This window comes from Tasmannia lanceolata, unplaced genomic scaffold, assembly GCF_043159265.1.
Source record: "Tasmannia lanceolata isolate RefF3 unplaced genomic scaffold, GAP_Taslan_0.1 ptg000008l, whole genome shotgun sequence".
In the NCBI taxonomy this organism is placed as follows: Eukaryota; Viridiplantae; Streptophyta; class Magnoliopsida; order Canellales; family Winteraceae; genus Tasmannia; species Tasmannia lanceolata.
In genome coordinates this window covers 12,531,563-12,591,374 of record NW_027518685.1, presented here as the reverse complement: position 1 = coordinate 12,591,374, position 59,812 = coordinate 12,531,563, and the positions used below count along the sequence as shown (strand labels likewise).

Below are 59,812 nucleotides of genomic sequence, written 5' to 3'. Positions count from 1 at the left end.
AACAGCCATCTAACATTCAAGGGGGCCACAAGATGGGCATCTATTGGGACTGCCTCTTCCTTGGGGCAGAAATAATATCAACACCCTCTCTCTTTTCATATATTCAACTGATAGTGAAATGGAGAAGGCCACTATCTTGGTGCTATTTTTGCATGGATACTAAGATGATGATGGAACTCCCCTTGTGTGCCATTGTTGGGCAAATGCCACTCTCTTAGATGTTCTCATGACGGTTCTAAATTGATAAGGGCACCCCATGTGTTTTGGGAAGATGGAATTGGGGAATTATATAAGTAGGGTTGTAACTTGGGTCGTGTGAGTCGGATTTTGCAAAACCCTCCCCTACCTGAGAAATCGAGTCATGTTGGGTCTAATTTTTTATAAGAAAGCCCAAGATTTATAAACCCAGTCCCACCCAAGATAGTTTCTCTGGTTAGGAAGAGGACAGTGACTAAATTTAATGATTGTAGGGGAAAAAAAATCTTCACACCAAAAAGCTCTACATTTATGTCATCAAGCGTATACATTTAAGATGGAGACTATTTCCACATCACAAACATTATCATCTCAATGATAACAATTATATCAATATATTGAAAAATAATCTGCTGCATTATTCAAGAGATAATTAAAAAAAGTCATAGTACACCTATATAAGTCGGGTTTCGTGTTTCTTTTTTTCATTAAACACGACCCTACCCTGGATTAAGTCGGGTTTTTTCAATATAAAACCCAACCCTACCCGAAACCTGTGATTTCTAAACCTGACCCATGTTATTTTCAGGTCAGGTCGATGCGGGTCAGGTAAATCCTAACCCATGCTGTGACCTTACTTATAAGTGTTGTATGGAAAAGGGAGAAGATTATTATGCATTTTTTCTATGATGTTTCTGTTGTAACCAATAACACAACCTAGCTAGTGCAGTTCATGCGTGTTGGCAAGAGAAGTAATCAGTGTGTTCTTCACTTCTTCCTACTTGCAACTGGTCCATTGAGCACCGTCTACCTTCGATGTGAGAAGGTGTAGTGAACGCCCTCATCTCCAAACATCCAGAGCATACTCTCACATATTCTCCCCCATTCTCTTCTCAACTCCCCTCTTCCATCATCCTTTTTTTTGTATAATTGGTAATTGGAACCGCAAGACAATACTTGTGATGAATGTAACTGCTGTTCATTTCCACTTGTCATATACGAGGCTGTGATTTTGATCTAAAATGAGTTTTACATTTGGATTTATTTAAATTTACAGTGGGATTTATTTGAACTTAGGAAAGAAATCATCGAGGTCTCTCACATCACCTCATTTTTCACTTAGGACAGCCTCCTCCAGTGTCTTATTTACACCCAGGGGCTGTCCCAAGTAAAAAAGGGGGTGAATATATCACTTCCCATTTTCAAAATCATCGTTCAATGGGCCCACTTTAGATAGTCTATTGATCGAAATTCGCACCAATCAAATGATCCTAGCCTTCCAAAATCTACTAGCGAGCCATTCCCGAGCCAACTAAGTGAGTCAACCCGAGCTCAACAGAGTTGCCTTTAGCCACGGAAAAAACCCAAGCGTCCCATTTCATATTTCCAGTTCCCTAAATTGATCAGATCTCCACATGCCACAGACCTCTCACCTCATCAAGTTAACAATAATTATAGTTCTCGCCTATTTCTCCAATTTCACCCAGACACAATTTTATCCATTTCCCCCTTCAATCTGTAACTCACTCCATGTTCAAATCCATCTCTCATCCGAAAGGTAAGCTTCTTTTCCTTCTCTCTGATCCCCCCCTTCCATTTCTTAAACTAATGGGTGATATTGGCATCTGAAACAAAACCCATATACCAAAATCCCATGAACAGAAAAGGGTCTACTTTTTTCAATGGGTTTTACACCTTTTCTCTTAATCACCTCTCCTCCCTTTGTTTAATGGATGTGTGATGTGGGTATCTGAAACAAAACCCACAAACAAAATACCATCAATTATGGATACTTATGTAAGCTCCAGCATAGCCTTTAGAAACAAAGGGTCTTTCTCTCTGAGTGATTTTTGCTTGCTGAATGAAAGACTACCCAACTCTTGTTTATCTCGGGGTGCATTTTCCATCCATGGGTTCACTATGAACCCACGGGTTTTATATGGGTTGAGGCAGTCTACTCTGATACAGTGGTCAGCTTCTAGAAGGATGATCTTGGCCGCGAATGGGTATTGTCGGTTGGCGGCTGTAAGCGATCCTCGTCGATCTGACCGGGTTTTCTACCCTCAGAAAGAGATGAGGAGAGAGAGGAGGGTTGCTTGTGTGGTTTGGGAGAGACGCGAGTCGGATTTGGGTCATGAAGGGAATGTTGAGGAGATGCTCAGCCTGTTGACTGATTTTGGTGGGAAGTCAAAGGATTGTGTTAGAGAGAGAAATGGAGAATTCTCAGGGGAGAGTTTGCAAAAGGCTAATGTTTGCAGACAAGGTGTCTGTAGAATAGAGAAGAAAGGTAGAGTCGATGACCATTCAAGAAAAGAAGATAAGTATGGTGAATTGGGTTCTCTGGGAAGCAGTTCGAAGAGCGAAATCAAGTACTCGGGGAGATACAGGGGGAGTAGAAGGGAGGATTCTTTGAATGAAGACAATGTTGAGGGAAGGAAAGATGGGTCTAGCTCGTCATATTATTCAGTTTCGTCAGTGGGTGATGTTGAGAGCTCTCCTGATCGAGGGTTTTCTGGTAAAAATGATGCAGAGTATTTTGGGAAGTCAGATGACAATCTTCGCATTAAACACAAAAAAGTTATTAGAGAATCCTCTAGTGATTATAAGAACGATTCAAGACAGGGTAAAGTGGATGCTTTTGAGGGGAAATTTGAACAGTTTCGGAAGTATGAAGATGCTGAGCACTATGGAGAAAGATTAAAAAGGAGAACTGCTGAAGTGGAAAGGGCTAGTGCAGAATCCACAAGACAAAAGAATGGGGTAACATCAGATATGAATTCGAATGATAGTGAATGGTCTTCAATGAAAGAATCCGAGAATCTAACTGAAGTACCAGAGTTCCGTGGGAGTGATATCCAAAGGGCTTCCAGTTCTCAAATGCTGTCCAAAATGAGAATGAAGGACAGACAAGAAAATTCAACCTCATCTGGGAATTTGGTTCGTGGAGCAAGAGAGCAATTTACTCAGAACGACCAAAAAGTTGTTGCACTAACAGAATCAAGGAATAAAACCCAAAAGCTTACCAATATATCGGCTATCCGCGAGGATAATACTGAAAGGGCATCTAGTAACCAAAAGCTAGTCAACACTAAACTGAAATACTGGGAAGAGAATACCACTTCAGATGTGAATTTGGTTGAGGAACGAAGAGAGCAATATAGCAAAAGAGATCAACAGGTTATTGGACAAGCAGAATCAAGAGAAAAGTCCCAACAATTTGTAGAAGTGTCAATGATCAGCAATAGTGATATTGAAAGGACCTCCAGTTCTCGGAGGCTTTCTAGAATGACAGTGAATGATAGGGAGCAGAACTCAACTTTGAATTTGAATTTGGTTCAGGAGGGAAGTGAGCAATGCACCCAAACTGATCAACGATTCATTAGACAAACTGGATCAATAAATGAGTCTCAAAAGCTCACCAATATATCGAAGATTCATATGCATGATGCCGAAAGGGCCAATGACTCCCAAAGAGTTTTTAAAATGAGAATGGATGACCGAGAAGAGAATTCAACTTCAGTTGTGAATATAGTTCAGAAACCAAGAGAGCAACATAACATAACAGACGAACGAGTCGTTGGGCGATTTGGGCCAAGGAAGGAGTCTGTAAGGCTTACCAAAAAATTAGAGTCCTACAAGAGTGATACTGAAAGGGCCTCCAGTTCGCAGAAGATAACCCAGACGAAACCGGGGGACCGTGAGCAGAAATCAATGCCAGTGCCGGGTTCAGAAGCTAGAGAGCAACAAATCGGTTCTTGGAATGAAGAGGAGAAAAATACACATGTGATGGTGATACCTCCACAATCTCAAAGAGTAGCCCGGGGTTCAACTACTGCACGGGAGCCAACTACATATGCAACACAAGAGAGTGTCTCTAATACCTTATTCACCCATCTCCACAACGTAGATGATAGCACTGAAATAGACGAGATGCACGAGGAGCATTCTGGGCTCCTAGTCAATGATGATACATTAGGTTCTGCCAACCGTTTAGGTAGGTCCTCTGCTCATTTTGTTGGAGAGTTTGCTGACAGGGTAAGGCAGGAAATGTCAACGTCGCAAGAATTGCCTATGGGAACTAGACATACTGCTGAAATTCAGAAGGCCAGGACGTCTTCCGAAACAACTTCCACTTCGCAGCAAAGTATACTGGACACCATAGAAGCATCCAGAGATGAGAAATATGTACAGCAGGGTTTTGGTCAGTATGTATCCGAGGATTTCCAGTTCAAGGGACAGGGTTCAAGGCAATCTTCTGCCGGAACTGGGACAAAGGGCCCCTCTGATGAAATGTGGGATGTCTTGGGCCCGTCTTCTCAAGAAACTTCTGGGACAGAAGCACCGAAGACGGGTTCTTCTACAGTTGAAGTAGTGGATCCAACTGGTCCTTCAAATGATGGTAATGCCATTGTGAGAAGATCCGGCAGGTCCTTGTGGAGTTACATTGGGGATATGGTTAGGAAAGGTTGGGGTGCACGTGCCGATTCTCATAATTCCACTCCGCAGCCAGGTGCAAAAAGTTCATCACATGAATCTGTAACAAGTGAAGATTGGTTTTCTGGTCATGAGCAACATGATTCTGATGATGATGATGAGAATGTAAAGGAGGGACGGGGTGGCATTCCAAAGGAACCATTGCCGATAAAAAAATCTGTCGATCAAACCCAACCAAAGATGACTCCAACTCAGAGGCAAGAAGCCTCTGAAGGGACAAGTCTCCGGGGCAAAGTATCGCAGGTTGAGGCTGGTACTTCAGCATCAATGGGAACCTTAGAAAGTGGTTCAACATTCATGGGCACTTCTTCGTCATCTGGAGAGGAAAACTTTATGTGGATTGAAGTTGAAAAGCGAAGACAGGCCATTCCTTCTAGTGTAGAAACAGTAGGTTCTTCGTTACCATTGGTGGGTAGTTCAACATCTTTTGCGAGACGCTTAACAGCTGCTAGTGACAAAGAAGAAATATCAGAAAGCAGGAAAGTTCTTGGAAGTGGCTTCACAGAATTGCATGAGGAACCTATAGAAAAGCTGACTGAAACCAGTGGAACTGAGGAGAAATATGGAGAATTGAAGCAAAGGAAGCTTCAACGGAATAAGCAAGTCTTGAAAGAAAGATTTGATGAGTGGGAAGAAGCATTTAAACATGAAAATGAGCAGAGAAAAATTGACGAAATGTATATGAGGATAGCACTGTTGGAAGCAAAGAAGGCTGCTGATACTTGGGAGGTGCCAGTTGGTGCTGTGCTAGTTCAAAATGGAAAAATTATAGCCCGTGGCTGCAATCTGTATGTAAAATCACTTCCACCTAGATCTTTTCATCATACACAGTTGCCTTGTATTCCAGTGAGATCAAACATTTTAGTTTAATGGGGGTTATTTATCTGTTGCAGGGTGGAAGAATTAAGAGATTCTACTGCACATGCTGAAATGATATGTATACGTGAGGCTTCTAACCAGCTTCGGACATGGCGCCTTGCGGTATTTCTTTTCATTGCCTTTTGTCACTTTTCTTTGTTTTTTTCTCATTTTCCGCACATGTTGAAATGATATGTATACGGGAGGCTTCTAACCAGCTTCGGACATAGCGCCTTGCGGTATTTCTTTTCATTGCCTTTTGTCACTTTTCTTTGTTTTTTTCTCATTTTCCACAACCACTGTATTTATGTATATGTTTGTGAATTGAAATTATTGAGTCAGAGTTATAGGCCTTTCTCGTTTGGTAATCCTGCTTTTCTTATTGATCATATCATGCACTTCATGCATACTATTGGTGGTTCAAATAGAATTACATTTAGTTTTCATTCATATTTCGGCCAGTGTGCATGTGGCAAACACGGGGAATCACGAAAGAAACATGGGGAATCACGAAAGAAACATGGGCAGCGACTTTCATCGCCATCATTCCTAAGGATGTGCAAAATGACTTCTGGACTTTGGACCCATCAGCTTGGTGTAGGAAGTGTGTTTAAAATCTTGGCAAAGGCCCTCGCAAACAGAGTCAAGTCAGTCTTGGTCAAGAATATCTCTCTAAACCAGAGTGCCTTCATTTAAGAAAGGCAAATCTTGGATGTGGTGCTCATTGTCAACGAACTAGTAGATCATTATGTCCACAGTTCTTTGCAACTAGATATGGAAAAGGCCTACGATAAAGTTGAGTGCGGTTGCCTACTATATCTTTAGGAGAATGGGGTTTGGTGATAGGTGATCTATAACTGCATTTCTTCTCCTTGGTATTCTGTCTTGATCAACGGATTGTCGTTCTTTTAAGGGCTCTCGCGGTCTTCGGCAAGAAGACCCTCTCTCCCCTTTCCGATTCACAATCTTGACCGAGATTTTGAGCAAAATGTTGGATAAGCCCAATAATCTCAGGCTGATTGAAGGTCTAAGGATTAGTCCATCGGGAGTGGAAATCTCCCACCTTCAGTGAGCTGATGACACTTTTTTATTCAGAAGAGGTGAGGAGGTTAAAATTGATAATCTCAAGGCAGTTGTTTTGAGCTATGCAATGACCACTTGGCAATGCTCTAACTCAACAAGTCGATGATGATTGGAATTCATTTGAGGATGGATGACGAGGACTTTTTGCCTAAATTCTTGGATGGGGTGTGGGGTCTATCCCTAACATCTACATGGGCCTTCTGATGAGTGGCGGTGGACCCCATAGATAGAGCTTTATGGGATTCAATCATCAAGAAAACCGAGAAGCGACTTCCCATCTAGAAAAAGAAAACCCACTCCCTGGGCGACAAAATAACCCTAATCAAAGCGGTTATATCGAATCTTCCTTTGTATTATATGTCATTGTTCAAATGCCTTTTCAGCATTATCAATCTCATAGATCAACTGCAATGGAACTTCTTATGGGATGACTCATATACCAGGAGAAGGTTCTATTTGATGGATTAGAGAGAGGCCTTCAAACATAATAAACGTTTAGGGGGTATGGAGATCAAAAGTTTGAAACTGATGAATAGGCCCTCTTAGGTAAATGGGTTTAGAGATTTGGGGAGGATGAACCATCTCTGGAGGATTGTGATGGCTGAAAAATATGTATAGGGCTTTGGAGGCTAGACCCCGTTAGATTGGTACAAATATAGTGGTTCTACAGTTTCGAGAGATATCATGCCAGGATTATCGCTTTTCCAAAGGGGGATTCATTTCAGAGTGTGCAAAGGTGATGAGATTAGGTTATGGTACGACGTGTGGTGTGGGGAGGTGCACCTCAAAGTGAAATTCTTAGACCTCTTCCTAGTGGTTTCTGTTCTCGAGTGATTGGTTAAAGACCTGATCTAGGTATTAGTTGCAGAGTTCAACAGAGAGCTTGATAGTGCGACCAGCTTTACAGAACTTGTCAATTCAATCTTTGTCAAGAGCAATGGAAATGATAGGTGGATCTGAATATGGGAACCAGGTGGTGCGTTCTCAGTACACTCTTTCTATCAGTGCCTGAAGCCAACTTTGCCCTCTTTGTTGACCTACAAAGTGTGGAGAACTCTTGCTGCCACCTCCCCTCCTTGATGCAAGTGGCCCTGGAAATGCCTTCGTATTGCTCGGAAAGTGATCAGATCGTAATTGAAACTTTGATTCTTGCAAGGGGATGCAAGAAAATTTCAGTACTGATATGGATCTTGCATTAAACAAGATGAATGAAAGGAAAAAAGACAAAAGATTAGAAGAACCTAATCTCAATCTCTATTTCCAAGGGGAAAAACAAAAGGATAGAAGAGGAGAAATTTTTAGCGAAGCGGAGGTTCGGGTGGTACATTAAGGTATCAAATTTTTAGCGGGGGAATATCTTAAGTCGTGTGATGGTGGAAGGCAATTCTCTTAATGTTATTCATTGGTTATCCAACTCTCATATCTTCCCTTGGCGTTTTGCGGATTTCTTTAATGAGATAAAAGACATTGTTGGTGTCTCCTGCATCTCCTATCGTCACGTTAGGAGATCGGCTAATGGAGTGGCGGACAATTTAGCTAGAAGTGGGGTTCATATGGAGTTTATCGAGCAATATGACTTTCTCCTTCCTCCTTGATTTTGTGGCCGCCGCTCTTGGTTGTGCATAACTTGTGTCTCTGTCTCTCTAATATTCCTCTCTGTAATTCTCTTTGTTTTTTTTAATGGTAAAATTAATTCCTCTCTGTAATTCTCTTTGTTTTTTACCATCTCGGTCTTTTTAATGAAATTTTTACCATTCAAAAAAAAAGAAAAGAAGAGAAAGTCTCTCTCTAATTTCTGTCCAAACTACACTTTTCAAATCAAACAAAAACTAAGGAATGACAAGTGATGGGGTGGTTAGCCCATTACATGTAAATTGCCTAGAATACCCCTAATGAAACTAGAATTTCCCAAAGTACCCCTAGAATTTCCCAAATTATCCCTACTAGTTCAAAATGACATAAAAGTAAATCTAGAAAGGGCAAGAATGACCAAACTACTACTATGGGCTAAATCTAATAAAGCAAAGGAAAACCTAAGCTAATGAACATGTAGGACTAATGTAAAAATGACAAAGGAGATGCTCCTGCATCACTCTTGGACAATATGTCTCAATGAAATCCATACGGTGGATCAAATGATAAGTCAGAGGATGCTCATTGTCGGTCATTGTGCTCTTCGCATTTAGGCAGGACAGTTTATGTTCACTACAAGTATGCATGGATGATTTTGTCTTTCATGCTCCATCTATTTGACTTTGCTTGGATTCTACAGTATCACATTAAGGACCTCTTTGCGAGCTGGTCCTTCACCCCTTGGCCTAAAAGAGGCCGAACATTGTGGCGTTTGGTCCTGTTGGCATCTCTTTGGAGTTTATGGAAAGAGAGGAACAATTGTGTCTTCAAAGGAGTCTCCAATTGTGTCTGAACCAATCAATATTGTATCTATTCATTGATGGTGTGATGAGTTAGTACTAGCCCGTCTGTCTACGCATAGATTCGAATCCTACCTGGGAAGTGCTATGTGATTTTAAAAATATCATATAGTAAGGATGGATGTTGAGCTTCGTACGTCAGTTACTTTCACTATGTAAATCCACCGTCCAGTAGACCTAAAAGGGAACAGCTGGGATTGGTATTCGTGTCAGTAGCCGATACGAAGTGCTTACTCTATCTTAAGCGTACTTTCATCGGGGTCAGAGACCCAGACCGGCGCTACAGGATTTCACAGTAGTGACCAAAAAAAACCAAAAGTGGAAGAGGGGCCAAATGCAAATTCTATCATGGAATGGTTGGGGTCTGGACAACGACCCCAAACAAATGGCTGTTTAAACTCTTTGGTTCGCTGAGAGCAGCTCCTGCGGAAGCTATTCTTGCATCTCCGCTTCTACTATTGTTGTTGCATCCCCAAATGCTACTATGGATTTTGCACCTTATAAAGAGATCCTCAAATCAAGCAGGAAGAGAAAGCAATGGAAAAAAAGAAAGGTATAGCAGGCATAGAGTCCAACAATGACAGAGTCTTGTGAGTCCAGGAAAAGTCGTTTTTGAGTCAATAGAGGACAAACCTATCATTTCGGTGCGGAGGGACAAAGCCCAAAAAGCGGATGAGACTAAAAACGACTCTCCTTTACAGGCCAGTTAGCGGTGGTCTTCCCTTATCTTCCCTAACGTTCAGAGTTGTTCTGGTTTGAGAAAGGAGCACTGCTTATTAGTATAGATTATAAGAAGTTCAAAGTAGTCATGGAAAACACGCTTAGAAGATCGTGGGACGAGGTTCGATTAAGCATCCTCAAAACAGGGCGACCCCATATGGTTGCTGCTCCCATAGCATCCACAAGCTAATTTTTGACGGAACCAACTCTGAAGGATGATGACTGCTTTCTGAATCCTCAAGTAATGTGAGCGAGCCATGTACTGTCAGAATTGTCGTTAGATCACAAGTGCGACTCTCGTTCGTTGCCTAAAGTTGAGTGATATAACACACCACCAATCCTCTCATGTAAGCTTGGATTTGAATGAGTGAAGATAATTGCCTCTTCTATGCTTGTTTTGTCATGTGCATCCACCAAGTCTTCTGGATCCTTAGACAAGCAAATAGTTTCATTACACGAGCTTTGGATTTCTTGGTTTTCTCATCTTGAAGTGTTTTAGCTCGTAGTATTATACATTTCCCCAAAAGTTTCCAGAGCGAACGTTTCCGAAAATTGATCACTCATATATCAATCCAACAAATGATAGGTAGTTTTCCCATCATGTGTAATTTCTGCTTCGGCATTGGCGACCACTCTAGGGCACACTCTGCCAAAGTTATCCTGCAAATGTAAATCATTTGGTTATCTTCCGGATTATGCTACCACAAATACGTCTCTAACACTTCTTTCCAATCAAGACATTCATGTTCATTAACGCAAATCATTGATTACAATCCAAAGGCCCATATCTTTCCATCATAGTCCGCTATTTTGATAAGCCATTCAAACCTGGGGCTCTGAGACCAAATTGATGTGAATTCGGGGTTCGAATATTACTTTTGTAGGGAAGAGAAAGAGAATAGAAGAAAGAAAGGGAATAAGAATTGAGGACTAATGAGAGAGAGGGAGGGAGCCATGACAAGCAAGCTTGTGAGTAGTATCAATAAGTTGGCAACCAAGACTGTCAATTTTATTAAATCATATCATCCTAGCTTTACAATTTATAGGCAAAACGCTTTACATGTACACGTACAGCTCCTATAACTTTAGGGACTTAAGGACACCTAAAAGACACTTCAAAAGTAAAACATGGGCACTAGGATGGTCCCCATTATCATCCCTGTTCTTTACCTGTTCATGGGCCCTAGGATAGTCCCCTTTTTTATTCTTATTTTTGGCTCAGGACCTTATTAGATTCGAATCTGTCACCTGATACTCTCTTGTCATCTCAATTCTTCCGGCGCTTGTACCTGTGCATGTGTGAATGCCTTTTTGTGTGCGTGGTGGGTGGGTGGGTCTCATGACCTTATTAGATCCGATTTTATCACCTGCTTCTCTTTTGTCATTCCAGTTATTCTGGCGCTCATTTTTATTTGTTTACTGTTTCATTGGGTACTGAAGCAATTTAAAACCCACATTTTTTGCTAACAATATTTTTCCATGCTGTGTTCTACCCGGTTAAATTCCCTACAAATGGTATCAGAGCTGGGGCGTGGTAACTCCCGGGAAGATTTCGGTAACCCCGGTGTGCTTCCGAGGACGGTGGAATTCCCTCGGAGAAGATCTCGTGGTTCCCACGTAGCCACCGCGTGGAGGGGCGAGATGGTCCACGTTGCTTCCGCGTGGAGGGGGAGATTGTTGGAGTTCCACGCAAAAGCAAATAGTCCCACATCGGATAAGTGAAGTGGATGGGGATGGGTTATAAGGGAACAAGCACCCTCCCTTTAACAGCTAGCTTTTAGAGGTGAGTTCTACCCAGTTAATCCCCAACAAATGGTACCACTAAGCCCATAATCCTGACCTAGAAACAAACATCAATAGCGCATGATCTATGCCTTTCATATTGTTCCGGAATCTTTTCTTTTGCATACCAGAAATGACTGACTCCATGCTGGTGCACAGTTCTTTAATCGTCATACCTTTTTAATAACCGTACCCGATAAACCACCAAGCTATACTAGGACCATATCCCTTAGGGTCCATTTGGATACACATAATATATAAGTAGAAGGAAAGGAATATAGATTCCCATTTCTCTACTTCCATTTTCTCTTGATTTGAGAGCAGAGTCAAACAGTAGAAAATGGCTCGTGTAAAACAACCAATTAGTTCAAGAGCTTAGCTTGCAGACGGAAAATTTACAAGGATTGCCATGTGAATAGTAAATGGCACCACTACACAATGCTAGGAAATGGAAAATGTGTCCTTTTACTCTGATTTTCCCACTTTTTTGTGCATCCAAACAGACCCTAGTGAAAGCCACGTTTCTTACTCTGGGAACCATGCTTAGCATAAAGTGTCACTGACAAGAACTGCTGCAGCCCTAGTCTCAAACACCTGCAGTCTAAGGCTCAAATTTTTTTTTTTGGTGGATTTTGAGAATCGATTTTGAGTTCAAAACATATATCAGTTTTGGACTCAATTCTCAAAATACAAAACAAACTGGGCCTAAGGGTTGCATGTGATTTAGTTTCGCCATGTGATTCTCTATGTTTTTCATTCTTAACTTTCTTCTGTTGATATTTTTCAGGGAGCAACACTTTATGTGACACTTGAACCATGTCCAATGTGCGCTGGGGCAATTCTACAAGCTAGAATTGACACTGTGGTATGGGGAGCACCCAATAAGCTTCTTGGAGCTGACGGGAGCTGGGTTAGGTATGCAGCATACATAATGGTTGCTTATAATCATTTCTTTTTTTCTTTTCTATATGGTAATCCTTAAATACACAAAGGCAACTACAAGTCAGATCCTGTCAATAACTGGCTGAGAAATCTATTTCTATGTAATTGCATTGTCTTTTCACTAGGGTGTATGATACAAGCAAACAACTAAGAATCCACCGAATGTACAAAACGTGCTAGAGAATTGAGCAATTAGTAGTTACATAAATAATCCAAAGATCTTTGCAAAAAATGCTAAAGCGAAAAAACAACAATAGATTAGTCAAAACATGAACAAAGTAGGGTAAAACCTAAAACCAAAATGGAAATTTCTTAACTATTCATTAACCTCCTGAAAAGGTACATCTATAACTTCGTATATATAGCCGTAAATCTTACAATCCTACTTTTATCCTAACCGCAGAGTATGATCAATATTATGCTTTACATAAACCTAAATAAAGCCTAACATCTAAAAATAGAAAGTGTTTTATACATATTCCTGTCCAAGAAACCCCAAAACCAACTTATAATTCTATAGAACTTTTACAATTAAACTCTTTTTACAATTAGACTCTTTACTTGCTCAAATCAATTAAGGACTCTCTCCCATCGCAAGTTATTTATGAAACCCAAGTGTACCACTTTCTCCAATTGAAAACTATCCAAATAATTAGAAAGACTTAAGTTCTTACCTAATAATACTATCTATGTTTTCTTTTCATAGGGTCCACCCAAACATACTTAAACTTTGTCAAAAAGTTAAATCTAAATCATTAAAAATCTTCGTACTAGATGTTAGGGCTAACTAATGACAGTAGTATGATGTTTCTGTTGTCTTCTGGCCTACTTTTGAATCTTGATCAAGCATCTTTACTCGAATCAGCTTTCCTGAATTATGGGCTTATTCATATACTTTGCTTGCATCAATACATTATTTTTTTTCACTACGATTAGGATTTAGGGCGTCCAATCCTCAAATTCATTATAATTGGGTTGAAATTTATGTTCGGATCACGTGTTGCTGTTGTTTTGTAGCCTCTTTCCTAGCAGGGAGGAAGGAGGAGATGGTTCAGATCCGTCGAACCGTCCGGCTGGCCCAATCCACCCATTCCATCCTAATATAACAATCCGACGTGGGATCCTGGCCACTGAATGTTCAGATATAATGCAGCAGTTCTTTCAGCTGAGGAGGAAGAACAAAAAACAGGACCCATCACCTTCGCGTCTTCCTGTTTTAAGCAACCCAACAAAACTCTTCACCAAGGTGCACGATATTTTCAGCATTATGTTCTGCTTGTAACAGTGGGAAGATGTAGATTTATCTCTTCTTAACCAAGGGTATTTCAGTCCCCTTTAATTTCGTTCGAATAGATATCTGAATAGTTTTAATCTACTTTTTTTGTTTAATTTAATAATCATGCGTTGCTTTTGTAGTCATGTAATAAGGAATGATCCATCATGGTGCATCCTCACCGATAACGAGGTGGGCCTGCATTGCAGAGGTAGGCCGACCTTGTGTCTGTCTGAATGATCATTCCTATCAAGAGCTTGCAAAAAGTTAAATTTCTGTGAAATTTTCATAATTTCCAATAGAAAGTAGGAACAGTAAAGTATGAATCAGTAGGAATGTGTGAAGATAGCAAGATAACAATGTTGAGAGAAATATCTATATCCGTGGGGATTCACAGATTTGATATTCGAGATCCATGACCAGGTGGATCGTCATCCTGTCCGGTTTCACCATGTTCATCGCTCGGCTAATAGCAATGTTGATCGTTCAGCTAGGGATGGGGTGAGTTGGACGTCATTAGAGATAGTTGATTTCCTTCCACTGTGATTTGTAATTTTTTTGCCTTGTCTTTTTTGTGTTGCTGGGCTTTTATTTTATCCCAGCTCTCCTCTGTCTTGGGGTTTGCTCCTCTCTTTAATATAATCTTATCATTTGCAAATGAAACTGATATAAATGGATCACTTATCAGGATAAATATGTGTGGTGTAATCTGTGACCTTCGGGATAATGTGTTTTGTGCGTTTTAGCTAGGTATGGCTGTGGCATTCCCTCTGATTCGGCAGCTCCTGTGTTTCTGGGTTTGTTTCCTACATGGGATTTGGTTTGCAGACTTATATTTATAATTTTTTAGGCAGATTCAATCTACCAGTATCGGAACATTTGATCCCTCTTCATGTACGATTTCCCTTGCTTAATGAAAGCTTTTGCGTTAAATAAATGGAAACATGGAAAAAATAAAATAAATGCATGTAGCACCTTTAAGATTGTCACTCACAAAATGTAGAGGCAGTATGGTTGAAGAGCTGGCCAAAAATGCATTTGAACATTTTCAAGGGCCAGGGTGGATAGGGAGGGAAGCGTTATTATCAAGGCATGAGGATTATAGAGGGAGCCGTATTGGATAGCTTAGTTGTGGAGGGACTCCCTCAACATTATCAGGTGGCTTAAGGGGACTCAGCTCCCTCCATGGTGATATGCGCAATGCTTCTACGAGAATCAAGACCGGGTGCAGGCCACATGCACATAAACAAAGATTGGATAACAGAGAGGCCGATATATTTGCAAGGGCCAGAGTGGATAGAGAGGGCCTAGAATTGTATGACTTCCTCCATGAGAAGTCTGTACACTTCTTACTGTATCTCTTTCCTTTTCCTTCACATTGTATTGACCATCTCAGTCGCCAGTGTTTCTCCCTTTTCTGTCTTTTAATAAAATGCTCTACTATAAAAATAAAAAATCTTTCCCTCAAAAATAAAAATAAATTTAACACAGTATTGCCGAATCTAAAAAAAAAAAAAAAAAGGGTTTTAAAATGCAAATTTGACATTTTTTTTCTGAATCTGGTAAAATCATTTGGGAATAAATAGTATAAATAGATATTAAAAATTGCAATCTAATAAGCCTGTGGTTTACATACCAGTCTGCTCTGAATTCTTCTCTAATGATTGAAAGTTCATCATCATATTACTCTGTAATTTACATACCAGTCTTATCTAATAACTAATAAGATCTTCTGAGAAATGCAACAAGACTGGAACAAACAACCACACACATGTAAAAAGGCATGTCAAAACTGGGTTTGAATTGGCCAAAGGAACAAAGCACAGCTGACAAGATGAATTGGGTTTATAAAATCTTCCATTTCAGCTCCAATGCATTGCAGATCCGGCCTATACAACAGGCAGCACTTAGTGGGTAGCCTGAAACTGCAAAAAAAAAAAAAAAACGCATGACTAACTTCAGCACCCTATTGTTTAAACGTAAATGAGCTAAAAGAGCAAAAAAAGGAATTCGTCCTTTTCATGGTTTCTGTTACATAATAATTTACACATCAGTTATACCAACCCTGCTTACCAATGTTTCTAAATTCTATTTCCATACAAGATCCATGCAAGAGTAGCTTCTCCTTGCAATCACAAAAGATGCTTATAATTATACCAACCAACCCTATTGCATGCCTTCATTGTTGCTTCCACATCAAATGATTTCCATGCAATTTTATATTCTATTTCGATCACTAGAGATTACAATAGGTCGCTCAAATATGCAGTCTACTTCATTCCAACTCTACTACGAATTATTAAACCACAACTTTCAACATGTAGTTATCGTTTCCTGTTCAATGGAATGGACAGAAAATGCCCATATCCCCATCTCTATCTTACACACGGTTACATTATGGTGTAGTTCAGGCTGTCCAATATGGAGGGCCCCACGATAGATAGTGGCCAATTGCAAACTGAGACAATCATAATTGTCCAACAAATGGAACGTTGCAAGTTGAAAGTGGATCTTTTCCAGGTGATAGGAACGTTAGGAACCACCAATTGATGTGAATTTTGACCTTCGTCAAGCAAAAGTGAGCTAACCTCTAGTATCCAGAAAGACGGAATGGACCACTCCACACATGTGACCATGCTTATAAAACAAATTCAGTGAAATTTTATGCAATAATCTACATCTTTTACCCCTTGACCCTAACTTCCTAATAACATGCAATTGAGTTGTCCTCTAGTATCCAGTTCCAGAAAGATGTACTGGACCATTGCAAAACACATGTGACCATAGTTGTCAACTCGTGACTCGACTTGTGACTCGATTTCTTAATTATTTGACTCGTGACTCGTAAGAGTTTTTGAAAAGAGTAGAAATGTAGTTGAAAAAAAATATCATTATGTCTCAAAAGATGAAGCATGTAAAAAAAATATAACCCAATTGCACATAGATAAAGCACTAATGCTCTGTTTGGTTGCTTGTAGATGGCTGGGAGAATAGGAGAAAAATAAGTCAGAGAATTCGACACGAATGGAAGATAATGGAAGATGGGGAGAATATTAGGAGGGAGATTTGCGAGTAGTGTTTGGTTGCTCGAGGAAATTAGCGGAAGATGTAGGGTGTCATTATCAAAATATAGGTGGAAGAGAGAAAAATAAGAGAGAGAAAGAGAGAAAGAGAGAAAAAGAACAAGACAAGAATTTCTCCTAATTCCCCCAACAAATTTCTCCATTTTGGTGAAAAAAGGGGAGAAGATTATGGGGGGGGGGGGGGAAGGGGGGGAGGAACATCTCCGCCACGTAGGCGCCACCTAAGATAAAAACCAATAATGATGTCTAGAAGTTGTCTAGTGGTCAAAGGTTAGTTTTTTTACTCGACTCAAAGCGAATCGTAAGAGTCACCAGATGACTCATAAGAGTTTTCGACAGAGGCAACTCGCGTGGGCGACTAGACTCGAAAGCCCGGCAACTCGACTTGACTCGAGAGTTGACTCGTACGACTCGTAAGAGTTTGACACTATGCATGTGGCCATGCTTATAAAACAAATTCAGTGACATTTAATGCAATAATCTAAATCTTTTACCCCCTGGCCCTAACTTTCTAACAACATGCAATCGAGCTGTTAATTTAATCTGAAAATTCTTTAGGGCAACGCCCAAAGTATTGCAGTTTGTTCAATTGGAAGCATTTCACAGGCAGATCATGCTCTAGGTAGTAGTAGAGGTTAACTAATCCTGGAAACAATGCCTTTATCGTCTAAATTGAATATGAACACAACAAATGAAAGGTATTTGCAAAATTGTCCAAAGCAAGCCCATCAGTGATTTTTTTAATAGAAAATCATACGAAACCTTTCCAATTTAATGGAAAACTTACCTGATATAAAATCATCAGTGTACTCCTTATCAATTTTCCCATGGGCCATCGCACCAACCTAAACATACAATTTAACAATATATTATAAGGTCATGTAGCTGAAATATACAAAGAGCAACTGCCTTCTAACATATACAAATTCACACCCTACCACCAATCAAAAAAGAAGAAAAAGGCAATTATAAAATTTGAACATACCACAAAAACAAGGGTAGCATCATCACTAGCAGCGGCGACGTAGTCCCGTAATTGAACTAATTTTTCTGAACTATGTGACAGGCCTGCAATGGAATCAGACCATTAGAAGAAGTATCCCATTTATACCATATGGTGATAGAAGGGCTGGCACAAAACAAATTCGACCATACCTATTTTACGGGAATTGACAGGTAAGTACTTAGTTACTGGGTTCTTAATCACACGTAGAAGTTTTTCACGCTTACTAGTTGCACTTATACTATGTTTCTGCAGCAGCTGTACTGAAATTCGGAAAAAGAAACACAGTAAGATCTTGCGAACCAAGTAAAAGAATCGTACAACACACATGATGAAATGGTGCAAATCAGTTGACTTACGCATAACCCCACAAAACCGCTTAAATGTTCTCGGCATACGAACATATGGCTTAACTTCAACAAGGACCCCTTTCTCTGTTTTCACATACAACGCACGCAGCTTCCCAGCCTTATTAAGGGGGCTGTCCAATATTGCAAGGAGAGCCTGAAGAAATCATCAGTTGCATACGCTCATAAATAAAAATCAAGTGTTAAATGAAAGAAAGACAACTCAGCTCAAAGTAATTTTATTGCCATTTTTCTTCTAGAACAACAGCTTTTGAGGTTGTCAAGTTATTACTCTGAACTTAGGGGTTTACACTATACGGTTTAAGTCTTGAGGGTCAGTATTTCTGAACTTAGAATTTCACACTAGCATTCATGTTTTGAAGATTTATGCTTCAGGCCTTCAGGGTTTTACAAGGGTATAGAGATTATAATTTATGACTTGAATCAAACTTTAGGGTCTAGGATTTGAGGGTTTGGGAGGTAAAAGTTCTAGGAAAATTCAATTCCATGACATCAAGCAAACAGGATCAAAACCCCCCAATTTGAAGAAAGTCGCTAACCTGGTGAACAATGTCAGGCCTGCAATCTGCAGGATTGCGCTTGTGTTTTCTCAGAAAATTCGCATGATCATCCGAGTTCAAAATCTGGTAAGTCTGAAGATACAAAAAAGAACCATAAATTGTATAGGAAAAAGAAGCACAACCATAACATAAAAAAGAAAGCCAATTCAAACTGCATCTAACTAATACCTCAAACACAGAGCTCTTCAGTCTCATGATAGAATATCTAAACCTTAATGATAATACATAGACATATCAAAAATCACATGGATACTAATATGCCAACATAGCAAGAAACCATAGCTTTCAGATGGAGAAAAACACAAATTGCATGAAAAAACAAAAAACAAAACCCTAAAGTGCACGAGCTTAGCTAACCCAAAACCTGACGACTAAAAACTAAACATAATTACAGTAGGTCACGGCAAAAGAGAACAAAAATGCCAAAAAAAATAGCAGGTATGGAGAAAACCCTAAACCTTGAAATTAAGCCCATGAAACTGTAAATCCCACAAAATTCCAACCAAATCACATCATAGATAAAAAAAACATAAGCCCTAAACTGCCAAAATAAAATAGAAATCCAAACATCGAAATTGCATAATCAGGGACAGCATAACTACAAAGCCTCCAAATAAATCAAACCATATCTCAACAAAAAAAGAAACTTTAATGGTCAATTTGGATTTGAAACCCAATTGCATTTTGGTGCAATCTGCGTGCATTAGATTGCAATTTACACACAAATTTCACCCAAAATGGAACTGGGTTGCACACTGGAGCTAACCTAAAATAATCAGCTAGAAAAACATAAACCCTAAATTCATAAAAACAGAAAACCAAGCACACCTTAATCCGAGACAAATTAAATTGTAAAGAAAAAATTAGAAAATCCTAATTTTCATGCGAGCCGAAAAATAAGAGAAGGCCTAAATAAGAAAAAATCCAAGCCTGGAACAGCACAAACAGAGAAAAACCTAACCCTAAGACCACAAAAACTAAAATAAAACTACATCTCCATGTAGACCATAATTTTATAAGAGGGAAAACACCAAACCCTAAATTGCAGAAGACAGATAGGAAACCCAATGCAAATTGCATTTAAAACACAAAATCCCACGAAAAAGAAAACCCTAATCTCCAAATTACATAAAACAGAGATAAAACCCTAACCCACAAACTCAAAACCCTGAATTCCATACAAGATAACAAAACACGAAAAGTTCTTACTTTTCCAACTTTGGCGACTTCCAAAGAAGCCCTCTCGAGGATGAAGATGACCCCAGCCTTGGATTTCTCATCGGAGGGTAGAATTGGAATCCCAGGCAAATCGTGTACGGCCTCATTTTCTTTCCTTTCGTCCTCCTCTTCTCCTCCTAATTCAGTCGTTTTCTCATCATCTTCTTCCGATTCCTCTACCTCTCTCTTCTTCCTTTTCAGCCCTTTTACTGCGTAAGGGCGAACCATGGTTTTTCAGTGGTCTCTCGCGTTGCCACTTCTTTCAAATGAGCAAAAAACAAACAGAGGCTTATGTGTGGTCTTTCTCCCAACCGTAGTGAAACTGAGAAAGTGAAGTTAGGGCAACAAAGATAGGTTCTAGTGGCTCGGTTTAACTTACGCAATGGGTACACGTACCTTATCCTACGCATTAGGTTTTGCTGAGTGGATGGTCTGATACTCTAATGTTTGATCTGAACCGTCCACCGAGTACAACCGTGCACAGTGACATTGTTTCCTCTCAGATTATTTGTGGTGTGGTTTATTTTCCTGGCATATATACTTAGACACGTCTGTGCGTTTCATCTTTATTCACCAACAGATGGAAAGACCTTGCTTCTCAACACTAAGGACTATCCCAGAAGGCATTTGAAGATATGTTTAAGATATGTTCATTCTTAAACATTAGCTTCTCAGATTTTGTCTGTACTACCCCACCCCACGGTGCGTCCAGAGTTTGCCAATTGTTTTACCCCCATATGACAGGGTCCAGAAATAATCCAAGCCTCCGTACAAGTGTTCAAAGGGTGTCTAAGTATTTTTGTTATTGCTTTGTAGCCTTGTACATTTGTGGGATTCGTCTTGCAGGTGTACGGCGCTGTCATGTCTTATTCATTTAATTCATCTGAGGTGGCTCTACTCTCATGCAACAACCGTTGTGTGAAATGCCTTCTGCCAAGCAAATCCCTTATTATAAATACGTTCATGGTCATTTCCGTTAAAAATAAAAAATTGTACACATACAGATTTATCTATATAATATATATCAATTTCGAACCATTTTGGTTAAGAAATACACTAAACTAAGGTTGTACATAGTATCAAAGGAACAACCAACCATCATGATCATCTTAATCCCCTTTCTTCTCTTCTTGCTTCTGTGTACTCTTCCAAGCATCTCTCACCTCATCTCAATCAATATGGTTCATTCAAATTTTTTACTTTGTAGTTATGATCCTCTCGAGTATCTCAATGGATCCTATCTTGCTCCTCCGTAGTTTCTCCCTAAATCTTATGAAATTGATCATGAAATATACCTCGTCAATAGACTTCCAACTCCAATTGTAGGGGCCGATCACCCTGTAAGGTTCTTTTTTTTTAAATTTTTATGAATAGTCGTAAATTTTATTACCAAAAGAAGGACCGAGATGGTCAATACAAGAAACAAACACAACGAAAAATCAGAAGAAAGCTAAGACAAAAAAGGCGGCTCATGGCGGGTGGAAATCAAAGAATTCTAAGTTGGTATATAGCACTAGACAATGCATTTTCCTCGGGTGTCGAATCACTCAAAAATAATTCAAATGCCTTATCCCCACACTGAGCATCTTCACACCTCTTGCCATGTTGTATTTGATATATCATGGTTTTTGTTTGCAGGCAAAACCTCATCTCTACAGACTATATGTGGTATGTTACCCAGGTATTTGTGTTCTAGATTTAGCTCCTACCCATTTGCTTTTTTAGCATAAAACACATTTGTTATTTTAACTCTGATTTTTTTCTTTCTCAAGTAAAAATGTGATTATAGGTGGGAATCCACCTTAAATTAATAAAATTTGACTTGCCCTTCTTTAATTAATAATTTGACTTTCCTGTCTTTAATTAATTGAAGCAGTGGATCCTAGACAGATAAAGGAAGAGAACTAACTTCACTTATTTAAATTTGTTTCTTGTTTTAAGCAGTCTGCAATGGATTTAGATTTGTTTAGGCTTACATTTCTAATATTAACTCTGAATCTTGTTTTTGATTGTACGCATGATTTCCTCTTCCTTCATAGGCTCACATTTCTTCATAGCATGAGATTGCAAGTCTTACAAGAATTTCTTGGAAAAAATTTCATTTTGTACTCAATAATTGTCAGGAAGAAAACATTCCACAACCAAAACATTCATTTTATCTTGCTTTCTGATGTTCTAAGCATGATGGCTGTTGCACATTAGGCTTCTTGGCAAAACGCTTCCCTTCTACCGATATTTTTATTCAAATGAGAAAATTTAGGAGTAGAAGGAACAACTGAGGAGATTAATAGAAACTTGGAAATTGATGGCATCTTTCGTATACATGTATGGGTCCTTTTTCTTGGGGCCACTGCTCCAAGAGGTTCCCTGAAATACAATTGATTTTGGATTTAAGTTGAGGAGGCCTGTGACTTCCTCTTTGTGAAATTTGTATACTTCCTTTCGAAATATCCGCCGCGAAGTATTTACGGCATGTAAAATGTATTCTAAGCCGGTGCTGCTGAAGGGTGTCAATCTTCATCCACTTCATGAAAAGGGAGTGGCACAGTCTTGACAGCCCTGAAGTTGCCAGCATTGTTTAGATGCTCATTCTCTAACCTGAACCATTCAAAAATTTGTTAATGAGAGATTGAGAGGCCATAGGGAAAATGGCAATGCTTTATTAGTGATTGCAAATCATGATAATTTAATGAAGAATGTGAAAGTGAGAGTAATCAGTCTTTGATTATACATTTTTAATAACTCATTGTTATATTGATTAAGTTATTTTACCTGTAGAAATTCCACTGCCCACGACGAATCACTTCAAGGGCAGCTAAAAAGAATCCATTTACTCTGTAATCAAGGCTTCCAAAGTTGTAATGAAGAACAGTCTGTAACCAAGCAAGCCTGAGAACAAGGTTCAAACCCTGAAAGATATTTCAAAATTTTCAGTACCCAAATTGTTTTCCAGGGAGAAAGATAGAGGGAGAGGGGTTTGAAACTCCTCATAACCAAATATGCATAATTAAGATGAGAGCATTATGGATCACAGTGTATAGCAGATTGATCATCATTAAAACCGTCTCTGGTTCTCTGGGCCTCACCCTCCACTCACCATTAGATCATTTTCTATAGGTCAATATTCTTCTAATGTTTTACAAGTTATCTCTGATGCTGACCATTCTACTATAGACCGACATATGCAACAAAGTTGGATCATTACTCATGCAAATTGATTAGATGCCAGAGGAGGTTAATGGAGAGGGGTATATACCATGGACAAAAAGTAAATGATCTTTCGGCGAAGCATTAGTTCATTCCTTAGCCAGGGGTTTTTGGAGTTAACCTGGAGCAAACCCCAGTCTCTAACAAAGTCCCAGTACAATTGATATACAGTTGCAGTGCTCGACATGGCGACAACCAGACAAAGCCACCCAACACTCCTTTCCTTCTCGTAGGCTACTTTGGCCCCGGCAGCTAACATGGCCGACACATACTTTCCAAGGTTGACTAGGTGACTAGTCTGTCCTTCATCAAAATACCTCCTTGCACACTGAACACACAAGGTGGCCAGTTAAGATAGTTTTTCATTAGAGATAGATTTTCTAGTAATGAATTCTAATACGCATGCATAAAGAATCTGTTCAAGTTTTTTTTTATCAACAAGCCATACTACCTTACTCAGAATTGTAATAGAAATACCTTGATTTTTGGATTGAATATCAATGGAAGAAAAGGAGCATTGCAAAATGAAAGAGAATTCTGAACGGGGAATTGATTTTGAATAAAAAAAGTTGGTTTTTCACTTCAAGAGGATTTTTCTTCCATTTTCTTAACTTCAAAAATATTAAATTCTATCCTAGGTCAAACTAACATTCAGGAATATTTACTATTGCTAATAATAACATACAGGCTCATGCTGTATGGGAAATGCCATCTAGTTGGCATACCAAAGTGCTTAGCATAGTTTATTTTCTCTTTTTGATATTTTTTGTGTGTGAATCACACCATGACCAGTGTCAATGTGCCACGGCACTGAAAATTTTCTAAATGGGGAAAAACAAAAATTTATTGATTAACAGAGCAAAACAAGGGGAAGATTTGTGTTTAAAAGGTCCTTTTTTAAAAAGTGGAGAACATCTTCTTTGACAGTTCTAGAGAACTATTGTGTTTGAAGGTCATTCTTTTAATGTAGCCAAAATTTCTACTAGCACATGTTCTTAAAATTTTGTCTTCCACGGCCATTTTTGTGGATACCGTAACAGCTGTCCTGGCCTATGCTCCGACTATAAGTCTTATTATTGATTAATTAAATTCTTGGCTAACAAAAACACTCATGTTTGAAAACAAATTTAACAATGGAAAATAGCGTTTGGAGAACTTCAACAAGGCTCTTAGTGGTAAACCTGCATTGCTCTCAAATAATAAGGTAGGAAGGAAACAGCATAAGCCAGATCCCTATAATTCTTGGTTCGCATGCAAAACCCGTAGTCCTGTGTTTTGTAGCTCCCAGTTATGTAGTAACATGCTACGTACTCCAAGCTCCTGAGCATTGGCACCTGTTCAACGAAAAAATGAACTTGATATTAATTGACAAACATTTTGACTAATGAAATAATGAAGAGACTTTAAGTCATTTCAGCAATGAAGAGTGTTCTGTTCATTTAAAGGATGTTTTATTAGCTATGGTAAGTAATACAATGCAGGTCACTTAGCACCAGATTTTTTGCTGTAAGCAAACCTAAAAACCTGATGATTAGATATGAGGAACACCACACAAAACCAAATATAACAGCCAAGATGTTATCTAGTTCAGTTATACTAGGATTAGGTGCAAGTAACTAAGGCTAGATCATTCATGTTTGTTGTAGTGATAAATCTCCAAGCAAGAAAATAAAAGTAATCAAAGTTGCCAAAATAGATAAGTATTAACCTGGCTACAGAGCTGATCAGCCATGAAGAAGTCCACCATTACCACCTGAATGTGCAAGACAATAAGCAATTGAATTAGTTCCAGTTTTAGTCTCTAGCAATATATTTATAAGTTGATTTGAAAATTCTCACCAACAGGGGAATGATACCGAGGATAAGATATGCACCGATTATTAGGTGTATATGCCTATCATGTCTATCTATTCCCTATCAAATATTGATCAAGCATGCAGCCCACTCTTTCATTCCATTCTTTTATATAACTGATTTACATATGATTGGAAATGAATGGTGGTTATGGGCTTATGCATTGATTATTCAGTGTGTTGCTACTTGCTATACACTAAATCACTCATCATTCTAAAAATCCATTTGGACTCCATGTGGTTTAAATTCTTTGTTTCTCTTTTATGTCAAGTAATCATACCTTATAAAGAGGTGTCAAGATGATATTCCTTATGACCCTGATGAAATGATAGCGGGTTGAGCGGTAGAGAATGTTGAAAGGGCACACAAGCAACACTAAAAACAGCTGCATACGAACAGAAATAGAAGTACTTTTACATCAGGCCTTTGATCTTTGGGTTGCAAGAGTAATCTAAAATTAATAAGAGGGGGAACTATATCTCTTAAAAGGATACGAGGAATGATACAGTACAATCACTTACACCAAATTTTTGGTGTGAATGATCAGTAGAAACCATCCAATCTTGGCAAGGGAGAGTTATCACCTGAAATTGATTACAACTCCAAGATGGCTGTTCTCTCTTACACCAAAAGTTTGGTGCAAGTGATTATTGCACTGGATCATTCCTCATTTAATTCTTATGTAAGAAGAAGAAAAAAAATGATCCTTTGCAAAACACTTATGTTGACTGGATTTGGTTTATATACCAATTGTCCAATATAAGCATTTTAGACTAAACAATTTGTCTAAAACGAAAGACAATCAAAACTAGAAGTGCATCACAAAGATAAAGTGGAGTGTAAGAAAGAAGTTTACCAGAAGGAGAAGACCAGGTATTGCATGGACTTGAGTTGAAGAATGGCCTCTTGCAATGAGGGATAAGTGAATAAACATAACTCCAACCACTACAGTCATGGATGTGGTGCATATCAGAAAAACATCACTATATTTCAGCTCCTTTGTTGGGGAAAATTCAAATATAAAGCTGTAGTTTATGCGAGTTCTTCTCCACATCACAATGTTGCATCCATAGAGAAACAAATGTAGGAACAAAAGGCTAAACATGCTGCAAAAAAGAAATTAAATCCAGTGTTAGTATAATATTATATTAAATATCAAGAAATTTTACAGTGTAGTCTTTTCCCCTGAATGTTCAGCTTAAGTGATTATCAACAACTGTCTGATCTTTGATCGATTGGTTATTATATGTGAGACCACTGCCTTGAGTGGGGCCTGCATTGCTTGAACTATTACCTATGCTGAACATTTGGTGCAAGTTATTGCACAAGATCATTCCTCTCAGAAAATGTCTGGAGACTAGAACCATTTAAACAGGATAGTGGGGTACTTGCCTAAGAACAGGATATGACGTTTCCATGTAGACGGAGTCAGACTGCCGAGTGTACATTCCAGCTATGTGTGCCATGATGCAATAACCAGCAAACAGAGCAATGAAGCATCCAGTGAAGAGACCTGATCATGAAAATTACCATGAGTGTTGAGAATGAGTTGTAATGTTAATTTATACTGTGATAGTAACACTTTGCAATAGGCTCATCGGGTCTTTCATCCTGTGGACCTCGCCATGGATGATCGTCGAGCCAAAATTTCAATTGTTCTCCATTGGGCCCAATTGTGGAGGTCCACAGCCTAAAACTGTAGTTCAGAGTCAATCCTATCTATTTAATATGAGGAATTGAGTGTGGAACGTTGCTCATTTTTCTTAAGGGAAAAATACAGTTACAGCCCCTCAACTTTATGACATTTTCAACTCTAACCCTGACTTTTAAAAGTCACCAATTACACCCCCTTAGGTTTCAATTTGTATAACCCCTCTTTTGAAACACTATCAATGCTAATGAAGACCCCATACCCACCTCCAAACCCCATCCTCGAATCCAAACACTACCAAAAACACAGTGGGCCCACATTGTTTGGATGATCCAAAGCGTTCATTTGATGGGCCCCGACATAGATAGGGTGTGTCCAAAAAATCAGCTCGATAGGATCATCCTAACCCTTCGATCTGTGGACGAACCGTCAATTGAGGGGATCTACCTTACACAAATTGAAACATCAGGGGTGTATCAGGGTTATAGTTGAAAATGTGAAAAAGTTGAGGGGATGTATCTGTATTTTTCTCTTTTCTTAATTGTTGAGACACAAGCCTCAGATTGGAGGACTAGGTTCATCTGATGGGTGTGATTTTTAGGCTATGGAATCTCCACTGTTTAAAAGCTCCGCGAGTCAATCTTCGAATCCATCGAGTTGGCTCAGTTTTACTTCATTCTGAGTTTTAGTTTTCCACTGCCAAAGTCAATTAAAACCTCCTCTGATTTACCCAACTTTATAAAAAATTGACTACCTCAATCACTGACTCGCCTGAGGTGACTTGCCGAGTTCAGATTAGAGTCAATTTTTTAAACACTATCTCGTTGTACTCTATATAAAATGTTCGAATGAGAATTGAGGGAAAAGACTTACCAATGAAGAAGGTTACAGCATGTGATTCTTTTCGCTGAGTGGGCTTGAGGTATTTCATGGCCTTCCTATTGTCACCTTCAGCAAAGTGTTTAACAAACAGCTCCTCAACCTCATCCATGAACTTTACTACCTGTCATTAATTAAACTAATCAAGACATTTTTTACATGGGTTTGGTTTCAAATCTCTTGCATTTAGTATTAAAAGATCATGGGGGAGATTTTTTGCCTTGTCTGAGCTGTTAAAATAGGAACTTTCTACCACTTTGAGATAAATGGGAAGAACTTGTTTTCCAGTGACCTGAAAAACACAGTAATGAGAATTAAAAAAAGAAATCAACTTTTTTTACAGATTCAAAACTAGGCAACACTTTTTCTACAGAAGCAAAACTAGGCAATACCCATTTGCCCACCTTGTCGAATTTCTTCAAGATCTTCGCAAATGCTAGCATGTTTAAGTTCCTGAAATATCATGACACAAAAATCTATGAACTTCAAAAATCAAGGCCTTAGATCATCCGATCAAGGTGTTCTACACAACATTTGGTAGGATTTATGGTTGCCTTTAAGATCAACGGATTGGACCACTAAAAACAAGGCATACGTGGAGCCCAATAGCTATCTTTTTGGAGTCTAAAAGTGACTTCCTTTTTAGCATTTTCCAGTGTCAAAATCAATTACTTTATGCCATTTCACACCCCATATGAACTGGTACACTATGTTGTGCGCACATACACGGAAACTTGCATGCATGCACAATGGCTCATTAGCCTTAAGCAAGCCTAAAACATAATCACTATACCTGTAAGTTTTGAGAAATCCCAACCCTTTATAGAGCTCAACAAAAGCTCCTCTGATCATCTTCTCTGCATGGTGCAACTTTGTCTTGTTGATGTTCATCTTATTGCCTTCAGGGCCGCATTTCTTCGACTGGTTAACCAAATCCTCCCATACAAGATAAGTGATCGCCGAGAAAGTCCGAGAGGGCGTTGTTAGGGGTATATTAATCTTCAAGTTCTTCCCTTGGCAATTGAAGCTCTTACTTGAAACACTCCTCATCTTTACTTCCTCTTTCTTCATTTTCATCGGAGTCCCCGTGTCTTCGGATCTTGGGGACTCTAAAAACTGCACTTCATTTCTTTCGTACTCGCAAATGGAGCTTTCTTGAAGCTGTTCTTGGTCTGTTATGTCCTTCACAGACTCTTCCTCTGTCAATCAAGGCAAAAAGAAATGTTTTATTTGTGTGCACATGATAAAGACAGGGAAGAAGAAAGCAATTTAGTAGCGTATAGACCAATTTTCGGTGTATACGCTATTCCCCACTATTTTGAGCATGATCGGACAGTGGTGATGAGTAGGGTCCAACACCAATCTTGTAGGTAGTGTAGTGTTGATTCCTGATATAAAAAAGATGGTACCTCGAGTAGGGGAAGGTTTCCACCCATCAATGTTGTCAGATCATGCACATAATGGAGGTGAATTGTATATACACTGAAGTTTCGTATATATACTATTGAAGCACGGGCAAAGCTGACCAAAAAAAAAAGGAAAAAGGAAAAAGGGGAAAAGTTGGCCACTATAACTACAAGGTTATAGTCACTTTCTCATGAGTAGGGAGACCAGGGACTGATATCTACACTACAAAATTTTGATAATTGGCACTACTATCTTTGTTTTCTCTTTTATGACCGGATGTTGTTAGCATCGCAAGTATTGCAACAGCGGGAAGAAGATAATTAAAAAGCATAAACCAAAGTGAGTACTGACGTTATCGAAATTTGGTAGTGCCTGTAACAGTCCTATAGGTAACTGATATTGGCACAATCATAATAGGCACGAACTCACCTTTTCGCATGCTTTAACCAGTTATTAAAAACGGCTGCTTAGTTCTTTTTGAGAAGGCCACTGATATTGGCACTACCTAGTTTTTATAATTGCACTAAATCACCTTGTCTTTTATTATTTAACCACCTGCATGCCAAAGTTTATTACAATTCCCAAAAGCTGTCTGAAGCCGGTTAAAAACAAAAGGACAACGTAAGTTAGTGCAGTTATGAAAACATGGTAGTGCCAATATCGTTTGCCTTTGAGAATTGTAGCAGCTGATTCTACATATGTATGACAAGAAGAATTTGCTAGATTGATATTCACACTATCTTATTTTGATGATGAGGCGAACTCACCTTGTCTTTTCCCATTTAACTAGCTTTCAAAAGCTATTACAATTCCCAAAAACCTTTCAGCAGCCGTGACTTATCCCCATTATCAAAACACATCCTAACAACAATCAACAAATTTTCCATGGCTTTTTTTGTTTTGGTTCCAATTTTTAAGATAAGCCAAAAAAAAGAGGAAGCCTATGATATCATGCCTATTAGAAATCCATTTCAGCATACATTCCAAGATGTCATTTCTCATATTAATTCAAATTTCATCTCATTAGCAAGAAATTAATGACAAGAAACAAATATAACAATACCAGATGTAATTGAGCACGAGATGGATGGTTCCTCCTTTTGATCTTGAGAAGAAGCGATTTGTCCCCGCTGCTGTTTGAGAGCGGTCTTCAGTTCGATGAGAATCTCCATTTGTTTCCTTAATGACTCTCCCCTCTCTACAAACTCCTTCTCTTTGGCCTTGTAAAACTGGTTTACTTTGTTAAGTTGAAGGTCTAATCGTGCGAAAAATTCCTTTGCTGCATCCGTATCGGCAAATTGCTCAAGCAATTCCGTCTCGTACATGTCTCCAATGCTCGCCGAAGAAGCAAGCTTCTTATGAACCTAATTAACAAAACATAATCACATTAAAATGAAGACTATAATGAGTAAAGTAAAACAAATAGAGAGAAAGAGAGAGGGGACACAAGATGTAGAATTTAAAAACAAGTTAAGACAGAAGAATGAGAGACAAGACACAAGATATAGAATTTAAAAACAAATTAAGATAATTGAGATATATAGGAGTGAGAGTTAAGTGAGCATAACGCTCAGCAAGTAGCCAAATCACTCAAGCATGCTCATAAAACATGATAAAATCATTGTAAATATGTCAGGATATTTATCATGGAAGGAGAAACGAACTCTTAAAAACAAGTTAAGAAAAAAGAGTGAGAGAAAGGACACAGGATGTAGAATTTAATAACAAATAAAGATAATAGAATGAGAGAGGAAAAAAAAAATGCCTGAATGACTTCATGCTCCCTATGTTGATGTCCACACCACATAGACACCTTCCTCAACAAGGGGGAGAGGAGGGTGGTGGTGGCGGTGGTGGTGGACGTGGCCGTGGCTGTGGTGGGGTCGACATTAAGGAGATGAATTTTCTTGAGGTCCTTCTTCAACTGCCAGTAATCCACAAAGGCCTCTTTCCATTCAGGAACAAGCTGTCCTTCGAATTGCTTAGAGAATTTCACCATCTTTTCAAGTGTATGCACTCTTAGACACCTATTCCTTCTCTAGATAGAGAGTGTGTTCTTCTGATATTGGTCTGTTTAAGCCCATGGAATTTATTTATGGGGAAGGGTAAAGTGATTGATAACATTTGCTTCTAAGCCGTACAGATGCTCTCCACGGCACATACCCAAATATCCCTCACACTTTCATTATCCTACTATATATGCGCCTTTTACACTTTGATGCCTCATTTGCCGGGAAATGCTCCGGCTTCTTACCGGCAACCTTTTCCGGCCAACATCTTCTGACCCACATTTGAAATGGTCGGAAATCTAAGTGAGTGGGTATGGGTCCCACTCATTTTATACAATTACCAAAATGCACTTCTTTGTCCCAAAATTACCAAAATTACCAAAATGCACTTCTTTCAATGCACTTCATTGAAAGGGTCTTTTTGTCATTTGGTCAAGTGGGGAGGCTTGTCGGAGTATGACCCAATTGCCGTTTGATGTTCTAAAAATCTTTGAAAGAGCTGGAGACTGGAGAGTGCACAAAATATGACTGAAATGACTGTGATGCCCTTCCTTTGTGCGAAATGGAGTTTGCATTCAAGGGTATCTGGGTCATTCGGACGATGAGGCCCACATTGACAAGGCACACCAAGTCCCCTTCCAATTTCACCACCCGGATTTGCACTATAATAATGTAGATAATAATAATAATAATAATAACAACCTCTACTTATTATTTTGGGCCCACCCAAAAAAAGGCTAAACGGATTCAAAGGCTTTAGAAATTTTAATCATGACATATACTGATTCAAAAGATCGTCATCCAACGGCCACACTTAACTGGTTAGAGAAAAAATTAGTCAATTTAGTGGGTCCCCCCTACGAGAAGTGGAAATTCGTTCCAAGGCATTCACTGATCTCATCACAATATCATTGACATGGAATGCTTAAGTAGTGCACGACCTCATTGTAATTGAATGTGGGACAATTACCGTCGCATAGTGGGCCCATCATTGGTTGATCTGAACCGTCCACTTGATAACTAGATTTTCCCCAGTTTGAACGTTGAGGGTGGAGATTAATGTCACAATTTGCATAGTGTATAGAAAACTTATTAGATTTCCGGGTTTCTATATAGTATAACATGAAAAAAGGTTTTTTTGCTAACTATTGGTAATGACACCGCATGCACCTTATTTTGGTAATGATACTCCGCATCAGAAAACTACTTTAGGTGACAACCGAACACTACTTATCACTACTTTACAAAGGAACTACTTCACGACTAGTACGCCTGCTGACTACTTAAGTTGTAATTTACCACTACTCTACAAGACAACGATGTGCAACCAAAGAGGGCCACAGGAAGGCAGAGGGGATATTGGTATCTCAGCTCCGCTCTAAGATTTCACTATCCACTGTGGTCCTCATTGAGTGACTAGGGATTGCCGATGCCGTGAATGGCGAAATTTGGGGAATGAAGGGAGCATCTACCAAAGCAATGTCAGCACGGCTCTCCACTCTCCTTACTTGACTGGCAAGAATCCAGGTATCCCTCAATTCTCAAATGTCGATGCCCAACACGCTAAAAGGGGCACGAAATATCCTACAAGGGGTGCGAATAAATCATCTCTCTGTAGAAATGATCCATATTCAACAAGATGAGACAATCTAACAACATAATTAGAACAATCTTGCAGCCGTGGGCATTCCAAAGTAGGGCCCACCAAGTATAAAGTCTAGAAATATACATATGGGAATAATTTCTCTTCCCAAATTTATCTGATTTGAGTGCTAACAATGTCACATTCTGAAGAACAAATACTTCAACATTTCCATGGGTTTATCGTTTATTGCCATGTTGTAGGAGATGCTTAATGTTCGATTCCTCCACCTTCCCGCCAACTTGTGAAGAAGATGATCGAACAAATTCCCGCCAAAATTTATAATTCGTTGGAGTCTCTATCTTTCCGTTTACATCAAGGAAATAATTGCGGAAAATTGACATCTTTTTTGTCTCGTCTCAGGTGGGCTGACTCAGAGATACGATGTTTTTGTACCTTTCGCTCCCCACAAGGATTTGATGTTTTCTTTTTTCTTTTTTTTCCTCAACTATTTTTTCATTTCTTTAAACAAATAAATTAATTTATATATATTAATTTTTTTCTCGTGACAAATTCTTGAGGAGGAAGAGGAATCATGCAAGTATTGTCTTTATTCGGGCTAACAACCATGTGAAATGGTCCTGACCACATGGGCTCATCAATAGGCCCCACCATTAATGATCATACCTTCAAATGATCCTGACCCTCCTCTGGTTTCTAGTTGGCAAATGGATTGCAGAGATAGAATATAGACATTGGTCTAAAATTAATAAGAACATGTACGGTGGGGCCCACTAGATGGATGCGATCCCACTTGTAATCTTGTATTGCCACATGGGGCCCAATTAGAAAATAGGGTCCCGTGTTTAATCTTATATTAATGAAGACACGTGGGCCCAATTAACTTTTCACATTGGAGCTCAGATCAATGACTCAGAATCGTTTCCGAGCGTCCATTTTTTATGCTCTAATGGGCGTCATTTTTATCCTAGACGGGGCCCACCGTTCAAATGGAGGCGAGAAAAGCTTGCTTATTTTCCTTAGAAAATATTTGCAAGGAGGATTTTCATTTATGTGGGACCCAAGAAGTACCTCGAATAGCTTTTGTTCTCAGTCCCGAAGACAAATGCTGTTCTGACTCGGATGGCATTTTTGGGTGCGCACGCGAGGCTCCGCACCTCTCTCTCTCTCTCTCTCAGAGGAAATAAGCGGACCAAATCTTGACATGTGGGTCCCCTTGTGGATGGCCAAATCATGATCGTTGGATCCTGTCTAACTAATATCCGCTGTTGGGAAATCTCGTTTTGAACCTCCATTTGCAAGGTACAATTGCTAGATTATATAAAGAGTACTACTAGAGAAACCAGCTAGGCACCCCTGAGCCGAACTGAGTATATCCCTACCCGCCACATGGCATAGGGAGAGGTAGTTTTTGCCATTTAAAGAAAAAACAAAAAAGGAAACTAAAGATAAAACCAAGTAGTTGTTAGTGTGTTAACTAGGGGTGCAATTGGGCGGGCTCAACCCGAACCCGATGGGTTCAACCCGGGAAAAAGTCGGGTTGCGTTGAGTTCGGGATGAGGGCTTGGGCAACCCGACATCTTTAATAATTTTTTTTATTTTGGGTTGGGTTGGATTCAGGTCGAGCAAATGGTTCGTCGGGTCGGGTTCGGGTTGGCCCCAACCCGACCCTGAGTTGCACCCCCAGTGTTAAGAGGCTATTGCTGGTTCCATACTCAGTGTCCAATTCCGTTACCATATCATTTTAATTGATATGGTGACGTGAGTAAGGGACCAATGGGAAAAACCAACAATGAGAATTTGCCATGTGTGCATTTTTTTGGTGATTTTCTTAAACTAAAGGACTGATTGTACACTTGTGATGTGGTGGCAACAACCTATTTGTTGGGTCTTCTGGTTTGTTGTAAAACCGGTTTCCCTAGCATTACTCTTATTCTTATATAAATGGTGTATCTTTTAGACTTGGCCAGCTTCAATGTCGCTCTAGGGCCTAACAACGAAGAATGGGTCCCGTTACCTAGAGAGAATGAGTGTTTGGTGCAGGGGAAACGGACACGTCCCAAAAATGCTATTCCACCTTTCAGCCACATCTTTTTCCATGCAAAGGTGTTTGTAATTACTCTCTTTTATGTATGTATCAATGGGGAAATGATATGTCCACCCCTTTTTCCAGCATTTCCCCTCTCTTTGGTTTCTCTTTTCCTAAAGGGGCTGCTCTTTCGACTAAATGGGTGTAGGACCAATTTTAAGCCTACTTTTAAGTGCAAAATTGGGCATCAAAATTCCTAAAGGCTCTGTTTCTCTTACATTGTTTAACTAGCTGCCAAAGGCTGTATCCGTTCGACTAGGGTTGCAACTTGGGTCCGGTTTTACCCGACCTGAAAAAACCATGGGCTGGGTTTGGGAACCTTGGGTTTTTAATAAAATAAACCGACCCGAGATTTCTTCTAGTGTAAGTAGGGTTTTGGAAAACTTGACCCGAGTTGCTACCCCAATCAGTACTATTGGTGCTTTTAATCGATTTTGGAATGGTTTTTTGTCAGTTTATACATGAATTACTTGAAGAGTTTTAAGGAACTGCTTGCTCTCATGTGCCTAGCTCCCAAAGGATCTCAATCATTTGCTTGTTAGCATGGGTAACTTGCTATGAAAAATGACTTGCAGCCAGCTCTGCAATTAGGCCTGTTTTTGTTATAAGAACCAATCGATATTGTTATGGTTATAAGCACCAAGAAGACTTTATTAATAGGTGTACAGGGAGGGTTCATGGTGTATTTATCGAGAATGAGAAAAAATCTGACCCGACCCGACCTAGCCCGAAAAACTATCTCAAGTAGGGTCGGGTATACAAATCTCAGTTTTTCCTAAAAGAAACTCGACCCGACTCGACCCGACCCGACCCGACCCGACCAGTCCTGACCAGAGATTGTTTCTCGTGCGACCATGTTTTGATAACGGGACAAACTCAAATGTTTTTGACCTACATTGTTTAACTAGCTGTCAAAGGCTATTCCCAAAAAGCTATGAGCAGCCAATTAAAAAGTGTCAAATAGGGAAAGTTCATCCTGTTATCAAAACATGGTAAGTTTTCACTTTCTCTAGGTAGGAGTTGTTTTGAGAATTGATTTTTGAGTCCAATAATCACTTTTGGACTCTAAGGGGCTGTTTGGATATGCGGATTTTAGAATCCAGGTTTTAGTTTGAAAACAATGTAAAAGAGGGTTCATAATCAAGCTGCTGTATGTTGTCCTGACAGAGTTTCTTGGATTTTAAGTAAGAAATCCAGGTTTTAGAAATTGCTCCTGCATCTTGAGATTTCCAAAATCTGGAAACATGGGATGATCTGCTACACTTTTGCTGACGGAAAGAAGGGCGAGAAATCAGAAAACGACGGCTAGTCCGCTTCTTCTCTTGTCTCTCATCTACAATTTTGAAGAATCCGAGATTCTAAATCTATTCTCAAATTCCCAAACGAACAATCTTCGCACTTAAGGTTGGGACAATTCCTAAAAGCTATCAACAACTAAAATTAGAAGTGTTTTAGTGTTTAACAAAGTGAGGACTGAGGAGTGTCATTATCAAAACAAGTGACTATTAATATAATTCCCCCATACCTAATCATGTAAGATAAGGATGCATCTATGAATGTATGCTATTAATATTCTTGAAATTCGAATTCCATTCCTTCAAATACATTTGCGAGGATAATGCTTAAATAAGGTTTTATTCCTAGAAAGGATGAATTATTTAAGCATATGATTCTTGATTTGGATTCCATCCAATGCCTAAGCTTCTTCAAAGCTAACCATCAACCCGGAAAATCCAAATTTCAAGATGTTAAAGAAAGACATGTCGGTTCCTACTCAAAAGTAGATCCCATAATCCATATATAATAAATTCCCGCTTAGATTATCCTCAGTTCACATCATCTGATTCAGTATGGGATATGGCCTTTGTTCAGATAAAAAAGGGTTTGCAGAAAAATTATAAAAAAGAAGAAGAAAGAATTGTACCATGAGAATGTGAGACCTCAATAGTATTACTTTAGAATATAAGCAGCCCCGGATCTTCTAAGTACAATGCTTTGCTTTGCATCTTCTGATGGGTTTCTTGAAACTTTAACGCAGTTGTTAATATATGCATGCATCTAGAACAATAAATTTAATCTTATTTGCAAATCGAGTATTAAAACCTCTTTGGAAGCCATTAGCCACATTATTTTTAAGAGGGGATTCTTTAGGTTTTCAAAAGACCTAAAAAGATATATTTATTTAACACATACGTCAAAAAGGGAGAGTTTGAGGGAATTTTTTTTTGTCCAACGACGAGAACACGTTTATGTTATGGGTTAATTTGTGGGATTAGAATGATCTCTTTTATAATCTTGATCTCTTCTCTCCAACACTAGAAGATTGGATTTCGCCTCTTTTTATAAAGATACTATTTTATTAAATAAGGGACTACAAGTGCACTTGGGGGTAATGAATGCCTCCTCTACAATAAGCCTCTAGAAGCTCTTAATTTAGCTAGACGCAGCCAAATCTATAGCAGTTCTAGGAATGAGTGAAAAGGTGCGAACAACAAACACCCAAAACTGATTATGTTACTCACAATCGGTTCTCAAAATCTGCTTGTTTGTTTTAATATCCGGTCCGATAATCAGTTGGGGACTCCACAATCGGTTGTCATAATCTAAAACAAACCGGGCAGGTTATATAATTACTTAAGCGGTGCCTAAGTAATTATATACTCCACATATAGGATTATTGATTCTCATGCAATGCGATCATTCCAAGTTTGTTCAAAATCTTCTAAATTCGTTATCTGTCACACTGCTACCAAGCATAGCATTTATTCTCCCAAGCAACTGTCGATGTGCCTTACTGATGATGGATCCCCTCGAGATTTGCAAATGGGGAATAACAAAAACAATCCGTATGATATTTCCACCCCTTTTTCCCAACGTTTTCACCCCTTTTGTTTGTCTTTTCCTTAAAATGAAGTCATTTTCAATAAAAGACAAACACAAGGGAGTAAAAATATCATTTTCATTGTTGTCGACTTCAAAGATTCATTTAAAAGGGGGCCCAAATGAATACTCTTATAATTAGGGATGACACCCTTGCCAATTTGTCTTTCTAAGGAATTTTGCCAAAGCCATTTTGCGGTTCACTTTTGCAGGAGAGAACAGCCACACACGCATACTTTTTAGCAGAATTTGTCCTATTCATTTAATTCATCGATTTTATTTAAGGTGGCTGTTCTAAACCCATGTATAAAATCAAAAGCAAGTCAAATAAGACAAATTGATTTGTTGGTAAATATAAATTAATGGGTATCAATACTTCTCTTTTAGTTTAGGAGGGCCGACTGTATAGATAGAAACTATTGTTAAAGTTAAATTTTGGATCCTACACGGGGGCATGTACGTGAGATCAAGACCATTGATCTTATAGCAAATCATGAGGAAAACCACATGGTCTTGATACAGACATCCCAAGCATAAGATAAAAGGACTAAAAAACTAAAAAATTAATGGTTTAGCTTTTTTTTCGGCAGAGCTCTAACCGAGGCTCGAAGGATCATCGGCCTAGTATCATCCGATCAAGATGTTCACAATAGCAATGGACCCTATGCTTTCATTCAAATCAATGGCCTAGGATCATCCGATCAAGATGTTCACAATAGCAATGGAGCCTATGCTTTCCATTCAAATCAATGGATCCGATGAGGTAAGAGGTTGCCGTAGGGCCCAATAATTATCTTTTATAACTCATTGCATAGATATGAGAAATTATGCGTACAAACACTTAAAAGAAGGTACGATGGAAGTACTATGCTTGATATTTGATCCAATAACAGCTTCTCAAAAAGTGAGCTGCTGCTGGATCAAATATCAAGGATGGGATGATGAGTTCTCATCGTGTTTGTACGCCCTTTCATCGTAGAGTTTCTCAATTAAGGGTACTGATATTATAAATCCATTTAATAACCAGCGTTTGGGCCTCTTTTGGATGCCGAGAAGATTTTGATCTAGATTTCTCACATTTGCAGCCCTTCTGTGTTGTGATTTGGATCCGGATCAAATCTTTGAATTTCTACATTAGTGACTGAGTGTGAAAAAAAAATCAAATTTCCAAATATGCTGTGGAAATAAGTAATATGAAATTCATAGATTTGGCAGTTTCCTTCACCCTCTTTGCTCCTCAACCTCTTCCTTGTAGTAGGAAGTACCCCCTTTCCTCTCTGTCTCCTCAACATGAGTTGGCAGATCTATTCATTTTGTATTCAAAACTCAATTCCAAATACAAAATATGAGGTATCCAAACGGGCCCTTACAGAATTTGCAACTAATAAAACCATTAGCGGTATCCAAACGGGCCCTTACAGAATTTGCAACTAATAAAACCATCAGCAGCACTTACAAGTTTGCAGCAAGATGCGTACTTGTGGCAGAGGAGATATTTGTGCACTGATACCTCCCTCACGCTCCATTTGTGCTATGTTATACTAAAAAAAGTCCCAAACAAAGCAAATGGAACAAAGTAAGTAAATCTAGGGGCTGTTTGGATACGCAGATTTAGAATCTTGGATTTCCTCAAAATTGTAGATGGGAGACGAGAGAAGACAGAGACCAGCCATCGTTTTCTGATTTCTCGCCCTTCTTTCCGACAGCAAGAGAGCAGGAGATCATCCCAAGTTTCTAGGTTTTAGAAATCTCAAGATGGGGGAGAAATTTCTAAAACTTGGATTTCTCACTTAAAATCCAAGAAACTCTATGAGGACAGCATACAACAGCTTAATCATGAACCCTCTTTTACACTGTTTTCAAACTAAAACCTGGATTCTAAAATCCGCATATCCAAACGGCTCCCTAATATTCTAAAAAACTTGCATTCTTCAAAACAAATAGAATGGAACAACTTTTGAGTCTCTCCGCCAAGAACAAGCTGAATAGCTGCTAGAAACAGGCCATCAAGCTTCAATGCTAAACTACACTGCCATAAACGCATAGAGGATGATGTATTGGAAACTGATAACTACATGGAACATAGCTCTAAAAAGAAAGATAATGAAAGGGTGGAAAAGGAACTATATTGAAATGGCTACAGAGAAACGCGCACTTGTATCATGGCTCCAGGAAGATCATTTGTCCAGAGAAGTCCCAAACAACCGATTACATGATCTAGAGAGCTTCACAAATAAAAGTTACTAGTACCTAACATATTTACCGAGGCTCCCTTTAATCAATATATTCCATGAAGGAATATGAAAAGCCACAATCACACAGATAGATGTAGCTGTATTCTGATTTTGAACACCGTATGGCTCTAGTCAGGTGCTGGAACAAATATACCTTTTCTTGATGGTAGGAACTCTTCATCACCGACCACAAAAAATGTAGAGACAATTTTGTCAGGCACATCTACCTCAGCAATCTCTACATAATTTTAACCATGTAATATGATATATCGATCATTGTGAGCTTCTGAATACCACCTCACATCAGAGACAAGGTTTATTCATTGCGAGATTGGGCCTCTAGCTCAATGGCTGAGGCCGCAGGTTCGATCCCAGCTTACTTACCCCAAAACAAGGTCTATTCATTGCATTCAAAATACGGAATACATTTTCAGCTGGGCTTGCTTTGAGAGATGCAACTTCCATTGCTGACAAAACAATAGATTTTAGTCATATGCAATAACAGCATGCAGGAATATAGAATCAAGCTATTGCCATGCACAAAAAAGAGGAGATGGTACAAAGCTTAGAAGCACGAAGTGGGAGCGGGGGCAGAGGCGGGAGCGGGGGCGGGGAAGCGTGAGGACTAGGAGAGTCTAAGTTTAGGAGAGCAATGGGAGCGTGTATGCAATATCTTCTCTATATATCTTTCAAAATTCAAGTACAAAAAATAATAGCTTCTAATAATTTTCATATGTATCTTTCGAAATTTAAGTACAACAAAAAGCATTAACTTCTAACCATTTTCATTTACGTGCAGCTGTTCTTTGTGCCTTCTGAAGATGCACAAGCCTTTGTGCTTGCTCCAATGAAGTACTTTGAAGAATTAGAGGAGTTTGATGAGAGGAAGTTGGTGATGGTGGGACTTATGGAGAAATACAAGCCGGCTGGGAGGGTCATAGAGCGGTTGCCATCTTTTTGGGGTCCCGCTCCCTGGAAGCTCCTTCCTAAGGAGCGCCGAATCGAGGTTCCGAGGTGGGAGTGGCACCCCGAGGGAAGATTCCTGCTTCTAAGGTCCAAAGGCTAAACAAAACTGAATACATCATTGTAAGTTCAATAGGTATCATTTGTTAAATAGTTGTAAGTTAGCTGTAACATTCCAAGATCGGATAAACAACATTAACATGGTAACACATGATATGGTACTAATTTCCAGATACCGTGCTTCACTAAATGCGATGCAGTTATGTCATTCATATGAAAAATAGCGAAATATGGCAGAAATAAGTTCCATCCACACAGCACTGGCTAAATATGGTGATGGTTTCACCATGTGGTTACCATATCCGCTATCTTTCAGTTGCATAGGCATAGGGCCAGGGAAAAGCGAAGAAATACTTAGTCATAAAGGAATTTATTATGATGAGATTTCAGCACCTATAACAATTATGGGATCTGATCAGTTGGGTTCTCTACAAGTTTTGTAAGAGATTGGCCCTCATGTAAGTTGGACATAAAGAATTGCTTTTATTCTAGAAAGCACGGGTACTCTCCCGGGCCTCCCGTACCTGTACCCGACACGCCCTGCTTCTTCTCTCTCCTTTACTGTATTTAGTATTTACATGTAAACTATTTAAGTAAATGTCCATTTACTTAAGATTTACATGTAAATAACGGAATACCCCCCCTTTGGATTTATTAAAAATAGTTTTAAGACCCAAATCTAAAAGGAAAAAAAGTCAACTCTCCTGTTCTAGTACAAAATTCGCAGAAAAAGGGTCGGGTCAAAATTTTAACTTTCTTAACTTCCAAACGGTAGGGTATTTTTCAAATTTTAAAAATTCATAAAATCTATCATGCCCAAACATTATTAAATCCCAAAAGTCCGGTAAAAAAAATCTCATAATTTGGTCTCTAAAATTATTTATCTTGTCAGGCACTGGTCAACACACTGGCGACAGACTTTTTTTTCAAATGAATGATGTATTTATGCCTCATGTTATGAAATATGGAGCTTAATCACTTATGAAATGAAGAGTAATATTAGAATTTTCCATTTTGGTGATGTTATTGTTATATGATTGCTCTCCAATTATTATTTTTTAATTTTTATAAATATATAATAAAATATTAAAATATATTATTATATTCGGCGTACCCGAACATACCCGCACCCCGTTTTTTTGGAAAATCACGTACCCATGTACCCGTGTCGTGTCGTACCCGTACCTGTGCTTCATAGCTTTTATCTATAGCATTTTAAGGGAGCACACATGTCTTTGCCACCTGATTTTAGTAGCCAACTAACCCAGTTTGGTTAGGCACACTTTGGTTTGAAGAAAACACTAAATAGGCGAACTTTGGTTTTGGATGGAAGGGATGGAAATGGAAATTTTGAAGTAATGAAGGTGGACTACAGAGAAGTACAAAAGTATGAAGTAATGAAGACGTAGAATAAATGAATAACAACCAGGCTACCCATGCCCATTTTGACTAAGCAGCAACAAAATAAGTATCATCTAATCAAATTGAGAATAGGTGGAGCAAATTGCAAATTGCCAAGTGATAGCCAAACAGGACCATAAAGGTCAAATTCAAATTGATCAAATGGTATGAAAAATACTCAACTTATATGAAACAGAGTTCAAAGAACCATAAGATTTGACAGAATCAAGGCAGAACTGTCATAACAAGCCAAAAGCTTTCCAGATACATATGGCATGGAAATTGGAAACTAATAAAATTTTAGAAAAAAATGGAGAAGGCATAAAAAGGAAAGAAAAAATGCTGTGCAATTTGTTAGTGACAATTAAGCATACCGAAAAAGAAACCCCCCCTCCTCCCCCGCGCGCGATTTGCACATAAGTTTTTTTTTTTTTTTTGAAAGGTTATAAGCTCATGGAACTGAAACAATTGAAATGCCCCATCATTTGAGTTCCCAGTATCTTGATGGACAAAAAATCAATGAGTCCAAATTTTGAGGGGACCATCCACTTTAAGATCAAGCAAGTCAGGGACGACAGATTTGTAAATTTAAGAAAAGGAAAGAAAAGTTTTACTGTTGACCAAAATTAAGGTGAAATGTTACTACCTTGAAATGAAATATAATGGGCCCAGATTGTAACCCAATCAAGCAAGTAACAATGGCCATCACCGAACTGTGATCACATATTTAAGAAAGATCACTTATTAAGAAAAGCAGTAATTTCATCAAATTTTAACTGTTTTCTAAAAACATCCATAGACTGCTCTCAAAGCATTATTTTCTATAGATAACATGAAATGTGGGTGGTTTGAGGCATCAGTTGTCCACATGTAAAGCCATGTAAATGCCAATATTTAAGAGAGAAGCATGAAAGCTTGTAACTGAACTGATTTACATTGTAACTAAAAAGAAAAATTTATAGATGTAAGCAAGCATATAACCAGATGACAGCAGTAGTAAAAAGTGCATGGATTACATGCAACAATAAAATAAGGGACATGTCAGAATTACAAAATGGATTATATGAAACAATACAATAAGGGACATGTCAGAATCACAAAACAGATGCCCATCTTTCTGCTTTATATGCTAACTGTTGTTCTAAAGATTACCAAGAAATTTCCTCTTGATTTGTAACTCTTTTTTTTTAAACGTGTCATATGTATATAGAATATCACAGCCTACACACTCTTTCCCCATCAAGCACAACTACATCCCAGTCAGATATTGATCAAAGAGAAGATAAATGATTCTTCACATGCCAAACATAAAAGCAATTATATAAAAAATACAACTCAACTCAACTCAACTAAGCCTTTGTCCCAAACTAATTATATCAAAAATACAAAAACAAATAAATTTCTAAATATCACAAAATATCCAAAAAAAAAACCCTTGGGAAGGCTAGCAAGATAAGCAACCAGAAATGAGGGATAATCATCATTCAAGATAAGGCCCTCTTCGGAACAGTTTTTCTTTGGACCAATTTCCACAAGGTATATTTCAATGATGAAATGAAGAATGGATCTCTTTGGAATAATTTCTCTTTGGATGTCCATAGGATATTTCAATAATGAATCAAATGAAGACGGTCTCTTTGGAACAATTTCCACACAACATCTCTCCCTCTCACTCATGGATTCCAAACAACTTCATTGAGTGGCAGACTTCTACTGTATTAGGCTTACTTCATTGCATATATGCAATGATATTTTCGACCCCCGCCCACATTACGCATGCGCCCCCCTTATAACATGATTTGACGTCAAAAAGCGTTAAAGTTGCTCACTTTTCACGTCAAATCACATGATAAGGGGAGCGTGCACGTAATGCAGGGGGAGTGAAAATATCATCTCCCATTTAAATTGCAATAGTGCCTAAGAAACATCCTTCATTCGAAGGCTTATATTATTATAAGCAGATAAAATTTCCTACAACCAAATTTTTATACAAAATAGAGCTAAATAAATATATGTAGATAGTTCTTGATCTTAACCAAAATTTATGAATAACCAATTGCCTTTAGCAGGCTGCTTTTTATAATTTGGGTTAGTTGAGATGGTAGCTAGACCATCTACTTCCCTTGACACCTCATAAACATATATTGTATCCCTGGTTATGATAATGAGAAATCATTTCTTGACCAGCCATCTGGTTTTCTGATGGTTTCAACTGTCAGATAGGATAACCTAAACCCAAAAATACGAACTCTCACACACAGCAACATCAACTGATTAAGAAATTTCATAGGGCACTTCAAAAGTATTCTAGTCTGTTTAATGGCAGGAAAACCTACATTGAACACCCATATAGGACTTTTATTTAGAGTTGAATTTAGATCACTTTCCTTTACTTAAAATTAACAAATCAATACTACAAAAATATGTATAAAGGAAAACAACTAAGAAAGAACAAACCAAAATAATAAGCTTACCTAAATAACCTTGGCACAACCCCCACAAAACAATCATTCCTCACTACATCAACAATTTATCAAATCTTTGAACAAGTGAACAAAGATTTACAACCTAAATGGTTGTTGCATATCCTTTTTTTTTTGTGGGAGGATCAAACCTGAAACCTCAAGGTTGATAAACAAAGCCTGCCCAAACCTGGATTGCTGCAATTCATGAATGAGAGAAAGAAACACAAAACCAATGGAGGGAGGATCTGGATCATGTTAATTTCAATCATAAAGTTGAAGAGTGGATAAAACCTAATGGGAAGGGCACCATAACAGGTTCATAAACACGCCATTTGTTTTACCAAAACTTCACTTTATCTCTCTATCAAGATAACATTAATTCTTGAAATTTAAAGTATTTCAAAGGTATGCCTTAATGTGTCCCTCCAAATTGTTAAGGTATTATGTCTACAAGTGACATCTGAGGGCTGGTGACCAGGTTTGGAGCCATATTTTGCTTTGATTACTTTAGTCCAAGGGTGGGATATATCCATCCTTGCCAAAACGCCACAACCACTTGCCAAGGAGAATTTTGTTTACCTCTTTCAAATTACGGTCCCGATCCCTCCATTCTTTATGGGCTTACATACTTGCTTCCAACTAATTAAATGCAGTTTTTCGAATCATGACACCACCCCAAAGATAGTTTCTTTAAATTTGTTCAATCCTCTTCAGGACGCTAATAGGAAGAGAGAGAGAGAGAGAGAGAGAGAGAGAGAGAGAGAGAGAGAGAGAGAGAGAGAGTGGTAACTGAGGATATTGGCAAGCATTGCTTTAACTAATGTGATTCTGCCCTCGAGATATACCAAGTTGTGTTTCCACATGGATAGCCTTCTATCTACCCCCTCCACAATGAGATCCCAAGCCCTATTCATGGGACGACCAGTTCCAAGTGGAAGACCCAGCATGTAGAGAGAAATTCTTAAATCCAAGAATAAGGAGATAGTACATCAACGACGTCCAAATGCAACCTCATGGAAAGATTATCTCTAGAACAGTTCAACATTAGAATTAAAGATCCCATCCTGAAAAAAATATTTTTGTTTATTGGAAACAACCTACTGGCAATTTTTTGAAGCTAAACATCGATGGTGCAACTAGATGCAATCCTGACATTGCTGGAGGGGGTTATTATCAGAAATAACAGTGGCTGGGTGATATTTGCTTTTTCTCACTACTAACAAGTTGGTTGAGGATAGGCCTATGACAGATGGTCTTCGTTACTTGCTGCTTTAAGTACTAAACAATCTTGATTAAATCTGATAGTCTTGTCCTTGTCAACGCCATCAAAGGTAAAAGCAAACTCCCTTGGCACTTACAATATATTCTAAAAGAAATAAGATATATATATTATCTACTACAGATTTTGTTATTACTCACATTTTAGGGAAGGTAATTTTGTTGTGAATTAACCAATCATGACCACTCATGCTTGCAATACTAACCCTAATGTAGTATTTTTTGGGAATGGGCTACTCTTCCCAAGCAACCAAGAGGATATATTAGATGCAAGCAATTATATATTCCTTATATTCACACTAAATAGATATTAATTTTGTTTATTTGCTAAGAGTTTAAGGGGGTTTTCTTTCCTCTTCATGTTTCATGTTGGGTTAGAGGGAAGGTTTTATGTCCTCCTCTTGCAACTTTTTTAACTTTTAATAAAATTTAGGGTGTCGCATTGGGTTCTATAAAATTTCGTTTACTGTGAAAAACTCCACACAACCGTGAGGCTTGGGACATATATATTTATATACAAAACATATACAATAGACTGCAACAATTACAATCTTGTTAAATTATGATACAAATTTATAGGGAAATCAACAAATATGGGAAATGTCCTCACTCAATCAATCAACATGTTGTAAGATTAAAAAAAAAAACACCCAAGGAGGGCAGTCATCTTATCAATCTCAACTTCATCCATATTAATTCCAAGCAACTTCGATTTACCGAAATATGATCTCTGACGCATCACCACTTCATAGCACCTCACAATACATTTGATCTTCAAGATTTTGTCATCATCGGCATCACTGAAAATTAAAGTGTCATCCTCAAACTGAGCATAGGCATCACTTTTCCATGTCCAATTTACAAAACAACCCCTTTTTACTAGCCCTAGCATAGAGATCAACCACCTCAGATGAATTTCGCAGAAAGGTATTTTGTGGCTGACTTTTGCACGACTTTTGCACCAGAGAACATCCACCTCATATGAATTAAATGGATAAAACAAAATCTGCTGAATAGTGAGCCTGTGTGGCTGTTCTCTCGAGCAAAAGTTACATGTGAATTGCCTTTCCACGAAATTCCCTAGCAAATAACTTATTATTATTATTATGAGGAAACTGTTAAGCTCACCAAACTTATGGTGAGCTAGCTTGCCCAATCACATGGGGGCCCATTTTGTTAGGATGATCCAAAGCATTCATTTGAAAGTCCCTTACATAGATGGGGGGTGTACCAAAAATCAGCTCCATAGGATCATCCTAACCCCTCCATTTGTGGAGGACAAAAATGGACAGACACAAATCTGCCCCATTTTTGTCCTCCACAAATGGATGGGTTAGGATGATCCTATGGAGCTGATTTTTGGTACACCCCCTATCTATGATAAGGCCTTGCAAATGAATGGTTTGGATCACTCTCCAAAATGTGGGACCCATGTGATTGGGCAAGCTAGCTCACCATAAGTTTGGTGAGCTTGAGCTTGAGCTCACCAACAGTTTCCTCTATTATTATTATTATTATTAGAGGCATTTCGTAGATGGTCTATCACATGTCAGAGCACTTTTCAACAGATTTTGTCATCATTCACTATGTGACGCTCTCACATGCGACAAACCCTCGGCAAAATGCCTTTTGCATGGATGCCAGCAAATCCCTTATTATTATTATTATTAGAGGAAAGTGTTCCTGCGCTTTAGTGGCTTATAAAGCCTCCCATTCGTCACTTTTTGTGGACCTACAAAGGTGGACCGGCTATACGAATCAATGGGAGGCTTTATAAGCCGCTAAAGCGCAGGGAAGCTCCATGTGCTGCAGCGCAGAAACGCTTTTCTCTTATTATTATTATTATTAGAGGAATGCTAAACTCAAGGGCGCCCTTGCAAAAATCAACTGAAAGGGCGTCCTCATTGGCTAAACGTCACCAAAGTGCGTTTAATACTCTGGCTCTCGGCCATTATAAATGCACTTTGGCGTGCAGCCAATCATGGCTGATTTTTGTAAGGGCACCCTTGAGTTTAGCATTCCTTTTTTTATTATTACTATTTGCTAGCCCCAAGTGCCATAGCATCATTTGCTCAAGCAATTGGCATAGGCAAGGTTTTAAATTTCGGTTTCGGCCACAATGGAAATTGAAATATTTCTATTTCGGTAGAAAATTTGGCCGAAATCTTGTAAATTTCACTGGAAAAATTTTGATTTCTCTAAAATTTCAGTGGAAATCTTGTAAAAAGGAAATTTCGATAGGAATCTCAGCAAAATTTTGGAATTTTAGTGAAATTTCTGTGAAATCCTAGAAAAAAAAAATGGTTCCATACGAGTTTTGTTTCGGCTAAAATATTTCGATCTCGGCCTAAGTTTAAAACCATGGGCATAAGCGAGGGACACCCTTTGACACATGGTATGAGTCTCATTGCATGAACCAATGATGCGCGTGCATGTGGAGCGTCACATAATTAATTACACATGGTCCCTAATTTTCTTCTTATTTTTGTTTAGGCTACTGATAATGGCACTGCTGTGATTTAATAATTGCACAAATTTAGCTTGTCTTTTCTTCTTTAATCGGCTTTTGAGAGGGGGACTGATATTTCCCCGCTCTGACGGATAAAATCCACCCGCCTCCCCCCGCACGAAGTTTTAAAAGGCAGAGAAAAACGTTAAAGGGGGTGAATTTATACTCAAGCAGTGAACCATTCTCACATAAACCGTTAAGAGAGAGGGCGGGGGATGGGGATTTTATCCGTTTCGCAAGGGGGCGGGGGAGATATCATTTCCCTATACCAATCTTCACTGTGAATGCTCATCACCACTCCCAGTCATGCTCAGATTTGTAAATAGATATGGGACCCACAACCCTCTCAAACACACACATATATATATATATATGAACCTCCTTGGGTTGGCGCCACAAGAGAGGGCACATACATCAGCTATTCAGTGTGTGTCATGTAAATACATACATTTGGCACCTCTTGACAGCTCTATTCCTCACGAAATTAACGAAAAGAAGAAAGAGAGTGGAAAAATGTGTACTCTAATACATCATTTTATTTATCATATGAAAGCCATACAGATCAAACGTACATATAATTAAAAAACATAACATAACTAGCTTCATTGAGCACCACGTGGCAGCTACATAGCTTCATTCCTCGGGTTAATTCTTAGATGCTGACTTGGAAGGCCCTTTTCCCTGTATGTAGATGAAAGAAGAGCAGTATATAAAAAATCTTGGTACGATCGGACGGTCAAGAGAAGTGGATCCCTCAAGCTTCCACTCTTTTTGAATCAAGTGGGACCCACTTCACATCACTCTTTCCTAGATCATTCTAAAAAAAGTGGGAAATTAATGATCTATATACTCTGTTGTCACTTGATTAAAATATTTTCTAATTGGCTTTTAATAGCCTTTTTGAGACCCTCATAGGAAGCAACTCGGGTCCATTTTGAGAATTCATGCTGAGCTTTTACAACAAAATTGGTTCGAGTGCGGGTTCGGATTCATTTCAATTCACTTTTTAGAAAAATCTCCACCTGACTCGACCCAAGTTGCACTCTTAAGTGTTAAGGTCATTCTATGTAATAGAGTTTGAGGCAAGGTCTATCTTAGGGATGCAACTTGGGTAGATTTTTGGGAATTTTGGTTGAGCTTTTACCATGACATCGGTCGAATTCGGGTTGATTCCAATTCATTTTTTAGCAAAACCCCAACCCGATCCGACCCAAATTGCACCCCTAGTCTGTCTACCTCGGCCCCAACAAATGAATGGCTTAGATCACCAAATTATATAATATTTTTTTGTTGCACTATTTTTTCCTGTTTCAGGTGTTTGCACAGCTTTCACCGTATAACTCCCTTTAACAACTAATTAACAAATTGAAAAAAAGGAAAAAACAAAAGAGAGGAGTGCCATTATTGAAACAAGGAAGTGTGGTTACGAATCCCCAAAGAGATCATTATAAGTATGTATGAATGTATGTATGTATAGTACCTTCTTCTTAGGGGCCTTGGGCTCGGCCTTCTTGGCACCGGATTTTGTGGCAGGGGCCGGACCTTTGGTGGGTTCTTTCTTGGGCTGCCCAAACAAGGTTTGGGAGCCAGCAGGTTTCTCAGCTTTCAACGATGCCATCTTTCTAAGCTTCTATGAAACGAGAGAAAGGTTGGCAATTTGTGTTGTTGGCCTTGATAGCTGAAGCTTTCAAACAACTCATACTTATAACGGCTTGGTTTCAGTAAGAAAATATGGAATTAGAATCACAAGTGGCATGTGGGCATGGAATATATGAAATTGCGTAGAGACTTTAAAGATAGGAATTAGATGCTTGTTTACAAATCCACTCAGACAGGGCATTTTATGCCCGTATAATTCATGATTGTTTATATTATATGGTGGATGGCTGTGCTCGCACGTGCAGCTCCAAAAAACAATGGGGGCCACATTGTTTGGGTGATCCAAACCATTCATTAGATGGGCCTTGGCATAGATAGGGTGTGCCCCAAAAATCTTCTCCATAGGATCATCCTAAGTTCCTAACCCTCCGATTTTTAGTGGTTTTAAATGGACGCCACAGTATATAAACCTCAACAGATTGGAGGGTTAGAGGATCCTATTGAGAAGATTTTTTGGGCACACCATGTCTATGTCAAGGACCATTTAATGAATGGTTTGGACCACCCAAACAATATGGGCCCCACTATTTTTGGAGGCTGCAAGTGCACGGCGGTCCACCCCACCGTATAAATTCTCATATATACTAGTATTTTTTTCCCTTTGTCATTCATTTTCTTTTCCTGAGCAAATATTATTGGAAAACTTTTTTCATAGAAAATTTTACGGGATACCTATCATATTATACCCAAGCATGGCATGGGCAGGGCCCACCATTTTACACTTCATGTTTTGATATGGTGGCCGGGGCACACAATCTCTTGCCAAACCCATACATACGGTGACCCACGAGTGGGTCCAATATATCCACCCAAATCCACGAATAGGGTGGGGCCCACCATTTTACACCATTTTTTATTAGGGTGGGTCCCACCAACTCCACTCAAACCCATGCATATGTGAGCCCCACCATTTTTTTTTATTGGGGAAGTGATACATTCGCCCCCTTCTTTTCCCTGAGCCAGCCCCGTCTAGTATAATTATGACTACCCTTTTACATGCGAATAATCATTTGCCCATCTGTTGATTGGGACACTCCCACGATCTCCACCCAAGCCCATGCATAGGGTGCGGCCACCATTTCACACAGGGACGGAGGGACATATAGCATGGGGGTGGCCATGGCCCCCAATGATTTCAAAGTCAGTTAAAATAATATTTTTCCTTTGCAAAGTTTTCCATAAAATTCCTGTAATCCAACAAAAACAAAAATGCCATGGAGAAACCAAGTGCCAGTGCCACTCTCTTATATCTCTTCAAAGAGGAAGCATGGTCAGGACTCAGGATGCAGGACACTCTGGAAGTCTGGATCACTCAAAGTAGATTACTCTCTTTAGTGAGGGAAAAGAGAGCAAAACGGTTGCTAAAGGGTGAAGCCCTTAACGTTGTATATTTCATCCTTCGAATTTTCGGAAGCTCTTTAATAAACTTTGTTGGTTTTTAAAGTGTTTTAATTTCCATGAAGTTTCTTGGTTTTTGAGCCAAGTTATTGCCCAAAACTGGGAACTGTAATAAACTTTGATAGCTCATTAAATAATAAAAGACAAAGACGAGTTAGTACAATTATCAAAATATGGTAGTGCCAACATCAATGGCCTTACTTTATCTTGTATAGACGATATTCTCTCTTCACGTTAACCTTTATTCTCAGGTGTGTTTGGATTGTAGGAATTTTCAGGAAAAGTTTGGAAAGGAAAAATATTTCAAAAATTTCACCAATTAGACACAAAAAGGCAAAAGATAACTTGAGCCAACCCTATTTATTTATTTATTGAGGAATGCTAAAAAGAGGGGTGCCCTTTCAAAAATAGGATGAAAGGGGGCCCGTTGGTGGAAAGTCCCCAGAGTGCATTTATAATGTGTAAAAGTCAATGAACATTAAATGCACTGTGGTGACTTACCACCAATGTGGGCACCCATTCATCCTATTTTTGAAAGGGCGCCCTTCACTCTCACCCTATTTAATTTTTACTCAGAAGGACCTTCAATTTATGATAATATCCCTCGAAATTAACCATAACCATATCATTTCCCTCTACTTTGTGGAAAAAAATATTTTCCAAAAAAATTCCATTGGAAATGTTCTTGCAATCCAAACCGGCCTTAGCAACGATATTATAAAAAAAAAGGTAAACAATGGACAAGATGATCTCAAGAGAAACTTTATCCGAGCAGGATATAGCCAATTCCAAGAATAGCTTATTCAAGGATTTCTATCCCCATGGTGAACAACTCCTTGGTTTCCTTGAGGTGTGGGCACTGGAAATTGTCGAACAACCAATTGGTTGTTCCACATGGTACCAGAGCAAAGGTAGAACTCCTTGATATTAAAAATCCGCATATAATGGACAACCCAAGAGAGGGGCCACATGTGCTATGTGTAGGCCAACCCTAAAAAGAGTGGCCATACGTGGTGAGGGCGAGTGCTAAAGTATAAAAAAGATTAATAATACCAACTCCAACTGCTTATTGACTTCAATCTTATTGACTTCAATTACTTTTGGAGTAATTGGTTGTTTCAAAGAAATGGGATTTCATGCCATCCACGGTTTTCTTCACTACAAGAAAAACAATCATTGGCGAACCCTTATAGAAGTCTTGGCTGTGCCGGGATTAGGTGAGAAGTGCCATTATAGAAACAGGGAGTCCCTATCATTTTCATAAGAATAGTCATCAATCTAAGTATTGTCACTCTTTCTCTTGCAAGTAAAAATCTCATCATATCTAGATAGAATCATAATGGAGTCGATTTTCTACATATGGTCAACTTGTTCACATGATGATATGAAGCTTTTGATTTTAGGTAGGGTTGTGGCTTCTGTTTTCTCTCTACATATGATGTCCCTCCTTTCACCACCTACACAGCTCATGACTACTACTCTTAATTACTACAATGGACTTACAAAATATATTTATAGCACAATGTCAATGAGCTTTCGATGATTGATCTTTTTTTCTCCACTCTTCCCTTGTCTTTTGACTTATTGATATAGATAGATAGATAGATAGATGTGAACTTCTACCCAAAAGTAAATTAAGGTCTTTGATGTTGAGGCTGAACTCTTCAAGGTACAAGTGTATGAATAGAACTTTTTAGGTAATATATAGAGGAAATTTACAATCATGCCCTCAGGATGCTTAGCTTCATATTCCACATCACCCCATTAAAATGTGGAATTTTTTTTAAAAATAAAAATAGGTTAATTACATGATTAATATAAAATTTCATGTGGACCGTGTCATATTAGTGAAGGCATTTTGATCTATATAGAAAACCAAGAAAAGAAATAAAGTGGTAGGTAAAACTCTCTCAAACGTGGTAATGGGTTTACGAGTTGTAGTAATGGTTTTGAGAGTTGCAATTGTATATATAGAATCTCAAACTCTGGTGTTTCTTGCTTGTGAAACAACCAATTACTCTAAAAGTTTAAGCCATTAGAGTTGATGTTATTTAATTATTTATATTTCAACACTCCCCATCATGTGTGGCCTCTCTTTTTTTGGGTTGGAAGTATACGTGACACATGTAGACCCAAGATCCATTTTGCATCATATCTAACGGCCTCTTTTGGTTTGGCCATACAAGTCGATTTTTAATATCAAGGAGTTGTTGGGTTTTGAACCAGGACATGTTGTGAGACAATAGCTCTGATATCATGTGAAACAACCAATTCCTCCAAAAACTTGAGCTATTATAGTTGTCCAAAAACTCGAACGTAAAGATGGGAAAAAATATTGGAGAGAACGGAAGTTGGTTGCTGTCATGGCTAGCTTGATTATGAGATCTTAGCCAGCCATGGCCTTCTAAAACTAATAGTCATTACCTTCTGAAAATGACAACAACGAATCAAAATGAGTAAAATGGCAAAAATTTCACATGATTCTCATAATTAGGCCTTCTTCATTGATATAAAAAACAAATACAAACAACTAAACACCATTTGAAACATTATCAGCCTAATTGCCCTTCTTCGATGCTACAGTCATGTTAGTAACTGTTGTAGAACCAGCACAGAATTTTCCCACCAGACAATTTCTTAGGTCACCCCTCAATCAAGTTCAAGTAAACATTCATCATTTTTTCGTTAACCCGAAGATAACAACTATAATTAATTTGGAGAAAAGATTAGGGTTTTAACCCGTTTATAATAATTAGCGAGGTTGACCCATCCTTAGGGCTACATAAGCCAAAAGCCTATACCCAACCAACATTAGGGTCAACGCAACCACATCATACGCTTTGTTATCTAACCCCAATTGCTTGATGGGAGGGAAGTCCAAAACCTTGCAAGTGACACCCCCCGGTGCACACTCATAGTAGTCGATTTCAGTGTATTGGACCCCCAATAGAAGCTTGTAGCAATAGTAACTGAAGGAAATATACTTCATCCATCCAATGAAAGGTGGTACATGTTGAATGTAGTATCCACCAGCTAGCAAGAAGGTGAGCATTGTCACAGAGGCTAATGTGGTTGCTTTTTTTACATCCATTAGAATGGCCCCAAGAGCTAACCCTAGTCCCTGAGAGACCAGGACATTGTAGAGAATGACCAAGAGCGTGAAGATAAAGTTTGATGGTGAGGGTTTGAGGCCCCCCATCCAATATGTGACGGCCGTAAACAGTGTAGGGAGCACGAGCTCCATCGGCAAGTCTCCGACCATTCGAGCAAAGAAGTATGAGGAGAGACAGTACATGCCGGAGGAGCGCTCCTTGATCAGTATCGATCGCTCCTGAGGGAAAGTGAATATGGCATTGAAGAGAGGGAAGAAGCCCCAGAATATGGAGAAGAAGAAGAGAAGGCCAACCTGTGAGAAGTTGATTGTTAAACAAGGAGGATGTGGTAGAAAATTTAGCATGCATAATTATTAATTATTGTTAATAATCATTATTAATTAACATAAGAGTTAGAAGAAAAAACATAAAGATTTAGAAGAATTGTTATTAGTTATTTACCATGCATAATTTTAAATTACACCATGCAACACAACAAAAAATGGGAAATTAAAAGCTTGAGAAAAGGTATATAAAAGAAAACCCATCAAGTGGATAGCAGCACGAGTTTCCTTTTGTAATTAATATAAGAGTTAGAAAAATAAATTGGTATTAAACAATAAAACCCAGCCATTCAAAAAAATTAAACAATAAAACCCAAGATTTTACAATAAAGATAAGCCAAAAAAATAGAAAGTTTTTTTTTAAGTTTTTAAAATTATAAAGAAAATGCACCATCATTCGGTGTATCGCTGATCATCCTTGTAAACTTTTGAATGGATATTTATATAGTATTGGATTCGTATATCAAGTCTCAGCATAACACAATTTTGAATGCCAAGTTATCATCTATGCACTGAATCATGGTGTATATCTTAGAGCCAAAATTATCATGCAAGTGTGATATACCTGATCTTGTATGTGGGAAGGATTTGAATGCCACCACAGAAGACCTGAAAGAATGGAAACTGCCATAACCTGAAAAATCCTCAAGCCAGAATAAGATTCATGTCTCCTCTCTTTTAGACCCCTTTTCAGCAACACATTGAATTGGTCCCACCAGCTTGTGCTCCATTCCTTCTCCGAACCTGATCCAGCCGTTGATGGTCAGATCAAGTTCATGATCTGATCTTTCGTTATAAAAAGAAGTGGCTTGGCAGTCCAACACTATTCATCTGTTGAGCCCTACAATGGATTGGTCACATATGGAAAATCTCCCATAATCAGACGATCCTAACCCTCCGATTGCGGACATTTTGTGTCATTGGGTTAACTTACTTTTACATCCATTTTAGTATCAACAAGTTCAGGGGTTAGGATCATTCAATAGGAAATATTTTGTGTGTTTATGGCCAATCGATGGTGGGGATCAACCGATGAATAGTTCACGATATTGAGGAAGTGGACGCCACTTGTACTTTTGCCTGCCCTTGTTTGTTTTACCAGAAACCATATAATTTATAATAAAATATAGTTAGTGTCCCCTTAAATTAAGATATACACAGAATCATGTGTGTGTGTGTGTTTATAGATGCAAGCATATGTATGCCTTTATATTCCTTCTAAAGTGATCTTTTCAAAAGTTGATATCGTCAGCCCGAAAGAAATTCAGTCACATTTATTTATGGGAAATGATACCAGTGCACGATTGTTTTGATAAACATGCGCTCCACTTGTTTGTCGTGTAGTATTTAAAGGGTTTTAAGAGCTTTTTGTATTCCTCATTTTTTCAAAGAACTTTTACTACAGTTTTGCTTCTTTTCTTATGCAGGACCCCACATCCTTGGCCTACAATTTGAGTGCCTTCACTGTCTAATTAATTCAGATTTGAACTACACAAGGGAAGAAACCGCTCAGCCATTCAGGGAAAAAAAAAACAGTGAAAAATAGATTAGACGAATGATTTGTAATCACCCACATTGAGCTTTCGATGTAGTAATTGTTATGGAAACCATCCTTTCTTGATCAGATAGTCGCCGCATTTTGCGACTAACTTCCTGATGGGGCCACATAACTAAGTTGTTAAGTTTGCATACACCGAAAGTTCAGTGTAAGCACTTACGCATTCCTCTTTCTATCAATAGCTTACTTACTGTGACTAGAGGGTCTTCTAGTTAGATAAGAATTGGGGTCTTGGAAATTTTGGTGAATCTCAACCTTCAATCCACTGTACAAGTTCTTCTTATATGATGATATTAGAGACTGCTTCATTGAATTTTGATCGTCAGCATGAAACTCTTGTTGATCTCCTTGCTTTGTATCTGGTGCAACACCTGAGTCTCCAACATTATCAGTGATCAGAACCAATATATATATAGTTAATAAAATACAGTCGAGGACACATATTTGGGTGATCTAAATCATTTATTTGTTGGGACCCGATGTCGATAGGCCATGTCGCAAATTTCTTCTCTATATGATGATTCTGACACTGATCTGTGGTTTATACTGTGCCATCCATTTTAAACCTCCACAAATCATAAGGTTAGCATCATCCTACGGAGAAGACTTTTGGGTCACAGCCTATATACGTCGCCGCCCCACAAATGAATAGTTTAGGTTACCAAAGTATGTGGGCCCACTGTATTATTTGCTACACTTGCATGTATATGAATTTACCACACACACACACAAGCGGACTTATGACTAAATTTTTACAAAGGTAAAAATAGATCTAGAGCTTAAAAATATACAATTATTAATAGATATAAAAAATTACATCAATAAGTCATTTTAGAAAAAAGAGAAATATACGTGCATAAAATATTTGATAATTATAGAAAGTTGTATGCATTAGATATTTAATTGTTGAAGAAAACTTTACATTTATAAAGTCATAAACAAATTTGGGGTCACCCAAAGTTTTTACCATGACATCTAGTATACTAGCATTCATGGCTCATGCTATGCATGGGTGCAAAATAATGGACCCCATCCCATGAAACATGAGGTGCAAAATGGTGATCCCCATGCATGGGGTTTGGTGGAGATTGTGGGATCCACGTACCCCAACAAAACATGAGGTAAATTGATGGGTTCCACCCGGTGCATGGGTTTGAGTGGAGTTGGTAGGACTCAACCTATAAAAACATAGTATGAAAATTGTGGGCCCCACCCTAATACAAGGACTTTGTTTTTGAAGGGGTGGGAACACTTGTGTGTAAAGGGGTAGGTCACACCATATGCATGAGTTTGGGAAGAGATGGTGGGCTCTACCGTATCAAAAGATGAGATGTAAAATGGTGGGCAAATGATGTGCCTCACCTTATCAAAGCATCCATTGAAAATTGATGGCCTTCACCGGCCCATGGGCCATGATATGCAATTAATCAATTATGCACTAGGTGCGAAAATATTCACAATAAAAAAATTTCAGTAAAAATTTTCCATGGAAAAAGTTTTCCCAAAATTTTGGTCAATAATCAACATTTTGGGAAAACTTTTTCAAATGGAAATTATAAAAATAAAACGACCTTTACATACAGCCAAAACTCAATCTCATTAGTGGGGCAGAGTAGGGTCCGCTTACCGTTTGCAAGATCAAGAAGAAAATCCGCGGGATTAACAGCCGCATCTGCTACGAAACCAATGGACCCGAAATAATCCAAAACCCGATACGCGTTTCCAACGTATATCGGACACCCCTCCGATAAAACCACCACCTTATCAAACATCCGATACAACCGGCTCGACGGCTGATGTATCGTCGTAACCACTGTCCTCTCCCCCTGAGCCAACCCTCTCAAAGTCCCAATAATACGCTGAGCCGTGGTCGAGTCAAGCCCCGAGGTGGGCTCATCGAGTAGTAACAAACTCGGGTTCACCAACATCTCTTGCCCGATACTCACCCGTTTCCGCTCCCCACCCGATACGCCACGTAACAGTGGCCCACCAATAATACTGTTACGACACCGAGTCAGACCGAGTTCGACCAGGACCGACTCGGCCTGGTTGAGCTTCTCTTGCCGAGTCAGCGTTTTTGGTAATCTAAGCATCGCGGCGTAGGTTAGTGTCTCGAGGACGGTAAGGTGCGGATAGAGAACATCATCTTGGGTTACAAAACCGGTTTTTCGTTTTATGGAGCTTGAAAAGGGCTGCCCGTTGTAGGTTATGCCGCCCGAAATCTTGCCCGGGAGCCTACCGGCTAGGGCGGTCAGGAGTGTTGTCTTCCCGCTGCCCGAGGGGCCCAGCATGGCCATGATCTCCCCTGGCCGTACGATCCCGGTCACCCCGCTTAGTATAGCCCGGTCAGTCTTTGGTTCCATGAAGTGCGCATGGGTGGGCAGGTTTATCTTGTACGCAACATCTTCAAACTACAAAACAAGCTCATTTTAGTAACAACCCTATGTCATATTCTAACTTGCGCATGAACATATACAACCCAATTGCTTACCTCGAGTGTTATAGGGTGTAACGCTTTGCTCAAAATGGAGCTTGGGCATGGGACCATTTGTAGCTTTTCTGGCATATGAATTTCGTGATTAGTTGAAGAATCCCCTAATGGGCATTCCGTCGGCTCAGCGTGGACGGAGACGTTCTCCGATCGGTTTATGGCTGGAATCCGACCTGCAATGTCGATTTCTTGTTGAGGGGGCATCATCTTTAGAGAACAAGGAGGGGAGGGAGCAAGTAGTTGAGGTAGAAGAACTAGTTATATAGTAAGTTGGCAAGGTTCACATGAAATAAGAAAAGGTGGGGTCACGGGAGCTTTAATGAATAAGATAGACTTGTTACTGTGAGAGAGAGAGAGAGAGAGAGAGAGAGAGAGATGTCTTTGTCCCGACTTCTTGGTATATAAGATCAATGTAAGGTCACTTATTAGTTGATTTGAAATAAACACAACCTTCCTCTCTTTCTTTAAGGTGGGAATGATTTTGTCACTCCCATATTTTAATAATAACAACACTCACTTTTTGTACTTAATTTCCTAAGTAGTTGTTAAATGTTATTTAAAATTAACTACGGGGATTTGAATAATTGGATAAGCAGTTCTTGGGATGTATTGGCTATCTGCTTGGATAGGGGAGTGATAAATCGACCCCCATTTTTCATAAATTGACCCTGAGTCTATTGTTGTTTGTTCACTAATTTTGCTATAGTAATACTTTATCCAAGAACAAAAGGATAAAATAAGGGCGATGATATTTTTACCCTCTCTGCATT

General features: G+C 38.8%; 4 protein-coding genes and 1 long non-coding RNA gene across 6 annotated transcripts; 1 reads left to right on the top strand and 4 right to left on the bottom strand.

Moving 5' to 3' along the window:
- The first annotated feature begins 1,575 nt into the window (after positions 1-1,575).
- Positions 1,576-14,045, top strand: TADA (tRNA arginine adenosine deaminase). Its single transcript, XM_077387927.1, has 4 exons — positions 1,576-5,477; positions 5,583-5,670; positions 12,352-12,479; positions 13,524-14,045. The coding sequence occupies exons 1-4, from the start codon at positions 1,936-1,938 to the stop codon at positions 13,786-13,788; spliced, it is 4,023 nt and encodes a 1,340-aa protein (XP_077244042.1). The 5' UTR covers positions 1,576-1,935; the 3' UTR covers positions 13,789-14,045.
- A 1,317-nt stretch (positions 14,046-15,362) lies between these two features.
- On the bottom strand, positions 15,363-20,361 carry LOC143884392 (nucleolar essential protein-like protein). Its single transcript, XM_077387926.1, has 7 exons — positions 20,003-20,361; positions 18,773-18,865; positions 18,225-18,369; positions 18,018-18,128; positions 17,848-17,930; positions 17,650-17,707; positions 15,363-15,704 (listed from the first exon to the last, which is right to left on the bottom strand). Exons 1-7 carry the CDS (start codon positions 20,237-20,239, stop codon positions 15,625-15,627), a joined length of 807 nt encoding a protein of 268 aa, XP_077244041.1. The 5' UTR covers positions 20,240-20,361; the 3' UTR covers positions 15,363-15,624.
- A 1,863-nt stretch (positions 20,362-22,224) lies between these two features.
- On the bottom strand, positions 22,225-31,162 carry PHO1;H1 (EXS (ERD1/XPR1/SYG1) family protein). Of its 2 annotated transcripts, none has more exons than XM_077386391.1 (14): positions 30,775-31,162; positions 30,073-30,373; positions 28,396-28,801; positions 28,007-28,055; positions 27,823-27,894; positions 27,597-27,726; positions 26,465-26,585; positions 25,929-26,178; positions 25,353-25,457; positions 24,927-24,971; positions 24,400-24,552; positions 23,268-23,546; positions 22,784-22,920; positions 22,225-22,609 (listed from the first exon to the last, which is right to left on the bottom strand). In XM_077386391.1, exons 1-14 carry the CDS (start codon positions 31,006-31,008, stop codon positions 22,522-22,524), a joined length of 2,370 nt encoding a protein of 789 aa, XP_077242506.1. In that variant the 5' UTR covers positions 31,009-31,162; the 3' UTR covers positions 22,225-22,521. The 2 variants fall into 2 exon arrangements, with proteins under 2 accessions (XP_077242506.1, XP_077242507.1); XM_077386392.1 differs by having other exon boundaries at positions 27,597-27,717.
- Positions 31,163-49,018: 17,856 nt separating this feature from the next.
- Positions 49,019-50,248, bottom strand: LOC143884391 (uncharacterized). The gene is made up of 2 exons (XR_013252831.1): positions 49,981-50,248; positions 49,019-49,181 (listed from the first exon to the last, which is right to left on the bottom strand). It is a non-coding gene; the product is annotated as an uncharacterized LOC143884391 (long non-coding RNA).
- A 3,790-nt stretch (positions 50,249-54,038) lies between these two features.
- LOC143884390 (ABC transporter G family member 21-like) lies at positions 54,039-59,302 on the bottom strand. Its single transcript, XM_077387924.1, has 5 exons — positions 59,043-59,302; positions 58,179-58,962; positions 56,743-56,922; positions 55,559-55,737; positions 54,039-54,963 (listed from the first exon to the last, which is right to left on the bottom strand). Exons 1-5 carry the CDS (start codon positions 59,247-59,249, stop codon positions 54,310-54,312), a joined length of 2,004 nt encoding a protein of 667 aa, XP_077244039.1. The 5' UTR covers positions 59,250-59,302; the 3' UTR covers positions 54,039-54,309.
- Positions 59,303-59,812: the final 510 nt, after the last annotated feature.

What these genes read in the sequence shown, in the direction of transcription:
- TADA (XM_077387927.1), top strand. Translation starts at nt 1,936, where the DNA reads ATGTGGGTATCTGAAACAAAACCCACAAACAAAATACCATCAATTATG. An exon ending in ATAGCCCGTGGCTGCAATCT is followed by an intron (nt 5,478 to 5,582) that starts GTATGTAAAATC and finishes TATCTGTTGCAG; the next exon opens with GGTGGAAGAATTAAGAGATT. An exon ending in GCTGACGGGAGCTGGGTTAG is followed by an intron (nt 12,480 to 13,523) that starts GTATGCAGCATA and finishes GTTGTTTTGTAG; the next exon opens with CCTCTTTCCTAGCAGGGAGG.
- LOC143884392 (XM_077387926.1), bottom strand. Translation starts at nt 20,239, where the DNA reads ATGGTTCGCCCTTACGCAGTAAAAGGGCTGAAAAGGAAGAAGAGAGAG. An exon ending in AAGTCGCCAAAGTTGGAAAA is followed by an intron (nt 18,866 to 20,002) that starts GTAAGAACTTTT and finishes TTGTATCTTCAG; the next exon opens with ACTTACCAGATTTTGAACTC. An exon ending in GCGGTTTTGTGGGGTTATGC is followed by an intron (nt 18,129 to 18,224) that starts GTAAGTCAACTG and finishes TCCGAATTTCAG; the next exon opens with TACAGCTGCTGCAGAAACAT.
- LOC143884390 (XM_077387924.1), bottom strand. Translation starts at nt 59,249, where the DNA reads ATGATGCCCCCTCAACAAGAAATCGACATTGCAGGTCGGATTCCAGCC. An exon ending in TCTTCTTGATCTTGCAAACG is followed by an intron (nt 56,923 to 58,178) that starts GTAAGCGGACCC and finishes TTGGAGACTCAG; the next exon opens with GTGTTGCACCAGATACAAAG. An exon ending in CTTCCCACATACAAGATCAG is followed by an intron (nt 54,964 to 55,558) that starts GTATATCACACT and finishes AACTTCTCACAG; the next exon opens with GTTGGCCTTCTCTTCTTCTT.